Genomic DNA, 72089 nt, shown 5'->3' with positions numbered 1-72089 from the left:
TCCGTACTCGTCCAAGGAATAGGATAGCGGGGAAAACTGAGGCTGCTGACATTGCCCTTCTTGATAACTAAGATCATTAAGGGTTGCCAACATGGCAAAATAAAAGAGCGATTCGGGATAGAAGCATGTCCATCAACAAAACAATAGGCGGGGCTGAAAGGAGGATATCGGCGCGATACCTGAGCACCATTTCTGCAAACAGTGTCGGGATCACTTGGCATCACTCTGCTGGGACAGAAATGACACCAAACACCGAAAGAAAAAGGAACGGGAGAAATGCAGAGGTTGAGCTGTAGTGGATCCGAACCGATGCCAGCTACACTCACCAGATAAACCGTTAGTAACAAATAATAAGGCTATATGCCTGCTATGCAACAAACAAATGCAGCAACCAAATGCAACAAACGAGGTAGACTCTATACTACTGATTACTACCGGTTTCTACCGCTCGCGCTGACTAGGGCGTCCTACAGCCAGACCTGCTCTGATACCAAGCCTGTGGCACCCCGGCTCAAAGAAACCGAAACGCCCCATATTCTAGCCCAGAGATCGAGGAGAAGTCTCTGGAATACGGCACTACTTGACATAGAACAAACCAGCTCTTATTACAAGAATAATAATACAAGGGTCTGATGTTACAAAGAAGCACATCAGCCCGGCGACACTACGCCTGCGATACTACACTTGCTCTATGCTAGCAGCAAAACAACTCGTAACAGCGCGATACTTCTAGCAGCGGAAGAATGACGAAGGTGGTGAACTCCACTTAGCAGGGACTCTGGCTGGGACACGATCTAGCTCACACGAACGGAGACCACGACAAGCAATCAAGCAATCACGGCATCACCTGCAATCTGGCATGACACGCCAGGTCAGTACATTGAATGTACTCGCAAGCTCACAACAACCATAAACATCAAGGCAAGACAATAACATAGCATTAACATGTTAATTAATTAACAACTACCATGATGAAGCAACTACTAAGCATGGTATGAAACTAATACAATACTGACAAATCACCATCTCAGATCTCCATAACCATATCTCTCTTGGCTAACCGGCCAAGCAATATACCATCTCGATCACCTCGTGATCAAAACCAAACGGTGGTCATTCAGGGATCACAAACGGACCAACCTTGTGGTCTTGTAACCAAACGGTGATCTTTCCAGCGATCACAACCATGACCAACACTTGGTCTCAAACGGTGATCTTTCCGGCGATCACTACCAAGACCAACACTTGGTCTCCAGCATCATCATCAACATCTTGCCAATCTGTACTGCTCAAAATGTCAACATATAAATCACATATAAGTCATTTCGTCATGTGAGTGTTGATCGAATGGTGTGACCTAGTACGAACCCATGCCCATGACCGAGGACGCGGCTATCGATAGTTTAAACAAACACACTCTACAGAGGTAGCGCACTTTACCCACACCACGGAACCCATGGCCTCGCACTCCCATTCGGGTGGACCAACGGTGTTCCAACAAAACCGATCTACTGCCATGACACTCTCCCGGCCACTCCGACTCACTCCCCACTGGGCTAGTCCTAGGTGGCCCCGTGTCTACCAAAGACACTAACGGCCACCGTCGTGGCCAAAACAATAACCGTCCCAAACGGGGACATGTGCACATAACAACAACAACGGGCACACAAGGCTTATGTCCGCCTACCTGATCAGGGTAGCGCGCGCCCATAACCTTCCCTCGTTGGAGGCACCGGCGAGAGGCATGACAATAGACCGCATTAGGGCCTTCCCATAAAGGCAAATGTGGTTGCACTGGAGAAAGCCCGGTTCGGTGGCACCTGACCAACTTAATGACGGAATTTATCCCCAAAAATATAACTGTGATAACTAATACTTCGATATTAACTATCAAACTATAATCCAAGTCATAGCAATATCCAACAAATAATCTGAGCATAACATCATCATATCAAAATACGTCAAGGATAGCATAACATTTATATCATGATGAATCCAAGAATGATAATACTACTACTCAAATATCAAGAACTAACTATCCAACTATGATCCACATGCAAGCATCGTCTCCAACATCATACTCCAAAACATAATATTATCTAGCATCATGATGAAAATAACACTAGCCACTAATAATCCAAAGGCAACATGATATCCAAAGTAATACTCCAAAATAATACCAGATACCATCATGAAAATAATCATAATAGCCACTAAGAATCCAAAGGCACATGTCATCCACATAATCATCAAAATATAAGTCCTAGAACTCCAAGCAATATCATGGCAATATCAAGATCAAAACAATACTCCAAGAAATGAATGAACAAATCATACATAGCTAATGCAATATTTTAAGCAAGTTCAAATAAATAAACCATGTCACTGCATTACAATCATGCAAATGGAGGGTGTGGCTTGCCTGGGGATGAAGAAAACACCGGGAAGTAGCGCAGAAAGATCGCGGAAAGAATCGTCGGAAAACGTTCTCTCTCGGAGGGGGCTGATTAAGCGTAAGGGAAAAATGGTCATTTTCAGAATGTCAAAACATCATGAAAATGTTACCAACAGAACGGGCTCGACGAAACGAAGAAGTGGGCTTTGGATTTACCTCATTTGGAGTTGTGAGTAAAAAGATATGAAGTGTTTTCTGCCAGGGACCTATCTGTAATGAAAATATTTTCAAACAGGGCCTGGACAGAAAAACAGAAAGCGTATTAGAAGGAAATACGCCTTCGGAGAAGAGAAAACGCATTCTAGGCTGAACTAGAAGAGGAATACGCTTTCGATAAGCGAAGACGTAATCCAGTGGATTACGCCTCCACTTATCCAGCGTGGCAAAGGAGGGACCGGGCGACTGTCAGACTTACAGGCGGGTCCCACTGGCTCTCTCTCTCTCCTCCTGGCCTTCTCCTTCTTCTTCCGCGACGCGCGCCCGCAGAGCAGAGGAGGCCGAGCGCTCCAGCAACGGCCGCCGGGGCTACAGGGGACCTCCGGCGAGGCTCCGCCCATGGATGAGCTCGTCGAGGAGAGCCCATCCAGAGGGACAGGTCGCGACCGCCGGGACGGGTTGCTTTCGGGCACGAGTGGGTTCAGGGTGTTGGTTGCTCTAGCGACGAGGGAAAAGCATGGGAGAGCTGGCCGGAGCTTAGGGGAGCTAGTGGTGATGGAGAGAGGGAGGGAAGAGGCACGGCTTGCCCGAATCGAGGAGGGGCAGAGGCGGCGGCCATGGCGGCCATTGGGGGCTCGAGAGCTCTTGGAGCTCAAGGGAGGGGTCGGGGAGGACTGAGAGAGTGAGGCGAGGCTGCTGGTGTGCTCGAACGACTCGGGGGAGGCCTATATATAGGCGGGCGAGAGGGATGGGCTCGGGTGCCGCCGGGCACGTCCGGCCGAGGCTCTGGCGACGGCCAGCGAGGACGGGAGGGCGCGGGAACATGACGAGCCATTGATTCAGAGGTCACGGAGGGGTAGACGACGCCGGAGAGCAGAGGAAGAGGCCGAGGTGAGCTCGGAGCCAAACGGAGCAATGTGCCCCCGTGGGCGTTCGGCGGCGAGCGTCGGTGAGGAAACGGATGGAGGGGGAGAGGGGTCTAGGGGAACGGCGACGATGCGGGCAGCTGCTAGACACGCTCACGCGCGCGAAGGCGACGAGAGGAGGAGGTGTCGAATCACAAACAGCCACTAGGCGCGGCCACTGCACACAGAGCGCGTGCACAGTGATGCCATTAACGCGGTCACTGCGTGCACTGGCATGTAGCGGGGGAGATGGGCTGGAACTTGTTGTCTACGGGTAAGTTCATCCAGGGGAGGTCTCAACTATGGTGGTAGTTCAATGAAAACTGCTATGGTTAATTGGTAATCACCCTCTGAAGTTTACTGCAGTAAACTTGAGTGAGCACTGGTGACCAACATGAAGATGATTGGGAGCAATGGAGTTGTCTGCGAGGTTTAGGTAAAGAAGGACTTTCATCCTGGTAACTTTGAGGATATTTGGATCAAGATTTAATGTAGTTGCTTTGCAAATGACCAAAATGGTCCAGAAACTTGATCAGGAAGGTGCACTCACATGGTGATGCCACATGGGCTGAAATTTGGCAAGGCTTAGTGATTTGATCATATAAAGATGCTGTATAAATTTCCTACCAATTGGATTCACCAAAATGGTACTTCCTTCACAGCTATCTTCACTGACCAGAATCTTGCAAGAATTTTGGAGAAATATTGGCTAGGTGAAATGGTGCCAAATTTGGTGGAGAGGAGTTATATAGGTAGGGGCATGATCTGGTAATTTATCAGGATTTTTGAAGCAATATAAAATGCACTTGCTTCACAACCTGAAAATTTTGCCAGAATCAAAGATTTGGTCCTGTGCTCACATAGATGATTGTATGGGGCTGAAGTTTGGAGGAGGGAGATAATATGAGCACAAGAAGAGGCATGCAAAATTTCAACTCATTTGGATTCTCCTAGCTAGTACTTCCTTCACAGTGCCTTCTGTTTGACAGCAACTTTGAAACATCACTGAGGAAGATTGGTTAGGCAAATAAAGTTGAATTTTGGCATGAGGCAATGATTTGGACATAAAAGAATGCCCAACAAGTTTGGGAGCAATCAGGAAAGGATAGGTGGCACTTCCTTCACAGAAAGCCACACTGGACATAAATGAAGAATAATTTTTGGAGAATTATCCTTGGGCTTGGACAGGAAAGTTTGGGCATATTTGAGCAACATATGACCCAAAGAAATTATGAGAATTATTTGGGAATTTTTGGATGGACAGAAATATAGGTTGCTTCACAACCTAGGGCAGATAGGATTATTCCTTTAATAGAAAAAGAAATATTTCCTAGAAAAAGATTTTAGGGTTTGGTCAAGGAGTAGAGTGACATGATCTTGGCAAGGTTTTGAGAATGATGAGCCACTTGGGAGAGGAAATGAAGATGATTTCCCAGGTGACAAGGCCACAGAACCACTCCAAAAAAGAAAAATAGAGCAAAAACCAATAAATCAAAAAGAAAAGGGCTAAAAACCAGGCTGTTACAGTGTAACTGTGGAGGGGGGCACCGCACACGGCTAAGACAAATCTTGAGTGCTTTTGGGGTGCCCCCTGCCCACGTATATAAGGGAGGGAGGAGGAGGAGGCCGGCCTAGGAGGGGCGCGCCTATAGGGGGGGTCCAACTAGGATTCCCAATCCTAGTTGGAGTCCCCTTCCTTTTCCAAGAGGGGGGAAGGAGTAGGAGAGGGAGAAGGAAAGAGAGGGGGGCGCCGCCCCCTCCCTAGTCCAATTCGGACTTGCCATGGGGGGGGGCGCAGCCACCCCTTGAGGCCCTTCTCTCCTTTCCCGTATGGCCCATTAAGGCCCACTACTTCCCCCGGCGAATTCCCATAACTTTTCGGTACTCTGAAAAATACCCGAATCACTCAGAACCTTTCCGATGTCCGAATATATCCTTCCAATATATCGATCTTTACCTCTCAACCATTTTCGAGACTCCTCGTCATGTCCGTGATCTCATCCGGGACTCCTAACAAACTTCGGTCATCAAATCACATAACTCATAATACAAATCGTCATCGAACATTAAGCGTGCGGACCCTACGGGTTCGAGAACTATGTAGACATGACCGAGACACATCTCCGGTCAATAACCAATAGCGGAATCTGGATGCTCATATTGGCTCCTACATATTCTACGAAGATCTTTATCGGTCAAACCGCATAACAGTATACGTTGTTCCCCTTGTCATCGGTATGTTACTTGCCCGAGATTCGATCGTCGGTATCCTCATACCTAGTTCAATCTCGTTACCGGCAAGTCTCTTTACTCGTTCTGTAATGCATCATCTCATAACTAACTCATTAGTCACATTGCTTGTAAGGCTTATAGTGATGTGCATTACAAAGAGGGCCCAGAGATACCTCTCCGATACACGGAGTGACAAATCCTAATCTTGATCTATGCCAACCCAACAAACACCTTCGGAGATACCTGTAGAGCATCTTTGTAATCACCCAGTTACATTGTGACGTTTGTTAGCACACAAGGTGTTCCTCCGGTATTCAGGAGTTGCATAATCTCATAGTCAGATGAACATGTATAAGTCATGAAGAAAGCAATAGCAATAAAACCATACGATCATTATGCTAACCTAATGGATGGGTCTTGTCCATCACATCATTCTCCTAATGATGTGATCCCGTTCATCAAATGACAACGCATGTCTATGGTTAGGAAACTTAACCATCTTTGATTAACGAGCTAGTCTAGTAGAGGCATACTAGGGACACTTTGTTTTGTCTATGTATTCACACATGTATCAAGTTTTTCTGGTTAATACAATTCTAGCATGAGTAATAAACATTTATCATGATATAAGGAAATATAAATAACAACTTTATTATTGCCTCTAGGGCATATTTCCTTCAGTTTACTCCTCCGGCCATATTGTCGTAGTGCTTAGGCGAAGCCCTGCGCGGATCACATCACCATCACCGTCACCACGCCGTCGTGCTGAAGAAACTCTCCCTCGACACTTTGCTGGATCAAGAGTTCGAGGGACATCATCGAGTTGAACGTGTGCTGAACTCGAAGGTGCCGTACGTTCGGTACTTGATCAGTTGGATCGCAAAGACGTTCGACTACATCAACCGCGTATACTAACATTTCCGCTTTCGGTCTACGAGGGTACGTGGACACACTCTCCCCCTCTCGTTGCTATGCATCTCCTAGATAGATCTTGCGTGATCGTAGGATTTTTTTTGAAATTGCATGCTACGTTCCCCAACAGTAAAATACTGTAAGACATGGGATGCAACTAACCTCAACGGCAAACAACAGCATCGCCTGTTATGGCCCTCCGTAAGTACATGGAAAGGCATGTTAAGTACAACAGGGTTAGCATCCACCAAAAATAGCAAATGGGCAGCATCTCTAGTATATCTTCATTGCGGAGAGTAGCACGGTAGCAAAGGGACAGATTAAAAAATGGACACAACTGTTAATTGCAACAGGCTTAACATCATCCTAAGTCATGTTTTGTAAGTTTGTAGCCATTGAAATACAACTATTTAAAAATGGATTCAACTGTTAATTGCAACAGGCTTAATAGCCATTGAAACCGGTACTGATAAAAATGCAATTGGCATAGTTAAACATCACAAGGCAGGTGCTGCCAGAGCAGAGAATGGCCCAGATGTCTATAAAAAGGTAGGGAAAGTAGCTAAAACATGTTAGGCATGTTTACGAGAACATGCTTAATACATCGACCGTACAAAACATAGCCATTAATTGCAACTGGTATTGGTAAGTATGAACTGGTGAGTACATACTTGGTAAGTCCTGAGAGGTAGTTGCTGGGGCATTTCATCTTGGCCAGAGCCCGCACAAAGTCAGCGGCGGCGGAGGCGAGCTGTTCATCCGGGTCGAAGCGTGGATCAGTGCCACTGACATGTGTACCTACAGGCAACCAGTAAATGGTAAAAGTTAAACTGCAATTGCACAAATGATGTGAAATACTGTAAGACATGGGATGAAGCTAACCTTGACGGCAAACAACAACATCGGCCGTTATGATCCTACGTAAGTACATTGACAGGCATGTTAAGTACAACAGGGTTAGCATCCACTAAAAATAGCAAATGGGCAGCATCTCTAGTGATATCCTGAGTCATGTATTGTAAGTTTGTTGCTGGTATTGGTGAAATTAAGCTGGACACTGTAATATTTGAACACCACATAGTGTGTAGTACTGAAATAAACAAGGCACAAACATGCTTAATACATCAACCGTACAAATCATAGCCGTTGCAAGTGGTATTGCTAAGATTTAGCTGGTCAGATCTTACCTGTTAAGTCCTGGGTGGTAGTCGTTGGGGCACTTCATCTGGGCCAGAGCCTGCACCATGTCGGCGGCGGCGGAGGCGAGGTGTTCCTCCGGGTCAACACGCACAGCCGCCATCGCGCCATGGACCGCCATCAGCTCCTGGCGGTGGGGATTTGGAGGCATGAGGATGTTTTGCAGGCGCCATTTAAGCAATCAGGCCAGGGTCGTGATAGAGATCGGTGGGTTACCTGACTGGATTCGAGCAGAATGTAGATGTGGTTGAAGCTATGGTTGCGGCGGCGGCGGTTTGAGATGCCGGTAGGGGGAGGCGCGGGGGGGAGATACTGAGGAAATTTGATGGGTGGGGATGTGGTTGGAGGAATAAATTCTGAAATCGCGCGCCTAATGAAAATTTCGCTGCGAAACTTGAAACTTGGCGGGGGAACACACAACGCAGACGAAGTGCGTAAAATACTCGTGTGTGAGAAAACAGAAAATTAGCAGATCCCGTCTCCAAAAAATGTACACGTGTAGTTGATTTTTTTTGGTCAATGGTACACCTGGTTTATTAGGAAACATCGCACAACTAACTGACTTATGGATCATTAACACAAAAAACGCAGACGGGTACGACATAGAAACAGTGTGTTTTGTGATCTTCTAATGATTAACGCAAAAAAACGCACACGGGCACACATGCTAATCAACGCTCAAAGCCCTCAAAGGATGCTCTTACCGACATTGTACATTAATACTACAAACTTAAAGTACTACTGGTAATTTGCTCTAATACTACAAACTTAAACTACTTCTCACATGCTGCCATCGGAGCATGCTGGCCAGACGCCGGCGTTCTCCTTCCCGGCCTTGTAGGTGGCAACCCACCGTGCTTCGATCTCCGCCAAGCTCTCCTCACCACGGCGTGCGGCCTCTTCTTTCTTGCGGCGACTGGACTCTCTTTTCTTGATTGCTTTCTGCCTTTTCCGCTCCTTCTGTGCGGCTTTGGACGCCTCTAGATCCACCACCCATTCGGCCATGGCAGCCTCAAAGGCCGCCCATGTAACTGTGTGGCCACCAGCGGCGATGAACTCGGCGCGGCGAGATGCCATCGCTTCCTTACCATGTGTGCGGTCGCGTGCGGCGAGGAATGCAACGCGGCGGGATGTCATCACTTCCTTACCAGTTACTGTGCGTCGCGGTGCCATGGACGACGCCTGGAGAGAGCTCTGGGACAGAGGGGTCGGGCAGCCATACAGTGCGGTGGCATTCAAGAGCTCAACGACAAACGACAACAGAAATTTGGCTTCCCTTACAATTTTGCTCGTTCATTATCACACACGGTTCATCTCTGTCGCTTTCGAAAACAGTGTGCACTGAGCCTATTGTGTGTTGTGTTATGAATGGCCGGAACCCCAGCCACGTGGATCGCGTGTGTGCACCGTAGGATGCGCCATGATCGAACGACAATCCACGTCCCTCACATCACACCCGTGCAGCTGTAGCTGGATTGGATTTATATGCGCTAAATGCCTAGAAAATGCACATAATCCCCTAAATATGGTAAATGAGCCCGGAAAAATGCCAAATTTCAACACGGTGATTTGCAGGGTGTATGTTCGTCGTAGAAAAGAAAACTCCAGGGCAAAGAATGAAGAAAATTTGGATTCCCCTTCAATCTTGGTGATTTCCCTCTTGAAAGCACGGAACTTCTTTGGTGATGGTTCGATTTATGAAGGGCATGCATGACGACATAAGCCAAACCTTCTCAAATTTTTACCAGGGCATGGTGAGGTCATACCATGGCACACCATGCCAGGCATCATGTTTTTCAAGCATTTATTTCATTTTTTCTATAGTTGAAAACCCAATAAACAAACGTTTGTGGTTGACTATTGCCACACATTTCATCGAAATATCTGTCCATTCCTTGTAAAAGGCATGAGAATTTACTAAATGGCACGAGCATGGTTTTCCAGGCCGTTCTTGTGCACCCTTTCATGCACGGATTGTTTGAACTTGAATTATGTGCATTAATGCCTAGGAAGTGCACATAATCCCCTAAATATGGTAAATGAACCCGGAAAAGTGCCAAATTTGAACACGGTGATTTGCAGGGTGTATGTTCATCGTGGAAAAAAACTCGTGGACAAAGGACAAAGGAAATTTGGATCCCCCTTCAATCTTGGTCATTTCCCCCTCGAAACCATGAAACTTCCTCGGTGATGGTTCGATTTATGAAAGGCGTGCATCACTACATAAGGAAAACATTCTCCAATTTTTACTAGGGCACGGTGAGGCCATACCATGGCACCACGCCAGGCGTCATGTTTTTCAACCATGTATTGCATTTTTTGTATAGTTGTTAACCCAGTAAACGACGCGTTTATGGTTGACTATTGCCACACATTTCCTTGAAATATCTGCCCATTCCTTGTAAAAGGCATGAGAATGTACTAAGTAACATGAGCATGGTTTTCTAGACCGTTCTTGTGCACCTTTTCATGCACCGATTGTTCGAATTTGAATTATGTGCATAATTAATGCCTAGAAAATGCACATAATCCCGTAAATATGGTAAATGAGCCCAGAAAAATGTCAAACTTGAAGACGTTGCATTTGAGGCGGTATGTTGATCGTTGGAAAAAAACTGAATGACAAACTAGGACGGAAATTTGGATTGCCCTTCAATCTTTGTGATTTCCCTCTCAAAAGCATTGAACTTCCTCGGTGATGGTTTGATTTATGAAGGGTGTGCATGACGACATAAATCAAACATTCTCAGCTTTTAACCAGGGCACGGTGAGGCCGTACCATGGCACCATGCCAGGCGTCATGTTTTTCAGGCACGTATTTCATTGTTGTATAGTTGATAACCCAATAAATGACGCGTTTGTGGTTGACTATTGCTGCGCATTCCCTTGAAATCTCTACCCATTCCTTGTAAAAGGCTTGAGAATTTACTGAATACCACGAGTATGGTTTTTCCAGACCGTTCTTGTGCACCTTTTCAAGCACCAATTTGTTTGAATTTGAATTATGTGCATTAATGCCTACAAAATGCACATAATCCCCTAAATATTGTAAATGAACCCGGAAAAGTGTCAAATTTGAACACGGTGATTAGCAGGGTTTATGTTCATCATAGAAAAAAACTCATGGATGAAGGACAAAGGAATTTTGGATTCCCATTCAATCTCGGTGATTTACTATCGCACACGATTCATCTCCGTCGCCTCTGCGAACCGTGTGTGTTCACTCACACATGCAAAAGGAAAAAAGAAAACCCTCGCCCACTTCGTCCCCACCCACTCGCCGCGGACTCCTCCGCAACTCTGCACCTCATCAACTTCTATAGCGGCGGCCACCCTAAGCTCGACGGCTGTTGTCGGCTGGCGTAGGTCGCGCTCCAAATGGCACGGGATTTCGGCCCAACCGCTTTCCGCCACCTATCTGCACCGACATTCTAGACTCTGGTCGACTAGGGTTTTCTGTGGGATTGGGCCGGGGATTTTTCTCATGGAGAAGGTAATCAACTTAGCGAAATATTCACTCATCTCTTATCGCAGTCCGCCCGTCGCTGTTAATCAACCGGCGGAAATCGCCGTGGAATCATTTTTGTTCAAGCTAATTCGTGGGTGTTCATTCATGTGTCCGCAGTGCAAGCACAAATCGGGCAAGTGTGGTCGTGGCCAGTCAGAAACGAAGTTCTATCTCACCATTCCGGATGACTTCAAGGAGCTCTCGGTATGTTCAATCTCAACCTACCACGGTTGGTATGGCCTAAATTTGTGAACATATACCATCTGTTGCTACATTATCTATATATTTGCATCAAATCTTTGTTACATTATCTATTTTTAATTCTATATTTTTGTACTTTGCTTTCATCTATATATTGATCTGTTCTATCAGTTACTCCCATATTTGCATCTTGCTCTGATATTTCAATATATCTAATTTACGATCTTAATTTTCATTTCAAGCAGTACACCCTTTGCTTTATAAGAACACGAGTAGAAGGAAATCTTGGGCTTTACTTTGTTGATGACTCCCAAGATGTCATATTGACAACGCAGCATGGATTTACAATGACAGTTAGCGTAAAACTTGATAAAGATGGTCACTCCTATTTTAATGCGGACCTTTGGAGAAAAATGTCTAGGTGTTATGAACTGAAAGCTGGCAATAAAATTCTAGTGCGTGCACCACATCCTGGTCTAATTAACATCGATGTTTACTTCCCCAACGTCATCAGCCGATCAAAGTCTGATCGAGGTTAGTGTCCTTTCAACTTTCTCCATGTCATATTACTTAGCAAAATCGGGGTATTTGTTCTGACTAATTGATCACTATTTAAGCAACCAATTGTGATTTCATATTCTGACTCCGTTCTTAGGCAGTAACAAATTCTATTTACCAATTTATGCGCACTATATATTCTTCTGCCATGTTCTGAATAAATAATACCTTTCCATCTTTTAAGCATGATATGTTGGATGCATAGTGAACGGTCTGTATGTTACTAAGCGTACCAAATTTCACTTGAAGGACTTGAAGCATGTCATAAACTTTGTTGATAATCTGACAGAGATATCACAGCGTATGAACGCTGGATTTTGGATGGGATTAATTGGACCTATGATGCACATATTGAACAAGACCAATTGTGTGCACAAAACGCTGGTAAAAAGTCTTATTTTAATGTGATTGCTCATAAACTATATATATATATATATATATATATATATATATATATATATATATATATATATATATATATATATCTTCAATGATATGTTACAATTGGTTTTTATTCTACATGTCAACATAAATTGCCCGTTGTAGTAGTTTCTGGATTGATTTTCCGGCGTGGTCGAATTACACTTGTGCCTGCCAATAACGCCAACGTGATTGCAAGGTAGTGCATTTCCCGCAGAAATGGAACCATTCAAATTAACAAGTTCTCGCTTGTCGTGGCAATGCATCCATATTGGAAATTGGAGACACTGTTTTACTCATGCTCTACCAAGGCATGAGAGGGCTCTTCCTTTTCATTGACGAGATGTCGAGTCGTCGTGATCAAGCTGCTTCCAGCGGATAGTTGTGGTTGTTGGCCCTCAGCCTCTTAAAATGTGCTAGTTGTTACTATGTTAAGTATGTAGATATGAACCATATGGTTGTTGGCCCTTGGTCTCTTAAAATGTGATAGTTGTTACTATGTCAAGTATGTAGATATGGACCATATGGTTGTCAAAACCGAAGATCCTCCTTTTGTCGAATAGTGTAACCACTCTATATATGTGACTCAAATGATGTTACCCAAGTTCTTAAATTTTCATGGAAAATATTAGTATCATACACAGTTCATTGAGTTTAAGCGTGTGCCCGATGTCCAGAAGGCATTTGCATATTAACTGTCCATATTGCAAACTCACACACATGTTAACATAAGGAAACGTATGTGTAACATACTAATCATCGCACACGAGTACTCGCAGACGCATGGTGTGCAATACTCCTAGCCACCGCAAGCAAATAGTTTGCATTTTTTAAAGTTTTTTGTACACACAGAATCGCACATGAACTAACTGTATTAACCGTCTGTGTTGTAATTTCTCATCGCAAACAGTTCATCCGAGTCGGCTGTTTGCCACGTATCACACACATCTTGTTTACACGACTCGCTTTTGTTCTCTTGGCTCATCACAAACAGTTGATACATGTGAACTGTATGCCGCATATCATACACATCTTATTAAGTTGAACCGTTTCTGTTGTGCTACCTAATCGAAAACAGTTCGTCCGAGTGAACCGTATGTTATATCGTACACACATTGATATGGTTGTCCGTTTCTGTTGTTCTGCCTATTGCGAATAGTTCGAATGGATTAACAGTGTGTCCTGCATCGCACACGCAACTAAAATCTGAACCGTGTTTGATGGCTCCGCCATCGCAAACGTTTTGCATATTTTTTGATGGTTTTTTGACACCACCGTTTGTGATTATTGCATCGCACATAGTTTCATCAAAGTATCTCTGATCGTAGTGTCGCGTTAGCAGTATCCTGCAGTAGTGGGAAGTAGTGTTGCGGTTAGCAAAAAATCGAATAGGTAACCCCCTGATGTGAATGTGACGGCGTGAAAGAATTAAATTGGAAAAGGAGTGGCCGCCATTGGGTAAGTCTTGTGGCGGAAAGAGAGATGACCTAGGGCCCACCAGTCATTGACCCAATGGATAGAGAAAACAGTCACAAGGACACAACACGTGACTCAAACCACAAACCGCACGAGGCCACACAAGACTCGTGATTGCGGTTTCAACGAGCGTCGTTGGATGCGAAATAGACGAAGATGAGATCATTCGATTTTGTTGCAAATTTCAGGTGGTTTTAAATCGTTTCATTAATATGTATACATACAAAAACCGAAAACATATTTGGCAATGGGCCATGTCCAGGGGAAGGCCCATATAGAACCTCGGGTGATTACCTACGTCTAGTAATCGAATCACGGGAGTCTGTTTGGATGGCGGATCCTAATTATGGCGTAGGTTGAGCAATAGTCAAGCAAAGCAACGCGTACCTTCCCCGACCGCACACACCATATTGGGCCGACATAGTTCGGTTGTTTTCTGTGTGTTTCTCACCGGTTTTGGGAAGGTTCTCACAACCAGTTTCTTTCGGTTTTCTGTGTTTTTCTATTGATTTTCTTCAAGTTTTTTGGGGGATTTTTTCTTGTTTCTATTTTAAAATTTTCATAAACATTTTTAAATATGTGAATATTTTTCAAAATCATGAAAAAAAATTAATACATGAATCTTTTTTGAATGTGTTAATATGAATTCATGAACATTTTTAATATGCGGACCTTTTTTCAAAATCATGAACATTCTTTGAATATGTAAACATTGTTTGGATCGATGAATAGTTTTTCAAACCATGATTTGTTTTTTGAAATTTGAGAACCTTTTCAAATTCACGAACATTTTTTTAAATCTACGAACATTTTATGATTTCCTGAACATTTTTTCAATATCATTAACATTTTCGAAATTACTGAACATTCTTTTTTCAAATTCATGGATTTTTTAATGTGTGGACATTTTTTGCAAAATCATGAACGTTCTATGATTCCCCGGACAATTTTCATAATCTTGAACATGTTCGAAAATTTGATTTTTAAAAACCAAATCATAGAACAACAAATTCATGAGCTCTCTCTAAATCTGAAAAAAAAACTCGTTAAATTGGTGTTTTCTAAATCATGAAAAATTTGTTAAAAAGAAACGAAAAGGAAAAAAACGAATAAACAACCAGGGGCGCCATGTGCCGCACATGGGCCGGCCCATATCGCGCGCCTGCGTTTTTGCGCTGTCCTCCGCGCAGGTCGCCAGGCCCGACTCCGTTTGGACTTTGGACTATAGCAAAATTTGGGTGTTTTGGTCGGGCGCACGGGCACATAATATTGCCACGGCCTCTCTCGGTGTCGTCTATATATACGGAGCTCGACGGCAGCAGACAAAGATCTTGTACGCAAAAAAACAAGAAAACAAATCTTTCTTGATCGACACTGTTAGAGTATATAGGCATATCTTAAAGATATGGTAGACTATAATTTATAATCATCTCCTGCCTTATTATCTTTAGGAGAGGTTTCTTGCTCTCCAAGCCTTGTACTCTATATAAACCGCCCGAGAGGCTCAATACAACATCCATCATATTCCGCACCAATCCTCTCTCTCCCTTCCAACATGATATCAGTTTCCGGATTCTAAACCCTAGCCGCCGCCGCTTCCGCACCCGCGCGTCGTCCCCGGGGTGGTTGGCCTCCATAACCGCCGCCGGAGGGGCGCGCCGCCCGTACCTAGGTTCGTCCGCCGGCTAGAGTCTTTTTCCCGAGCCCTTACTTCGGGTTTTTTCGCTCTCTCGCCGGTCGTTTTGATAGGCGTTTTTCTATTTGGTTTTCTGATCTAATCTTGATCGGTTTGCGTCACCCGTCGCCGCCGCCGACCCCCCGTGCGCCTCTACTCCAACACTGGCGCGACCGGCCGGCCTCTTCACCGATCCGGCAGCCACGCGCGCCGAGGCGGCCCGTCAGGGCCCGCCGCCGTCCGCGCGTCAGCCCTCCCGTCGCCCTGCACGGCCATTACCGCCATGTTCCCGAGTTCAGCGCGCCCCACCACCGATCGAGCAACGGGCTGCCACTGCGGCGCCCCGTCGGGCCGCAGCGCCGCCGCCCTGTGGTTCTCCCCATGGCTAGCTGCACCGACCCGCGCCGCCACTGCGTCGCCCCTTCGGGCCGTAGTGCCACGGCATGTGGTCCACGCCGCCGTCCCGAGACCGTTCCCGTGGTTGCACCACCTCGCGCGCTGCCGCTGCGTCGCCCCTTCGGGCCGTAGTGCCGCGGCCCGCGGTCAACCGCCGCACCAAGGCCGTCCGCTCCAGGCCGTCCCCGAGGCTGCACCGACCCTCGCGCTGCCACTGCGTCGCCCTGTCGGACCGTAGCAAGCGTGGCACGTGATCCCTGCAAACCGTCCTGAGGTCTTCCCTGTCGTTGTGTCGCCCCTTCGGGCCGTAATGCTGCGTCCCGCGGTCCACCACCGTCCGCGCGCGTCGACTTCCACGTGATATGCGCCGCGCCTCCCTTGGCGTGGGAACGTCACCGCCCGTGCCGGTCTTCATCACGCTGTCGGGTTCATTATTGCCTACTTCAAGCACTGCCGCCGCGCTTCTTCTCTAGCCGCCGCCGCCTCCTTAGGCCGCCGTTGCTCTTCTTCCGCGGCTCCACAGCGACTACCTCGACACCGGCTATCCCGACCCGACATCGACCTCGGCGTTCTTCGCACGGCTACCTCAACCACGGCTACACCATCCTACGCTCTCGGCTACCTCGACATCGGCACAAAGGGCTATCATCCGCTTGAGCAACTCGTCGGCCTCCTCTACAGTCAACGCGTCCGCGACGCGACACCGTCCACGACGCTACCGCTATGACTGCGGGGGGATGTCAGCCTGTCGGCTGCTATTCTCTTCATTCTGATCATCCGCGGCGCTCTTGTTGTCTACGCCGCTACCGCTACGACTGCAGGGATGTTAGAGTATATAGGCATATCTTTATATATGGTAGACTATGATTTGTAATCATCTCCTGCCTTATCTCTAGGAGAGGCTTCTTACCCTCCAAGCCTTGTACTCTATATAAATCGCCCGAAAGGCTCGATACAACATCCATCATATTCCACGCCAATCCCTCTCTCCCTTCTAACAGACACGACCATGGCGTTGGAGGCGCGTTACACCGACGAGGATATCAGGGCCATGGTAGATGACGGCATAGTCGATCCGCACGTCGAGGACTCCCTCCGAGCCATGCAGTCCGAGGTGAGCAGCGCGCTACAGGAGAGGGCGGAGTTCCCCTCGATCGCGTAGCTGGACTAGGTGGACTACATCGAGGAACTACCACATTAGGGGTATCCGTCCCACAAAACTACCACTTTCAAAAAAGTGACTAATAACTACCGAAAATTTCTAATTTTGTGACAAAAAACTACCAAGTCGTGTTGATCGTCCATTTAGCCGTTTTAACCGCTTAACTGACATGGATGGCCCACATGGCAGGCCGACGGCGGCCCTAACGGCTAACGGACGCCCGCTCGCGACCGTTAGTGGCCCGGCTCGGTCGGAACTAGCCAAGGGCTAGGTCAAAATGACCGGCCGGCCGGCCGACCCTCACTCACTCTCACTCACTCACTCCTCTCCCCGAGCTCTCTTCTTCCTCTGTTTCCTCCGACGACTGCGACGCGGCGGCGCGAGGATGCCTTCCTGGCCCAACAGCAACGAGACATCCAACGCCGACGATGACGAGTACATGGATGAGTACAGCAGCATGCAAATGGAGTATTTTGTAAGCGAGCTCACTCTGTTCTCTCCTATGCTAGGGTTAGGGTTAGGGTTTGAGCTCACTCTGCTCTTCCATGTAGTTCTTATGTGTGAGGTGTTGTGGCTGATATATATGGGGTTGGTACTGCAGCAAACTCCTGACACGGTGATAGATCCAAGTTTCAGTGGGCTTGTGGTTGAATCTGACCGTAAGTGCATCCTGCACAGGCAGAGACCAGGCAGGTTTGTGGCATTTGAAGGGACTGACACTGGAAGGAGATTCATTGGATGTGCTACTATGGTAAGAGCAACTATTGTTAGTGGTTTTCATGTGTAGATTTATTTGGTGGTACATAGTGCAAACAACATTGATATTCTTGTTGTTTCAGTATCTGTTTACTGAAAACTGAAGTACAAAGCTGGTGTGGTGTTCATGTGTTAGCTAAATCTCTGATAGGAACTGAATCTAGGCAGCATCTAAAATTGGTCTAACTGAATTTCTTTGTTACTGCATTCAGACAACATTGATATGTATGTATGAATTCTGTAACTGAATTTTACTGGATTTAGTTATCATTAATATTTCACTGCATTTTCAGGATGGTGTGAACTGTGGTGTTCTGGAGTGGGTAGATGCCCCTTGGCCAGTAATTCTGCAGAGGTGTTTAACCAAGTTGTGGGATATGTATCATGAGGAGAACCTTGGTAGAGTCCAAGACAAAGAAGCTCATGAGATAGAGGTTGAGAAACTGAAGAAGGAGCTGGATTCTCTTGCCAATCAGTACAGTCAGCTTGTGGATGATGTATCCAAGCTGTTTGATTACCAGGATGGGCAGAAATCCCATGACATGGATTACACAAGCCAGGCAATCAATGAACTTAAGGAGAAGAAGCATCAGCTTGAGGAGCATGCAAAGATTGAGGTTCAAATGGAGAAGCTTAAGCTGAAGAAAGAACAGAGGTGCATCCTGCAGAGTCAAGCTGATATCATTCAAAACACCAGGAAGGCCATGAAGGAGATACAAGTGGAGAGAGACCTCCTTAAAGAAGAGAAGAAGAAGCTGGAGCATGTCATTTCTGAGCTACTGAAGGCTGGTCATGGATGCAAGGAAAAGCTGGACAAGATCAAAGAAGTTGTCATGGAGGAGTGATTTTTTAGGCATGGTTGGTAAGTAAATATGAGGCCTCTATATATAACTGGCCTAGCAATGAAGGAGTCTGATGCAAATATGCATCTCATCTGATGCAAATATGCATCTCAGTACTAATATTAGCTAATGAACTGCCTAAGCCTAAGAACTGCCTATGGTTTCAGATCATTTTGGTTGTGGTGTGGGGTGATGTTATGGCCCTGGTCTGTAATGCTCTAAGATGATGTTATCTTTAATGCCCTGATGCTAAGTTAAGAACCTTATTATCTAAGCCTGCTGCCGTTTCTATCTGTCTTTTTTATCCTACCTGCAATATGGTCCTGAGAAGTTTGTTGTAACATTTCACAGATTGCACAAACTTGGTAACACTGAACAAAGGTAGGTAGTTCACATAGGAGGCACCATAGGTAGCATTACATAGATAGCACAATACTTGCTAAAACTGAAGATTACTGACACTGACGAAACTGACATAGGTAGTTCAATTGACGAAACTGACATAGGTAGTTCAACTACTGACGAAACTGAATCTGAAACTTATAGTTTCAGATTCACTTAGTTGTCTGTCCTGCTAAGCGTCCGGATCGTCGTACCTCTTGCTTCAGTTGGGTGGGATTTGGCTGCACCTCCACCTCCTCTTCCTCTTCGTCTTCATCGATGATGATGATGGGAGGAGGACGGCGGCGAGCCTGCACAGCTGGCTGTGCGACGATCTGTAGGTCGTCGTCGTCTTCGTGCACCTCTGCTGCGTTTGCATTTGATGTAGCTTGTGCTGGAGCGACATAGCGGTGGTCTGCCCACCGCTGCCTCTGCCCAGCATCGCCGGAGTCGGCCTCCTTCATTGCCCATAGGAGAATGTCGATGGGCATGACCACCTTACCTGGGTTTCCATAGCGCTGCTCCATGCGCTGCTTCTCCTCGCTAGTCGCCTTCTTCCTCACTTCCTCTGCTGCATCTACCAGCCCAATAGCGCCGGTGTACCTCATGGCGACCTTCATGTAGTCGAGGAAGAGTTCTTGGTCGCCGCGTGCTGAACCAAGAAGCATGGCAACCCATCCCTTGCCAGTTGGGAATGGGTTTAGCCATGGGTCTGGGGAAGGGGAAGAGGAAGAACCAGCCATGGTTGGAGCTAGGGAGAGGAGTAGTAGTTGTGGGTGCGGCAGAAGTGAGGTGGATAGGTGTTGGAGTAGTAGTTATGTGGAGGAGTTAAGTGGGGGAGGTGTTGTGTGGCAGTGGAATAGTAATAGTGAGGAGATTTTACTAGTCTGTACAGGTGGTAGATGTGCTGTATTTAATGTTCACAGTTTCAGTGTGTTGAAACTTGTGATAATTTACTGCCATTTCTCATCGGGAAAGTGAAAGTTAGGTTGGAATGTAACCAAAGGCAAAAAAGATTTCTCAAGTATTTACAGACATTCATGAACGTAAACCTGATTCATAAACTTAAACCAAATTTAGAAACATTCAGCAATGCTTAGATAGCATGATCCTTAACCAGATTCAGACATAGACAGAGACGAAACATTCAGTACCACGCATTAAAACGCATAAAATATAGATAGTTCGAGCTGATTGAAGCAAACATAGTACTAATACAAATGACGAAGATGACAATAATTTTCTGCTGCATCTCCATTGTTGCATGCTCTCTCACTCTGCAGACGACGAAGATGACGCCGCTCTGAACATTCAGAAGTAACAACAATAAGTGCAGGCAAATGCAGTATAAAGGAAGAAATAAGTTCAGAGACATACATAAACAGAAAACACAGAGCATGCAGAGAACTAATCCTCTCTTCCTTCGAACGTAGCCAACATCCTAGTCCACCGAGTCCTTGTTACTTGTAATCGATGGAAGCTTGCCCTGTCTCTTGCCCACTAGATGACAAGGTCATCCGTGATGTGCGTTCCTTCTGGGAACGCCTCATTGAACTGCTTGACATCGTTGGCGTTGCGTTCTGCCATAATCCTGGCAGCCAGCCTCCGCCGTCGCTCCAGCGCGTGCGCTCTGTGATTGGCCCTCGCAGCAGCCCTATCAACCTCCTCATGGTCATCCACTAGCTCTCCTAACGCTGGATCCATCTCTGGCTGAACTAGGGTCCGCGTGCTTCCGCGGCGGCTAGGTTTTGGGTTAGGGGAAAGAGGTTGTACGATTGCTGCGGCTTTTGTAGACAGAATGGCAGGCTTGGGAGGGGGGCAGAGAGATCCAATAACCGAGCCCAGTACCAGGCCCAAATTAATAAAGCATAACAGGGCAGCAGACCCATCTTAGACAAGTTCAGTTTCAGACAAGTTCAGACAAGTGCAGAAACTAAGTGCAGAAACTAAGTTCAGAAACTAAGTTCAGAAAAGTTCAGAAACTAAGTTCAGACTTACCATTAGTTACCACTTGCATAGAAGTAGCCCTTCAATTTGGAGGTTGGATACCTCTTCCTTTTGGTCCCTGCCAAACCTTGTGCAGAAGTTGTGGCAGATCTTGGTGCACTGAAACCAGAATTTCTCCCTCTACCTGCAGGCCTGCCCCTTCTGGATGTACCAACAGGGGCTGGTGCTGATGCAGAAGGTCCTGGAGCAGAATGTGATGCTCTATTTATTGTTGCAGCAGGGACTGATATGGTAGGATTGGCTCTTCTTCCAGTTGTAGCATGGCCTTATTGAGCTGGTGCAGCTGGTGTATCTGCATAAACTGCCCTGTTTTCCTGCATTCAAGAACCAGGACACATTTAGTGAGGTAAATACCATGGAAAAGGAAACTTGTAAGTCATGTAATTACCTGATGTTTGTTTGTCCTCATCTGAAGCTTAGGCCTCAGAGCCTTCTGGCAACTTGTATACTTGTGTCCTTCTAGCCCACAGTTACTACATGTTATAGTCCCCATCCTACTACTATCTCTTGGACCTGGAACTTCAAACTACCCTTTCCTCCTTGCAGTTTGTTTTTTCCCTGCCTTTTCTTTAAAAACAGGAGGCTCAATGTCTGGTGTGTTTGTTTGAGGCCAACAATTTGGACCAGGGACAGGGTATATAATTTCTTTGTATGTCTCAAAATATAATGTCTTCTTGAAAAATTCACTAACACAGTCCTCAGGATGCAGTTTTTGCTTTGTCATTGCAGATATGCCATGACTGCAAGGTACTCCTGCATGTTCCATCTTTTGCAATCACGGGTATATTTTTCCATGTCAACAGAATATTGTTTTTCTTTGCTGGTAACTTGCCATATTGTTTCACCTGCTCTATCAGCCTGGCAATACTTGGCATATTTCTTGTTCTCTTCTAAAATCTCTGCATAGTTGGGTGTGATTGTCCACCTGCTAATCTGTAACTTCTCTCTGGTCTGCTGCCTCTTGATCATCTGCTTGGTCCTAATCCCTTCAAACATTGTCCTTATAGGCTTAGCCCTAACATCCAGTATCATCTTGTTGAACACTTCACTCAGGTTGTTCACCACTAGATCTGTTTTGCATGTATGATCCATAGCAAACCTAGCCCAAGCAGAAGCATCAATCTTTTTTAGCCATTTCCAAGCATCCTCACACTGTGCTTTCAAATCTTCCATCCCTAATTCATGACCATGTTTTGTGTAAGAGTAGCTAGCCTGGTCCACACATTTCTTTAGTTCCTGCCCCCTAAATCCAGCTGCTTGGAAATTTGCATATATGTGCCTAAGACAGTACCTTTGAGGTGAATCAGGGAATACCTCATTTATTGCCTTAAGCAAGCCCTGTGCATCAATAAATTAGTAATGCACATGATCAAACTTAAATAATTCTAATAGGTACTAAAACCACATTGATCAAACATATTTGTGCATAAGACACTAACCTTTTGCCTGTCAGATATGATGGTGTATGTTCCAAACTTGTTGCCACTACCAATGCAACATCTCAACTGAGTTAAAAACCAAGTCCAACTCTCTCCATCTTCCTTGTCAACCACACCAAAAGCTATGGGGTAGATGTTGTTGTTGCCATCCCTTCCTGTGGCTGCAAGTATTTGTTGTCCAGTGGTTAACTTGATGAAGCATCCATCAAGACCTGGATTAAGTGACAAATTAGCTACAGCATAGAACTACTAGGAAACCACTAATTAATAACAGTTAAATCTTCAAAAATTACCTATAAATGGTCTGCAACCATTAAGGAAACCTTCCTTTGAAGCTGCTAAACAGTAGAAAAGATACTAGAATCTAGGAGTAGGTGCTGGGTTTTCTGGATCTTCAAATGTTGTCACTATACACCTGCTCCCAGGGTTTGTATCAAGAACAGCTTGAAGATAATCTCTTAACCTCAAATACTGCTGCTTGTGATCACCTTGCACCACATCAACAGCCTTCCTCCTTGCCCTATATGCCACACTCCTTGACACATCCACTGAAAACTTGGTCTTTGTCTTTTTAATTAATGCATCCACAGGAGATCTAATGTCTTCTCTCAATGCTTCATGTACTGATCTGGACAACCACTTTGTAGTAACCTTTGTGGACTCTGCACATGCTCCACAAGTGTGCACAATATCACACTTCTTGATGCAAAAAGTTTTCTCATGAGCTATTTTAGAGGCAGTGATATAAAAATCACATCCTTGTGCTCTCTCTGAGAACCAAACAATAATCCTATCTGGGGCATTTCTATGGTATTGAAAGTTCCTCAATGTCCTAATGTGAAAATCCCTAAGTGCATCTCTGTACTCATAAACACTGGTGAAGCACAATCCCTTACAAAACTGTTCTTCTGAGTTTGGTAGTTTGGGATTGAACCATACCCTTTCCTTCAACTTCATATTCCTTCTCTTCCTACCACTTGGTAGTTTATAGGATCCTTCAGGCTCATCTTCTTCATCACTAATGCCATAATCACCAGGAAAACATTTTTCATCAGCTTCAGGCAACCAATCTGGTTTTTCCATTTTTTTAGCCTCATTGTGTGATCTAATTGTTGGATCAGGATTTCTCACTGGCTTTAGTTTCTGTGCCATTGGTCTATCTTCATCATCAGATGAAGAAACTGCTTGCAGTTCCACACTGTTGCCATCTGAATCAGACAGAAATTCTGATACATCAGTGTCACCTTCAAAATGATTGAGGTCAGCTTCTCTCTGAAGAATACTTTTCTTAAGCTCTTCCTTTCTGTCCATGCTTGCATCCACCAACTTAGTGCAACTTTGTTGGGTGTTAATGCAATGATCAACAAAATAATAATCTCTGTTTTCATCTGCATTACACAGCTCATTTGCTTTCACAACTCTTATGTTCACACTCTTTTCATTTAGAGAGTGGAGCAACATCTACTGCACATCATCTTCAGAAGATATTTTCTCTAAGCCTTCTATCCCTTTATGAGCATCACTAACATAGTACATATAATCATCAGAGCAGCAACCCTCACTCCTAATTAGAGATATCAGAGTCCCAAATGATATGTCTGACTGGTACATGTTTCTAACAACAGAATCTTTGCCTTCTAAATGGAACCAAATTCCCCATTTTGGGTCATCAATACTAGACAAAAATGGAATGAATTATTGTAAAGAATGCACACTGCTAAAGTTTCTAACAATTTGCAATTACTCTATTATCATACATTAGGGGAAATTGACCTAAAATACGTCATGTCAATAAAACTGAAAAAGAAGAAGATATGTTGTACCTGCCGCCTCCCGCACGAGGAAGCTTGCGCCGGCCACGAGGTGCACTTCTTGTCGTCGTCGGTGGTGGAGCCGCCGCCAACTCCTGGGATGGCTCGTCGGTGGTCGAGCCGCCGCCGCCGCCAACTCCAGATTCAGGCTGTTGCGCCGCAAAGCTAGAGCTGCCTAGCCACGTATCGACCTCCAAAAGGTCGACGCGGCCCCCAACTACGTCAGGAGGTTGGCCGCTGAACAAATCGCCGTCGGGGTTTGGATCCACCGCCGCCTAAGGATACAGAGGAGAGAGCTCGGGGAGAGAGATGTGGTTTGGTCGGTCGGCCGGCCGGTCGGTCGTTTTGACCTGGCCCCTGGCTGGTTCCGACCGAGCCGGGCCACTAACGGCCGCCAGTGGGGCGCCGTTAGCCGTTAGGGCCGGCGTCGACCTGCCATGTGGGCCATCCCTGTCAGTTAAGCGGTTAAAACGGCTAAATGGACGATCAACACGACTCGGTAGTTTTTTGCCACAAAAATTTAAATTTTCGGTAGTTATTAGTCACTTTTTTGAAAGTGGTAGTTCTGTGGGACGGATACCCCTAATGTGGTAGTTTTTTATCAAATACTCTGTGGAGGGCTGTCAACAGCCACGCCAGACCTCAAGGGTCCATCACCGCAACTCCTCCTCTTTGATCAATCTGAGATATTACCGAATAATTGGATGAACTAGCAAGTCAGCTGCAATCAACTAGGCTTTGTTCTATTTTACTTTGAATTCCAGAAAATAAAGTTATAATGCAGTTGTAACTATCAATTTTGGGTGTCGAGTCCATCGAACTACTAAGTTTTTTGGACTTCGTTTTGTGTTGGTGCGGGTAATTATCTAGAGCAATGCTACATCGACGGAAGTTTTACAGAGCTAGCTGATGTAAACTGTTGTGACTGAAATTGAAGGAGGGGAGGGAGGGAAAAAATCCTGTACGACCGGGTCGTACAGTGCCCGTCGGGAGACCATCTCCAGCAATTGACATGTGGCAAAGACGAATCTCAAAGCATGAAGGCCCCTTATATCCTCTATAATTCCTTGTTTTCTTCTCCGGCGCCCACGCTCCGGCAACTCCCCTGCTACCTTTGTCGCTGGAACCATCTGCTCTCCCCCACCGTCGACGGGCGTGATCCTCGACGGGCCTGCAGCTCGCCGCTGGCGGCGCCACTCGCTGCGTCGCTAACCACCAGCGCTTCATCCACAACAATGCTCCACGATTCCCCAGTCTGCACACATCATCAGCTCTGGCGTCAAGTCCGGCGACAGGACACGCGACGAGGGCATAGCTGCAGCCTACAGGCTTAATTAAGTACTAGCGTTCACCAAGCCTGGTGCCTGATGAGTGTTGGTGTGGCTGTGATTTGAGATTTTGCTATTTGCTTCAACTATTTAGAGGATAAATTGCTTCGATTATGTAAATTTTGTGGTTGTGAAATCAATCAACCAAGGAATCTGGGAGAAGATGTCCAGCCCAGAAAACAAACATTGTGGATGTGTGACCAATCATCGCCGGTGGTGCGAGCGGAGGCATCGAAGAGGGTTGCCATGGCCGTAACGAGCTAAAGAGTTGTGCCGCCAGGGGCTAGCTGCCGGGCCGCCGGGGAGCGCGGCCGTGGACTGCAGCGGGAGCAGAGAGGCAGGGGAGAAGAAGGAAAGGGGATCCGACTTATTCCTGTGCCTTGTTGCTTTGAGATCCAGTTTTGCCACATGTCAATTGCTGGAGGTGGTCTCCCGACGGGCACTGTACTGTTGAGTAAATAGGCAATTTCTCGATTAAATTAATCCACGAGTAAATCACTAGCATGGCATTGACACATATGATCGCATACTGATATTCAGTCAAAGTAGCACATACTACGCTAATTGCAGAAAGATCTACGTATAACGCTAGCATGGCTAAAACAGAAAACAGTAGGAGCGGGATAAACGAGTTATACCCTCCAGTAGGCCATGCAGAGGCTGCGGCTTTGGTGGCAGCAGCGGCGTCCTCGGCGGCCTTCTTGTCAGCTTCAGCTTTCTCGGCGGCGGCACGTTCGGCGTCGGTGGACATGGTGATGATGAAGGCGACGCGGACGTAGAGGAAGTAGACGATCGGAAGTGAGCAGTCGCGTAATCGCTGCCCAAAAACCTATTCGCCCCTCACCCCGTACAGGAACCAGAAGGGCGTGGTTTCGGAGACCTGCTCTCCCGTCGACCGTGTAGGCGGACGGGATGGAGTCACCGCACACTTACAGAAAACTCTCCGTTAGTGACTGGCAAAAATAAGCGCGTAGGTGTAAGCTCGGCTCAATCCCGCAACCCGCGGCGTGGCGGGCGGAGGAGGAGGAGTGCGCGAGGGCCTCTTCTCTTCTCAAGCTCCAATAGCATGTAGAAGAGAAACCCTTATAAGGAGGTCCAACTCCTCTTCCACTTTCGGGGTGGGACTAAACTTCCTACTACACCTAGTGCCATATAACCCACATGGGCCCTTAGAGATTTTTCAGAAATTGCTACATGGGCCTAGAGTCCATCTCAAATTTCAGCATGTACGACCCGGTCGTACAGGGAGGGGGCGAGATTAATCCATTTGAGACTCCTTAAACCATGCAAGCCATAAAAAACCACTCTCGCAAGTTCATGAGTGACCCTATTTGCTTTCCTTTTAAATAACAATCGCCAAAAACAACCACGCGCCGCCGCTGGCGCATACTGCCCTCCATTCTTCATCTTCATGATGCCAATGATCTTCGAATTAATTGTTCTACAATTACGAGGTCTCGGTGGACAGCTCAGATTTCACAGTGTGGCGCCGGGTGCCTTCTCCATGTCACGTCCGTCCTAACTACTGTAGTTCACATGGGGCCATGTTGGATGCGAGCGCGCACGATCTAAGAGCGATCGCAAGGCCCGTGTCGTCCGGCGCAACGTTTCGGCTGGCACACCGGGTGGAAAATTTCCCATTTGCTTTTCTATTACAAATGTTTGAAATTAGGCTGTGTTTGATAACAAAGTACTGCAAAAAACAGAGTATTGAAAAACCGCAGTATTTTAGCCCGTTGGCATAAGATACCACAGTATTGATATATCAAACTATTTTAGAGTATTGACGATACAGCGACCTGTTTGGCAGTGCCGTATGCAGCGATGTAAAATGGGTTTTAGCTAATGCCTAGCTTGCATGCACAAATTGAACGGCACTGCATGGCCATGCACAAGGCTTGTACCTTTCCATGGACGACGTTCGGCAACACGACATAGCCGACGACGCACAACGAGACTGTTTGGCCTTCTTCTGTGTCAGTAGAGTCATGGTGGAGCGACCACTTGACGCACTGCAATATGGCATTGCTGGTGGTGTACCATGGGACAAAGCTACGCGAGTGTGCGTGGACTGGAACGGCCTGGCCTTCATCCACACCGCCGTGGAGAGGCACCTGGAGCTGGCCGTGAACTGTAACCGCGCGCCCAAGATGGCGTTCGTCGTGTCCACAGCTTGCTGCAAGCCTGCCTTCTCTAATAGTGACTCCTCCTGCAGCACCTCCACCATAACTGCGTTCCAAGGCTAAAGTTCAGGGTGCCGGCATCGGCATTGGTCGTCCTGCCAGCCGCGGAGCGGCACGGTGTCCACGGGCATAGTCTACGGCAAGGTACATATCACGTAGGTAACCCATGGAGTGCTAGCGTGCACTTGTGGCTAAATCATGCGTGGTGAACTGGATTAGATCCCTTGTGCTAGCTTCTATTGTAGCCTTGTAGGTGAACACGGGCGGCCTGCGGGGAGAGGCGGGAGGATGAAGATCAACATATTCACTGTTATTTTTCCTTTGTTGTCTCTTGGTTTGTCCATGACCGCCGAAGGAGAAGATCTCGAGGGACAACAGGGAGGAGACGACTTGGACCGAGGAAGAAGATAACAGCAGCCGTTTCTTTCGCATGCTCTGTTTCAAAAAAAGAGGTTTGGAGTTCTTTTTTTAGACAGAGAAAATATTGTGGTTTTGGGAATACCGTAGTATTAATACCACATTTTTTCTGGGTAGTCAAACACCTCACAGTAATTAAAACCATACTCCCTCCTTCCATTTATATAGGGCCTAATGTGTTTTTTAAGACCGCCTTTGACTATTGACAAGATTAATAGTACATGACATGCATAATTTGAAAATTATATTATTGAAAGCTCCTTTCACACACGAATTTAACGGTGTGCTTTGTGTAAGTTGCATATCATATATTATTGCTTTAATATTTGATCAAAGTTAACCTCGAAAAACGCATTAAGCCCTATATAGATGGAAGGAGGGAGTAGTATTTTAAAAAACTACGGTATTGTTAGAATACTTTAAAAATACTTTGCTATCAAACGGGGCCTTAGTGAGAGGGCTCTTTGTGATGCCAATGGCCTCCAAATTATCTGACTTAATAATGTTAACTCTTCTTGATACCTGCTAATTCTTGCTCACGTCAATTTTTGTATTTATTGTTCTATAATCAAGAGTTATAGATGGAAAACGCATCTATATACCTGCTAATTCTTGCTCACGTCAATTTTTGTAATTATCAAAGTTAGCCTCGAAAAACGCATTAAGCCCTATATAGATGGAAGGAGGGAGTAGTATTTTAAAAAACTACGGTATTGTTAGAATACTTTAAAAATACTTTGCTATCAAACGGGGCCTTAGTGAGAGGGCTCTTTGTGATGCCAATGGCCTCCAAATTATCTGACTTAATAATGTTAACTCTTCTTGATACCTGCTAATTCTTGCTCACGTCAATTTTTGTATTTATTGTTCTATAATCAAGAGTTATCGGTGGACAACTCAGATTTCACGGTGTGGCGCCGGCATGGGCACCTAGTGGCTAGTGCCTTCTTCATGTCACGCGCGTCCTAATCCTAACTACTGTACTTCACAAATACAAATGGAACCTCGTCGCTTCTATCACGCGCAGGCAGGAGCCTTGAAGCCGGTGAACCTGACGAACGCGATGGAGTGGGGCTCGACGTGCACCGGCGTGCACTCGTCGATGGCGATCGCCGGCCGCAGCTCGGGGATCTGGCCGCACGGGCCGAGCGCGAGCGGCTCCCCGTTGAGCAGCACCACCTGGCTCTGGATGTCGCCGCCCTCTGGGCTCAGGTGGTATTCCTCCCTCCGCCCGCCGCACACCGCCTCCTTTCCGCCGCCGGCTTCCGCCTGCAGCAACCTCCGCGGCGGCGGGTGCAGGTCCATGTCGCCGGCCACCGTCACGTCGAACGCCGTCGAGTTGGACAGGTTGATGAGGAGCACCGTCACGCCTGGCTGCTTCTTGGAGCAGTGCGCGTAGGAGCGGAGGTACGGCGAGCCGGCGGCGGCGGTGGTCTGGAGGACCCCCGGGCCCATGAGCCGGTGCCAGAGCAGCGCGCTGTAGTAGTCCGGGTTGGGGGCGAGCGTGGTGGTGTTGAGGAGGCAGTAGTTCCCGCCGACGAGGGCCTGCCGGCAGTACACCTTGGTGCCGAACACGGCCGACATCCCCAGCTGGTCCAGGTACCAGAAGCTGTTGGCGAACCTGTCCGACACGTCCTTTCCGCCGCTGTTGTACGCGCCGCCGGACTCGCCCACCCACGCCGAGCTCCACGGCCCGGACTCCCGCACCGTCGCCTCCATGTCGCTGAACGTCTGCGCCACCTTGTCCAGGTAGTACGGGTCCTGCATCTTGTTGATCAGCTCCTTGTCCTTCCCTGCAAGTTCACGCAACACTCACTCGATCACGTACACGTCACCAAACATCCAGCGCGGCCGGCGACGCGCGAGTGAATCACCGGAGCCGAGGTTGTAGATGTGGTGCGTGACGCCGTCGACGACGCCCGGGCCGGAGACGCGCAGCATCTCGGAGAACCAGGGCCCGTCGTAGAAGCCCCCCGGCGCGAGGACCTTGGGGAGGTGGCCGGTGCCGTTGTACACCTTCTCCACCATCCTCCTGAGGCGGAGCACGTCCTTCCCGTACTGCGCCGCCTTCACCTTGGCCTCCACACCGCCGGCGCACAGCTCGTTTCCCAGCTCCCACGACTCCACGCGGTAGCCCTTGCTCACGGTGTAGCGCATCAGGTCGCGCGCGTTGCGGCCGTCCCAGCCGCCGACGTGGAGCGTGCTGCCGTTCTCGGCGGCCTTGCGCCGGCCCCTCAGCGCGTTCAGCCCGAACGTCACCGTCGTGCTGGTGCATGCAGATCAGATGTGAACTTGGATTCTTGTAGCCATGCATGAATTAATGGTTGCATCAGAGATGTGGCATGCATGCATGATCGCTTACTTGGTTCGGCGGAAGAAGATGTTGAGCTCGTCCCAGCGGTTCATGGCGAGGCAGCCGTCGGTGAAGCCGAAGAGGCGGTCGTCGTTTCGCCGGAAGCTGGGGCAGTCGGCGTAGTGCTTGCCAACCTTGTACGTGATCTGGTCCTGCAGCGATCCTCCAAGCCTAATCCGCAACGAGTTGAAGGCTGCCATGCAAAGATGGAACCATCATGTCGATATGGATCATGCATCATATAGTAATACAACATGTGGATGCATGCATGCATGCACTGATCGATCAATCGAACCAGTGATTAATTCATATATCAATCTCAAAACAACCAAGTTCATTTTCTATTTATTTCACCTTTGACAGCATTGTACAGGATAGGGCTGTAGAGATCCTGCAGGTAATTAACCCCGATACATAATCAGTAGGATTAAAGGTGTGTGCAAGACGGCATGCAATTAACCATGCACATACAAACACGTTGGGCTAATTAAGTTACCAGGTTGATGATGGAGGAGTTGTGCCAGGGGCACATGCCGTAGTTGCACTTGTCCCTGGGCCACCAGTCGAGCGTCGCGCAGATGAAGTCGTCGTCGGTGTGGGAGATGGCCGTCACCGCCCTCACCGACACGGTCGCCTTCTCGCCGGCGGCGACGGCGGCATACGGCGGACCGGATAAGACGAGGAGGCAAAGGAGAAGGACCCCAGCTGGAGCGGCCATTGGAGAAGGAATTCGTGCTCGGGAGCAATGGTGCTGGTGCCACGCCGGTGCCTTCGATGACGGTTATATGGGTGGAGCTATATATGAGAGCTCGGAGTGAAGTCAGCCCAGGAAGCAATAGAATAGGGCTTTGCGTTGCAGAAGGGACTATGGATAAGCACTACGTTGCACACGAACAGGACGGGTTGTTAGTGTGTGTGTGTGTGTGTTTTGTTTTTTTGCATGCGACAGAGTCTAAGTAAGAAAAAGTCGTCTCTTCGACAAACATACTTCCAGCACAATCTGCGGTAAGCCCAAAACGTTCGCAACCGACGAACAGCGTTGGTAAAAACCATGGCCGGCGCTTAGGGAAGAAATTGGCCTTTGCATAAGAGTAGTCTGATTGCCATAGATTAGCTGACCAATGATTTACAGGGTGGATTTTCAGGCACGGTGCGCTTTTCTTGAGCTCGCCTAGTACTAGTCCCTCCGTCCCATAATATAAGAGCGCTCTTATATTATGAGACGGAGGGAGTTGACAAAAACGTTTTTATATTATGAGACAGAGGGAGTACTATATTTGAGGCTGATTGCTTGTACAATGTGCCCTGATAATCTCTACTCTAAAAAAGAAGTTGGTAAGATCGCCTCCACTTCAATAAAACCGTTCTCATCAATTTTTTCTATTCCATCAATTTACTTAAACTGGTTTTTAGCCCACAGATCTATTTAATTCAGGTTTTATCTGCCAAATCTACATAAAATCAGGCAGATCAATCTTCAGTATATTTAGTAATGTATTTATGGGAAGGAATCAATCACATAGTGAATCTCTAATACCAAATCTACACAAATAGTACTACTTGACTAGTATAACGCCCGTGCGTTGCCACAGGCTTTTACAAAAAATTAAGATGCAATTCATAAAGCTAAAATAACAGAGAACAATGCCGTCTAAAAGAACACACGTCTCTTTTTTTACAATCAACTAACATAAATCATACTATCAAACGCAATAATATGTTACTTGCTGATAAACCAAATGTTATTGAAACCAGCCAATAGTTCAATGGTTAGGATAGTGATGATACCCATCCATGTATGTGAGTGCATGTGTGTATCGATAGTGTGCAGACATTGTTATCCGTAGTTCCTTAAACCTTTATGAAAGCATACATCAATTTTTATTATCTTGCTCTTATCTTGTTTTAAATACAAGCACATCAAAAATCTGGATTTCGTGTCGCTATTCTCATTCCCTAGCTGGGCGATTTTCCATCGGGAGAATTAATGCACACTTCCTAATATCTAACGTTCCAACCTTCTACACATGGAGACTGCCCAAAGATTTTTTTTACCATTATCACTTCTTTATCTAGTAGAAGATGCCATTTTTTACAGAGTTATGACATAATATTTTAAGCACATACAATGATATTATTTTCATTATGAATAACACGTCTGTACATCAAGTCATACAAATGAATTCTCAAGATTCAGTTACAGACCAAGTATGACATGACATGCGAAAACCCAACAATGATGTGTGCCTGAGCATCCTTCATCATGTAGGCGACCCCTAAAAGAATAAAGCTGGTGTCATGCTTATTTTGACCTCAGCGCACTGGTTGTTTGGCCCACCTAAACTGGCAACCTTCAAATACACCTGACGACGTTCCATTATGTTAATCTGGCAGCTGACGTGAACATTTACAATGTTCTAAATCAAAATGAGAAAATCTACTATTCATGCAGATAAAATCTAAGAAGCTGGCCAAATGTTGCTGCTAGGAAACTATACAGTGCTACCCATCTTGGTAACGAATTACAACAAAACCTTATGCAAAAGTTATCTTAATTTATTGTTAAGTAAAGTGCTCCCAGGTTTGCTTTGGTTTGGTTTGGAGCCTGATGGCATCCCAACTAAGAGCATTGTCATCAGAAAAGTTCAGGGACATACCACAAGATGAGCTCGGCGCATATGTCAGTCTACAGAAATTCTATGTGGGCTGGTCTGTGAATCATGGTATCGAGGTTCTGTCCATGGGCAGATTTGTTAAAATTAACATCACACCTCATGAATACATGGGTTTCAGATGATGGTGCATGGATCTGGTCCCAGCGATTACTACTCCATGTGTGTCAAAATATAAGATGAATTAAATTTTCAAAAGTCAAAGTTTCCTACGTTTGATCAAATCTGTAGCAAAATACATCTAACACCTACAATACTAAATAAATCAAATATGGAAATATACTTCATCATGAATCTAATGATAATGATTTTCTATAGTAGATATTTATGTTTTATTCTATAAAATTGGTGAAAATTAGGTAAGTTTGAATTTTTAAAAAATTAATACCTTACAAGTTCAAACTGAGGGGGAATTGAACATTTCTGTAAAGACACGACATTTTCTTGAATTATCAAATGATGCATCATCCTAACCATTAGATCATTATCAATGTACGGTCCATAATCATTTGGGCAAATCATAAAATTTCTCAACAAAACAATATCTGCATTTCGTGTTTCTACATGTAGATGGATTAAATACCAATTACGAAAAGTGGTTAAAGTAAGTAGATATTCCTATAATATTTTGGATTAGAGCATCATATCTTGGTGGTCTACACTACCACTAAGACATTACACTCTGGTCATCTGCTTCTCTTTTTTCTTGCTGCTAGATGTGAGCATGACAAGAATCTACCTAAATGGCTGCGAGCTCAAATTTACTGGGAGCAAGGCATGGTTACTGTTAGAGCAGCAGATGTACAATGGGTGACCCAAGGAATTGGCTTCCGCGCGCCCGACAACATTGGTGTACATGTTTTCCCGTGCTTGCAAGTTGTATTTAGTTGCCCAATAGAAGTGGTAGTATTTGCAGTGCAATGGAACCAACCTGATACGGCTTATCCAAGGAAACAACAACATTAGCCAAGGCGGCGGCGGCAAGGAGGAAGTGCTCGAAGTCTGACCAGGGAAGCATCTTGGTAGGTACTCGACAAGAGTGTGCCATTGCTCATGCTCAGTGAGACACACTGTCATCTTTGTTGCCGCGGCTGGTGTTGATCTCTTCCTCCTTCATACTTGATTTTATCACATAACCACATTTAACATTTTTAAATGTTTTGGTCGACCCCAAAAGCATTGCACCGGTAACAGTTGGGTCAATCGTATTATCCCTGAAATGCCGATATAAGAAATTTAGTGAACTTCAACTAAAAGCTCGACGGCAGGTTGAATAGCTAAAGTAATGCACATGCAAAAGCAAGGTAAATCTCTGGCCTCAAAACTTGATTTTTTTGTGTTATACCAAAAGATGGTATTGGCACTTAAATATCTACATAAAAGTTCAGAAGTTGCTTTACATGCGTATCATAAGAATCCTTTTTACAGGATAACTTAGGATTTCATAGTAATGTCTTCACAAGGGCATAAACTTTCTTGGCCACCAACATCCCCACACTGTAAATATTACACTCTATAATACATTTTTTGTGGAAAGATCATCAGATGTAACTAAAAGTCAGTGCAAGCTTATCACATACTTAGCATTGGTCACTCTATACAAACTTGATTTTTTGTGGAAAGATCATCACATACTTAGCATTGGCACAAAGAATTAGCGGCTGGAATGGACCTAATCTACTAATTTTATGGTACCAGCTTGGCTTGCATATGTTTCGACTCATAAGTGGTGTGCTATCTAATTTTATTCCGGTGCAAGACTTTTTTTAAGTTTTTTAATGGATACCATGGACATGCCCAACATCATCGACCGAGTCATCTAATCAAATTAACAATATCGAAATATAAGCAAGGAGAGCAAAATCTGGAAGAAACAAAAGAACAGAATAAAAGAATAGTGTCTTCTATGAATTTTACGGAGTCATCTTATAAATGTCACACATACAGCTGAGTTGGGCTGACTAAGACAAGTTCAGTATATGTGAAAAATCTCAATATCGAGAAGTGGATGCATGAATATGAACCAAAAGTAGTCCTCGATGTTTATGCAAAGGTAGATCATGTTATAATCCACATTAAAGGAATGAACACAAATAATACATTATATGTTATGAACTCATGAGTCCACGGTCATAAAAAATAGTAAACAAAACCCTTTCTTTTTCACCATTTGTAAAACTGTTTGGAAATTATTCCTAGCCAGGAACAAAGTATATGCTTAGGAAGCCAGGGGCAAAATTTATTACTATGCGTATAAATGAAATTAACATCAAGAACCCAGCTTGGATGTACAGTAGCAAAGGCTTGTTTCAAATGCCTCCAATATGAGGCGAACATTCTGTAGAACTTGAGACATTTACCTTTCTGGCTTCATCTCTTTGTCCAGACAAAATCTGCAATTCCTTTCTTTCCAAATCTACCAGACTACATAAGAGGCAAGATCAATCTACTTATATGCACTCATATTATTTAACAAGTTCTTGTTTAAGTCATATAAATCTTGCAAATAAAGCACACGACATCAGTATAATTCTTCAGGAGCTGATAAAAGGAGAAGCATACTCATAAATAATAATTTATCTATTTGTGTGGAGCACTACAAGATACTCCACACAGATGGTGGTATAATTATTCAGGAACTGAAAGAAGGAGAAGCATACCTACACAAATTAATTAATATATTTGTGTGGAGCATGCTAAAACATACAGGATAGGAAGTTTCTTGTGGATACCATCATATGAACAGGTAATCTGAAAGTTTTTAATATTCCATGGCAAATCAATGGCTTCTGATGTACTCTCTTGGTCTCCTCCCCGTATAGACATATATGCTATTGTGACAATAGGCATTGCATAAAACAGCTCTGCCGACTACATACATGACCAGTGTCCAATACCTTCTCTCATTTTCTTCAGTTACATGAGACGAGAAACAAAAAGATCACTTCGACGGGGTCTAGCTACACATATTTGAAGTAGAACTTATACAACAACAAAAACTGATGGTGCGCACAATAGAACACCAAATTACATGTAGTAGATTGAACAGACCACGCCGGATATTGGCCTCTTTCTCTGGCCAGAGCAAGTTTTGGGGACTGGTATTAAGCTTTGCAATATTCATTTACTCAAGGCTGCATTCCTCTTTGAAATATACATGCGTGAATCAAGAAACATTTTAGATGCCTTTGACTGAAAAATTGAGATGCTTGTAATAATCACTAAACTAATAATAAAGTTGATACCAGCAATAATTTAGCATGCAACCACGAGTAGCCCATATGTTAAACTATTATCACAGAGGGATATATTACCTCATTTTATACTCATTTAGAATGTTGGCTGTTGGCTGCAATAACTGTCCAAAAAGATCTAAACTTCTCCTGAAACATAATAGAAACATCATGTTGGCAGCGGCCTGATATTTACATAAAATATTCTAAATATTTTTGGGTGGAACCTGCGGCGATATAGTTCCGCATGTAGTACGGTGCAAATTATTGTTCCTCCATTGCAAAATAATTTGTATCTTGCTAGGACTGGGTCATAAATAGTATGTTGATCATTTATGAAAAAACAATCAACTAAATACTAAATATTTGATCAATGGACTGTGCTAGTACTGTACCGACATTACCGGTGTGTATAACAGTCTACAAGTGTTCGTACTAACTAAAAGTAAGTGATTAACTGATTATGAGCAGACTAATATCGACTGTAAATGTATCAATGCAAAACGACATAAATTGAGATGAGATGTGGAATAGAGAGCAGGTTTATGGAGAGAGTTCTAGAGATTTAGGAGCTCCTCACTCCACACCTCCTAACTAAATATATTTCTTATTTGCAAAAAAAAAAAACTAAACACATTTCTAGATATCCATGTATACATTCAGAAATATAACAGTTTTGATGAATCTGTCCTTCTACTTGTGTTGGACCTTTGGATGATACATTCAGAGATATAAAAACTGCAGATTCAATGCAGCAATCAAGCAAATCACATTTCTCTTGTGAAAGATGTTTAATACTTGATCAGCCTGTTCCTTTGATCCGAGTCTGGAGAATTGTGCTGCCTGGATCACACATACAGACACAGAACGCGAATCACACATAACTGGCCTTAACCAGTATGCAGCTCACCAGTTCTGCAGACCAATCGCATACAAAATACTCTATTACCTCCGTCCCAAATTAGTTGTCTTAGATTTGTCTAGGCACGTATGTATCTAACACTAAAACATGTCTATCTAGACAAGTCTGAGTCAACTAATTTGGGACGGAGGGAGTAAATGGTATATGATGCAGTCTGCTGAACACTACTGCTACAACCAAATATGTGGCGACAGATGTGCTGCATCCAAATTAGTCGCCTGGATTACATAGTAGAGTACAGGCGTACAGCTCGAAATCCAAACTTTTTTATTTATTCAAATTATCTCCATTATCTTGCTCTCCCTTTACACAAATCCATTATCCGAGTTGCGCACAGGTTTAATTTGCGCGCAAAGAAGGGGGAAGACGCGATCGATCTGGCGGGGGTAAAGTGCTCACTTTTGTCGTCCTCGCGGCGGCGCTTGCAGCTGGCGGCATCGTCACTGCCGACGACCTCGACCCGCAGCCTCCTTGTCGGAGAAGGCCTCCTTAGATGTATCTTATGCAGATATATTGGCAATGAGACAAAACTGCAATTAACAGTAAGGTAAATTTCTCATGTTCAGTTCCATGTTCAGAACAGAAAGACAATTCTTGATATATTAGATAAAGACCTCAGACAAATCTTCCAGGTTCAGTATATTAGATAGAGACATCAGACTTAATTTGAATTCACTACCAGTAGAAAAAGTAGCAGGTTGTCACTTAAAATCCCTTCAAACTAATAAACCGACCCATACCATAGTCCACCCAATTGCAGTTGTAGAGAAAAGCTTGGAATTGCTACAATTTGAGTTCTAGTTCAATTGAGATAGACTCACCATAGTACTTTATATGGTTTCCCTGCACCTTTTCTTGTCGAGGTAATATAACTTGATGGAGGAACTCAAGATTAACCCATCCAGTTTACTTCAATATGCAATGCACTCAGAACAAATAGCATTATGAAAGAAACTTGAGCTGCCCCTATGGGATGCACCTGAACCGCTGCACGAGCTCGCCTTTGGCCGCGACCTGTATGACACGAAGCACATGCTCACGACAGAGCAGATGTGTTGGTCACTAATCGCAGGGGAGCGCATGAACGTCAGGAGTGCCTGCAACATCTGCGTCAAGATGGCCTCCTCGGTGGCAGCTTCAACCCCGGCCTCAAAGCGGCACCCTGCGATGGCGTCGACGACCTCCGCAGGCGGAGCCGAGGAGTGAGGGCCTGTTGAGCGCGATGACCTCTTGGACAGAGGCCGGCGTGATGGCGCCGCCAGACTCCTCGAAGCTCACGGCATGGAGAAAGGTCACAGCGGTAGCGGCTATTCTAGGGTCGCGGGTAGATGCAGGGACTCCTTGATTCACACATCTTCGTCCTGCCAACGTTGGCACATCGCCACCGCGGTCCTCTTTGCTCTCCCTCCCCTTCTTCCTCCCCTCTTCCATGGCTGGCACAAGGGACGCGATGAGAGGAACAGGAGGCAACGCCTCATCCAGATCGGGCAGGGGTGAGTGTAGGGGAGGGGGCGAGGCAGGCGGAAGGACGGGCAACAGCGGAGCAGGGCGACGGGGGGCGGCGGCGGCGGCGGCGGGAGGCGAACCCTAGAGCAGGGGCGAGGTAGGTGGAGGGAGGGGCGACAGCGGAGCAGGACGGCGAGGGACGGCGGCGGGCGGCGAACCCTAGAGAGGATCGAGCGACATCGAGCGATAGGAGAGGCGAGACCGAGGGAGAGGGAGGAGTTGGATCGAGCGATGCGGAGGGGGAAACCAACAGGGAGCACGGAGGTGGGAGGATGACGGAAAAAACCCAGTGAAATTAAACTGCGGAGACTATTCATCAAGTTGTCCATTAGGAATAGAGATATTATAAAAAGGAATCAATCATATGTCTATATCGATCATTTGAGAAGCGCTCCGTTGCCGTCCACACCACACCCACCTCTACACTCGGGCGCCGGCTAGACCACCTTCTCCACCATGCCCAAGTCCTGGTTCTCCGTGCGACAGGCGGTGGTGGCTCCAGATCTTGGTGTCGGCGCCCTTGCTCTCCGAGGCCCTCATCCTCCACAGCCTCCTCCTCCGAGAAGGAGAAAATCGTCATCTCCTCCGGCGACGAGGAGGAGCAACCGCGCCTCCTCTTGGAGGCCGTGGTCATGGACGACCAGCTTGTGCGGCAGATCGAGCTCTTGATGGAGTGGTCGCACCGGGGTCGTAGTCCGGCGCTGTCATCGCTGCCACCAACCCGCGTGAAGGAGGAGCCGTCGCCACGCGGACCCCAACCTCGCAATGGCATGGGCCCTCGACCTGTCACTGACCACCATTGAGACAACCATGTTGTGACATCGCTACCTCAACGGGGAGCTCGCCAAGATCGACGAGGAGTGGTCTCTCTACAGGATCGCCGTCGCCGCCGCCGGCAGGGGCAAGGGCAAGGCTCCCCGGCCTAGGTCGGCGTTGGCCATGACGGCCCTCCGCACGGAGCAGGAGAAGCAGAATGACTCCTCACCGTGCCCTTCCGCCGCTGGAGGGAGCACTTCGACGAGGGACGACTACGGTGCCGCTGGCCAGGTTGACCACGCGTACTAGGTCTAGTTTTTTAAAAGTTTAAGTTAAACGGATGGAATACTGTCCCTTATATATACACGTCCGAATTTTAGTTAATACCATCGTGTTTGATGAAATTCGTGGGACGTCGTTTGGAGATGCCCTAAGTTCACAATGCTAAACCGGTTTGAACACCTAGTGCCAACCTAGAGTGCTGCTATGTTCATGCCATCACACACTAGTTTAAACATCAACACACTACTGAAGGTGTTGAAATATGACTGCCAAGCTTCCGCCAACAATGTGCCAACAATAGACTCCTTGTAATTGCAGTATATGTGCCTTACTCACTTTACTTTCATGCAAGTTTGCTTCCACACTTGACTCCAAATGATCATATACTATGTTACATCTTGTTCCAAATCACCTCCACGTCACAAGTCATACTGGTTTGACCTGGGTGAGAGACCAAAGTATTGTGGTACTGAAAGTTAAGAGTTAAGTTGTTAGATTTTGGAGTTTAGGAACCAAGCTTAAACTTGTCAATAGTTGAATGAACATTTTTTAAACATTATATGTGGATCACAATTTATGAGTGGCATGTGTCAACTATGGAAAGCCGAGGGTTTTTCTATGTTGAATTTCGAAAGACAGAAAACTACAAATCTTTGTACAAATACAGATAGTTGATGTTGCTTTCAAAATCTCTGAGCAATTTGGTTGATCACAAACTATGGAAAATAGATGATTATATGTGTGCACCACATACGTATTTTGGGGGCAATGTTGCAACTTGCAAGGATACTTTTCCTTCCCAAGAGAAGTTACAAGGGTATGCTTAGCAAGGCAGCGGCAGCAGCAGCAGCCATGTTTTGATTCTGCAACCTCACATACCAAGACTGCACTCATACATTTTCGAGGCAATATTATTTCCCAAGCAAACGGCGTGCACGCTGGTTGGCTCCTTTCACCCTGGAGTTGAGTTCCTCCACATCATCTTGTAGACCGTCCATGGCTTTGTTTTGCCTGCATTCCAGTATGTATATACAACACCATTCAGCAGGATGCACAAGCACAGAACAGAAGAAAAAGTCCTGATGGAATGTTTTATTGTACATTTCAATCTGAAAAGATTGTTTTATCTATTTTATAAAAGGACTCCTTTAAAGTTGTTTTTTCTTGTCAGTAAAAGGTAACTAGGAACACAAGATTATGGTGAAATGTTTATTTTCTTTCTTTGTCCTTAAAGACCCTAATGGCATGTTTTGTGAAACCATGTGCGGTGCACGTTTTCGACCTTGTGCGAAGATTCTATCTGCACTAGTGTTATGTTTTAAGCGCTAAAATGTTACTTGGCCACACCCACACATACATAATGTTACTTGTGCACACACGCATAAACACAATAATATTTCCATTTAGCTTAAAAACATGACACTGTTTACTTTCGTAAAATAAGACAAATATACATGTGAAGTTTCATTAATTTATTGTCACTTCTTGGAGTTTGTTAAGCTGAACAAACACCAATCAATCAAGAGCACTCATTATTTACTGTTCTGTATAAAGCATCAACTTGGTGAGCAATCTCATTTTTTTTCCTGTAAGCGCTTAAAAGGCAGTGAGACGTGTTGCATTCAAAACATTGTTCCAAACCCACTGACAAACAAACCGGGAAAGGACTGTACAATTCCATGGAAGAAAACAGGGTGAGGATACTTTTTAACTTGGGTGTGATGTTTTTCAGGCAGAATCCTCACCCTGTTGGCCAATGAAATAAGATATGGTGAACTGAAGTCGATGAAGCACGTACCTATCGATTTCTGAGCCCATGTCGAGAGCCATGCCCTTGAGCTGTCCCAGGACATCGCTAAGATCAGAAAGGGCATTGTCTTGCTTATCTTTCTCCACCTGCCAAATAAAATGGTTTGTGATTAGTCATTAGGTCCAATTTATGCTGCATGGATCCCAGCACCAGCACAAACCTGAACCTTCTCCATGGCGTTGGTAGGATCAGAATACTTCTGAGGATCCGACTTCCCTACGGGGCTTGAAGACAATCCTAATTTTTCTCTCTGCTCTAGGTGGTTAGCCCTTCTTTTGAAGGGATCATCTATTTCAATAAGTAACAATGTCAGCATAAAGAGAACACTCAAAGTCAACCTTGTTTGAGCCCAATGAAAATGCAAACCTCTCGAGATAACTGCTGGTCCCTTTATTTGCCTGGTTTTCTTGGGCTTCCAGGTTTTTGAGAAAAACCCTCCAAGGCTTCCCAGAAGTGTCTCACTCTGAGAAGGAAAACCAAGAGCTCAAACACCAGTAAGAAGTACAGTAGTGCAAAAGAAACTGCCGGCTTCGAGCTTACCCTGCTAAGGTCCTGATCAATGTTCGCAGCGGTTTCATGGGTCCTATTCATTTGTTGACCCTGCTTGTGCAGGGCGATCATAGTGTTGGTAGCATCCTCCTTGATGTTTTCAGCGAGCCGAAGGCAGACGTTCACTTTCTGAGTGACCTCCTCGGCCTTGTGTGCAACGTAGCCCTCCAGCTCTTGCACGGATTGGTTGTCGAACCCGCCTGAATCGCGGAAGCCATTCTTGTATCGGCCATTGGCGCCAGGATCAACTGAGTTGGAAGATGATGCTCTTGCACGCCTCGAGGTAAATTCAGAGTCTGAGTCGGAATCGAACGGATTTGGTTTAGAGGACAAAGGTTTTGCGACGCTTGACACGGGCATCTTTCCTGTTCGTAGCCACGATTTAGCTAGTTATAAAATGCAAAGAAGACTGAAGAAAGGAATTCAGGATTGTGTTTACTAGAGATAAAAGTAGTGAACTCCACGTCTAATTCATAAGTGAGGGGAGCAGTAGAAAGCTGAAAGCCTCAAAGTAAGAGCCATCGCTGAATGAAACCTATGAGATAACAATATATACTAGAAATTTAAATCGATGAAACCATGTGAATATTCTCATTTTTAGGAAATTCGGAAGCTTCAATTTAATCTCAGTAAAAATAGTGGATGTGGGTTGATGTGCTATATATACCTGAAAAGTTTCGAAATATAAGTCAATTCCATATATCTATGACATTCGAAGAAAAAGGGTAAATGCTTAATCAAAACGGTTAAAACTCGTGAATTTGTTCTACAGTTGTACTTTACTATAATTTTGAGCAGTATATATAGTTATAACCCAAGTAACATTGCGCAAGAACTTCCTCCTGGCTTGCACGACGATCGCACAACATCCCTGCAAAAATCCTAAAGACCGACCATGTCTTCAGAGACCGAAACCCAAGATCAGTCGTGACACGAACGACACGAATCACAGGCTGATCCCGCACCTAAAAAAGAACAGTCTAGGATCCCATGTCGCCTGAAGAAACCGGGGTCGAGAAACTGCCGTGCGCGGGTCGCAGTTGCCGGAAGAAGACCGGCAAGAGGAACGAACTGAGGTAGGGAAGAGCCGCATCCTGGGGCGAAGGAGTTCCGATGAGTTGATAGAGGTGGAAGGAGGGAATGGATCGAACCTGAGAGGAGAGGAGGCGCGCGACGAGGGTGCGGAGAGGTTGCCGGCCGCCTGCTTTTTCCTGGGCTGGGCGGCAGAACTGGAGTTGGAGGCAAGGAGGATGTCCTTTTCTTCCAGGACAGTTGCAGACCTTCTTGCCTCGCAAATCGCATTTTTATAATCTCGGATTACCCGGCGTCATGTTCTGGCCATATGACTTGACCTCGTCCTGTAATAACTGAGATTAAATTGTTTTTTTATGTGTGGAATAACTGAAGCTAAATTGTTACTACTACTATAGAAATGACTGCAAGTTTAGGCAAACTTCCTGCGTTATATGATCACTCCTACAAACCGTTCATGCCCATATGAGCATCAAACATTGTTGAGAAGGCCAAAATAATTCGAGAAATGTGCATGCAGCCGTGCAAGTCTAGGATTTGAATGGGCTTATTTCAACATATAAGAAACCTAACCATCTAAGCTACGTGTTCACCATTTCTTTTCTAATCCTGGAATATGTTTCTGATCCTATTGGACAAATAACTCTCGTACAAACCACGTGTACACACCAAACTCATGCCACTTACAACATTCTCATTTGGCAAATCTGTGTATGCTAATACATGTAACATCCTTGTGAGTCCTGAGGCTGAATCTGAGACGATACATATGAAGCTTTTACAAGTTACATTCGCGCTGCCGTTGGAGCTTAACTCAAGTGGTAATCTGTAAGTAAAATAGCTCACTAAGGTTACAAATGCATCTACAAACAACAGTGGCACAAAGAATTATATACAGCAACTGCCCACATGAGTGCATATGCATCTAGCATCCTACATTATTTACTGCGGCACCATCTGAAGCTTCATCGGGATGCCACTCTACTAGCGCTTGGTTCTCCGGTGGTGTTTCGTCAATGTTGCTAGCATCGGAAGATCTGAGGTCAAGCGACCCTTCAATCGAGCAATTAGACAACTCTACCAGCATTGGACAGAACCCGCAAGAGCAAGATTTGCAAACCCTCCCGAGGTTCATTGCAGAGTTCAATCTCTACAATGGAGGCATATGCATGGTGTATCAGTACCATGAAACAACTAGTATCGAGCAGAAGACTGCTGCAAAGATTAGTTCATTTTTGGTGGGATGCTATAACCTACATGCACATACCCCTAAAGCATCCTTCAGTTTCTTAATCTCCGTAGCTTGCGTGTCAGCTAGCTCATGCGATTCCTGCAGTTGTCTTAGTGCTCCGCTCAATTTCCTTTGCTCTTTGGAGACCTGGTTTTGAATATCAGAAAACAAAATTAAATCAGGGCGTAGAGGGGTTGTCAATATGACAAGACTAAGAGATTGTGTCTATTTCATTTGTAATCATGCGATTAGATTCAAAATTCAAATAATGGTCTTATGGAGCAACAACTTGAGCTATATGTGCAACTATATTTCTACTGGTGCAGTTACAGTTAGGAAAAAAAAAGAGTCTATTTCTCTACCTGAGCCTCCAGCTGCTGAATTTGTTGAATAGCCGCTTGCTCAATGCAAGACCGACGCTTGTATTCTTCCTCAAGCATGCCAGTTATCTGGTACCTCAATTCAGCCATTTCTTGAGTGAGATCTTCTGCATCCTCCTTTGCTTTCAGTTTTTGTTCTCGAAGTTCTACCTAACAAGGAGAGCAACACTTAAATCTCACCGGAAATGGGAAACTTATATTGAAATCAGAATCAACAAAACAGACAGATCCTTGAATTTACCCAACTAGCAGTGCAAGCAACTAAATTCCATAGCGATACGTTCAAAATAATTTGTTTCTGAACTTGTTTGGTAGTAGAAAACTACAGATGGAACGTATTCGAACGAACTTATACCAAAATGCTGAAGTACAAGTAGTACACAAACTCTGACCTTGAGCTGCTCAATTATAAGTTCAGGTTCTTCATTTTGCTTCCCCATCTTTTCAAGAATTTCATGACCTCTTTCATAGTTTGCATGACCATCATGCTCCACTGTTTTATCAAGTTGCTCCACGCCTGTAGAAGAGGATTGTTTAGGAGCTCTTCCAGGCAAGTACTCTTTTTTCAGTTGTTTATTCTCACCCTCAAGATGATCAATAGTCTTCCATGCCTCTTGCAGCTGGAGCTCATGTTCTCCCAGTTGCTTCTCTATTCTAACTTTGTACTCGGCAGTATGCTGGCTAAAGCTCTCAGCATCAAAAAGTCTTTGCTCAAGCGTAGTCAAATCAAGTTTTAAACTCTCAATTTCACATTGCATGTCCAAAGTTACGCTTTCGAGCTTCTCTATTTGTAAGGCTGCCTTTTGCAGCTCCTCTTCTTTACTTTGGACTTCTTCCATCAGAAGCCAGCACTGAGAATCAGACCGCATCAGAGCATTGTCCATAACTCTCACTCTTTCAGGAAATTTCTCAAGTTCAGTTAGTTTCAGTTCAAGGCCGTGAATATGCTCCCCCATGATGTTTGCTTCAACATTCCTGATATTTAACTGATCCTGCAAATAGTCTGCACTTGCGATCAGCAAAGACTACATAAGCAATAAGGTTTGCAATAGCCAGACAAACAAGAAATGGAATAATTCCTAGAGCATACCAATTTCCTGATAGCAGTTGCTCAGCTCAGTTTCCAATTTCTCAATGTATTGCCTGTCCTTTTGACAGGCCCTAGAAGCTGCATCTTTGTCAAGCTGTAATTTCTGCATTAACAAAACTACGAATTCAGTGAAGTGGTATCTCTATTAAAAAAAGTTGGAATATTTTTATAAAGAAATTGCGTTGCTATTTGACTTGGGATAAGACAGAGCAAAGTGATGCAAAAAAATTTGTTTACTCTGAAAATGTTTCAAGTGCATTTTTATCTTTATGCTACCATGTGAAATGCTTAAAATACATTCTCATCAGACCTCAAGAAAACATAATCATCATGCAAAATTACGACTTACTCTAAGTAAGACATAACATCTTATCAAATCAGCAATTTTATCTCTAACACATCAATCAATACCATGCAGCCATGCATGATATTAGCCAAAGAGGAACCATCTAAGTACCACATACCATTATGAGAACGATCAATGCGAGAGTAGTCCAGTATCAATATCATCATGCAAATTACTATTCTATCATATCAATACCAACAAATAATGCATTTTAAAATTGGAATCTACAGTAGAAAAAAAATCATGAAAGGGATGTTCAAACCATCAGTACCTCCTGATTCTTCTTCCCCCTTCCAGGCAGAACTTTTGCACCATTAGCTGGACAATGGCCATTGGAGCTACTAGCCATATGCCGATCTGCAGAATAAGAAAAGGCTAAGTACGAACATGGGCGCCATAAGTTATCTAAAATGGCATGTTGTACCCTTTGAATCACCCATTGGGAACAAATTTGTCATTAGAACACCATCTCAAAACTAATATCTGGCAATCGATAAAGACCATAAACAATAATCATTACCACTACAAATAAAAGCAGCCATAAGGGGATCATAATTTTACCTAAAGTATATAAACTAAGTCCTAAATTTTTTCAGGTGTGCATACAAATGCATTCAGGAAACTTTCATTTGTCAGATTGGAAAATGTTGCTCACGAGGAATCTACCAAGGCAAGTTGAAAAACTGCCACCAGGTGCAAATTGGGCAATTTGTTAATTTTAAGCAAACAGGGATGCACACAACAATTGAGTTGCAAATCGAGAAAAGTCACCTTTCAGGTTCAATTGTGAGAAGAAAAGATAATGATATGTTTGATAGTCTCGAGCGCAATGAACCCAATAGAGCATCTCATTTTACAGAGGAAGGAACTTCGTGGGCAGCAGATGCAAGAAAGACATATCCCAAACTTGTTGGCACCTACTTGCTCGGTTGCATCCACCGCTAAACTTCCGGCGCGGGTGGATCTAGATGATGTGTTCAGTGTGATTAATTTAACTAATCGCTGGATGAAAAGCAATGCCGTACCTCCTCTAGACGAAATGGGTGAGCACTGCGGACGGGGTGGGGGCAGCGGGAACGCGATGCCCCGACGAGGAAGAACGGGAACGGCGGAGGTGGCTAGGCAACGCGCCTTAGAGGCCGTGGTGCTTCGTGTGGATGGGTGGATGTGGGGTGGGGGGGAGGGAGGGGGGGTTGAGGCGTCGGCGGTGACGCCGCTAAGGTACGGGCACGGCGGCAGCTGTAGGCCTCGGTTGTAAGAGCAGGGGTTAATACGGCGCGTTTGGAGGGGAGGCGCTCGGAGCGGCGTTCGGGTAGGAGCGTGGTGGCGACGGCGGCGGCAGCCGGAGTATAGTCGGCGGGGCGGCCGGCGTGGGTAGGTAGCTCTGGTGGAGGTCCAGCGATGGGAAGAGTCGCGGTCAGGTCTGGTGAGGTGTGACTCCACCGATCTTGGCTTGACCTGACCATGTGAGGCAATCCTGGACATATGGGTCGTGCCGTGTGGGCCAGCCCACGGGCATGGAATCTGGGCCCGGCACGACACGCAATTAAAGGCCGGGCTGGCCTTTACCCCCCAAAAGTCAGGCCTTAAGGTCGGACACGACACGACCTTTTTAATTGAGGGCCGGCATGACACAGTCAGGGCCTAGTGCGGCAGCCCGTTTGGCACTTTATATCTTTGTTAAAATATTACTAGCAAAAGAGCCCGTGCGTTGCAACGGGAGAGAATACATAACACACGCTCTTAACTCAACAACCATCACTCAAAACCATAATAGGTCCATCTCCTTTATTTTTGCGAGGCATCATATTTGTGTTGTCGCTTAACCTCCTTCTCACACTCGCCGGCGATGGCCTCGGTGTTCACGCAAAACAACAAAAACCTGTGTTGAATATGGTTAATCCTAAGGTGTCTCTCTCTCTCTCTCTCTCTCTCTCTCTCGCTTTCTCTCACTCTCGCGATGAGAAATCTGTTGTTTTCCCCTGTGACATTTTTCAGAGGTATGCATGTGTAGTTATTGATGTTTTTTTTTCGTATATGGTTATAGTGGGGTGTTTATTTGCAATCCGGATCACCGCCAATATGAAAAAAATGAATCTTGCGCTATAAATTATAAGTTTTCTTCCATAACAATATTTAAAAAATATTTAACAGGTAAAATTAACATCATATTTAGATTCCACACATTTTTCTAATAAAATTTCATATATAATATGTTAAAATCAAAGTTAAAAGATACAGATAATTTAGAAAATCATTTGGTTTGACTCAAATATATTCCAAAATAATATTTAAAAATACTTAACAGGTAAAAATAATCTCATATTCATATTCTACATATTTTTCTAATCAAATTTCATATATAACATGTTCAAATCGGAGTTACGGTTTAAAAGATATGGATGATTTTAAAAAGCATTTGTTTGACTTAAATATGATCCGCGGGTGAATTACCTAAAACATCAGGGGTTTTCGAAAAAATGTAAAATAACGGTTCGGGTGTGACTTAAATCCAGACGGCGGGTTGATTTCAAGAAAAGACAGAGACTTTTGTGTAAAATACGAAAATAACGATTCGTTTTAACTTAAAACAGGACTGCGGGTTGAATTCTCTGAAATAGAGGAACTTTTCTGAAAAATGCCATGACGGACGAAAGAAACCCAATTTGCTTTATTATTAGGTAAAGATTATTATTCTGTTTTTTTTTTGTTTTTTCAATTTTCTTGTATTTTTTTAGGTTTTCACAACTTTTGTCCTTTTTTTGATTTTTTCTAGATTTTAATAAACAAAAGATCTAGTGACGTTGTCATACATCGGCGGTGGTTCATCAGCAAGGAGCCCAGCAGCAGACCTACCGGTAGGCCTACGAGGCCCGCCTTATACCCAACAACAAGAGAGTGCCCGGAGGAAGGGATATACGTCCCTGGATCATCTTGATCTCCAAGATAACGACAGCGACGATCTAGATCGCATCTCTCCTTGTAAAACCTTAGCCTCCATCGTGTATATGGGAGGCTAGGGAGCTCTCATTCCCATCTCCTCGCTGGTAGAAACAACTCTCGGTAGACTCATACATGTCTCTATAATCATTCCTCGCTCGAGGTATACCCATCATCAATAACAAACACAAACACGACGTAGGTAGTACTCCACCATGGAGGCACCTGGGTAAATTCCACGTGCGACCTCCGATCTGTGACTTTCAGCTATGCTAGGTACCCTACCGAGGGAACTAACGATTTTCTGCACACCTAGAAGGCCAAAAATCAACGCGGACAGCCCCACGGTCGTGTCGTGCCGAGCCTGGACATTTTTGGAATGTGATCCGAACATCATTGATCTTTTGCACTTATTCAACAGTGAGATTAAAGAATAGGAGGCTATCATCCGCAAAAAAAAAGATTTGAGATACCTGGGCTCACCCTTGCAACCTTATCGGTGTTAGACCCCCCTTGGCCACCTCCTTGCGCAGCAAAGTACACACAACATCAACCATTAGGAGAAAGAGGTACGAGCTTAGTGGGTCACCTTGACGCAAACCTCCCCCTTAGCCACCTCCTTGCACAACAAAGTACACACAACATCAACCATTAGGAGAAAGAGGTACGAGCTTAGTGGGTCACCTTGACACAAACCTCCCCCCTTAGCCACCTCCTTGAGCAGCAAAGTACACACAACATCAACCATTAGGAGAAAGAGGTACGAACTTAGTGGGTCACCTTGATGCAAACCTCTCGAAGGTGGAAAGAATTCAAAAGTTCACCATTCACTGGTACGCGTCGGTGCTATATAAACGGTTTTAACCCCTTTCTGCGACGGCATTTGGAACCGTCGCCAAGTGAGTGTGGGCGATAGGGGGGTCCTTCCCACACGACCCAGAAATCGTTGGGCATAGGCCCTCCTGGGACACCAAATGAGCTCGTGTGCGATCGGACGAGGCATCGAAACCCAATCATTTCCGTAGGTATGTACATCCCACACGGTGAATCCCAGAAAAACATTTCCGTAGGTATGTATATCACACATAGTCAATCCAAGGAATATGTTTCCGTTCTTATGTACATCCCACACAGTCAATCCAGGAAAACATTTCCGTTCATATGTACATCCCACACAGTTTTATGTGTAGGCTCGTGTGTGAAAGGTGTAACTATCGCACACGCTCTGCCTTGGTTAACTCTTTGCTTCTATCAACTACATCACACACAATTTGATAAAGAAAACTGTGTGGCATTGGGCTATCCATCACAAGCACTTTTACTGCTAGAACCGTTTGCAAAGTTCCATGACACATTTAGCAGGTTTATTAGTTTACAATTAATAATTCCAGTATTACGCAAATTCACATTTTATATCGAACATCTATTTGGCAATTTAATATCAGGCACATAAATATATTATAATATCATAGTACGATAGCTACATGAAAATAGCACAGCACAACATATAGCTAGTTCAACTTCATAAGAACAATATATTCATTTCCCTAATCGAGATCATCCAGGCTCGTCTTATCCACCTCTTCTTTCAGTTTAGTAAGAACCTATTTTGCACTGGCCAACTGGGAAAGTGCCTTCTCCTTCGCCAACACCATCTTAGCAAAGTCTGATTTAAAAATCTGAGCTCATTCTCCACCTTCCTCTTTTTATCCCGCATCTTCAAATATTCTTCAGTGTTGACAACACTTTCTCTGTTATCTTCCTCATACATGCTCAAGAGCTTCGCTAGGCACATCTTCAAAGACTGTGGCCACTCTTGATCAACCCACTCCAAGTAAGAACACTTTCGTTCATCCTATAATATTTAAAATTAGGTCAGTAACAATTGTAGGGGAAATGGGTTTATAGCAACATATAAAACCACCAATGCTTATTTTGAAAAACTGAAGAAACATGTTAATTATGACATATCTTCTCAAAAAGATCAATGTGCAAATGAATCAATTGCTACTGAGACAACAACCAAATTCTGGAACATCAGAAGCTATAATAAACTACAACAACGCTACAAGTTCTTACTCATGTACAATAAATAACAAATTGAATATTTTATGAGAAAGGTAAATATAACTGCAATAGCATAGCGACAGTGTTTGGATGATAGCAAATTGATACTAACATGTGTATACATGCACAAATTTAGTAACATAGAACTAATAGCACTAAGGCCGTCCACTATGTATGCCAAAACTGGTGTAAAGACAACTGTTGCTACATCTCGCACCGGTGCCCTACACTGGCGAGCCGATGTAGAGGAAAAGAATCAGGGACCCGGACTCCGGAGCACCTAGTTACTCCGATGCCCAGTTCCTTCGTGTCATAAAGATTTAGTATTTTACTGCTTGGCTGTTGGCTGCACAAAGTGCTGAAGCGGTGCCAAATAATTTTCTAATGGCACCTCTGATGAGATGGCAACAATTTTAGATACTAGGTACAAACTATGACACTGTCTTAGGATGTGTTTGGTTGAAGGTGTGGTATGAATGGGTTGGGACCGTGACATTGTCTGAATCACATCTAACAAATGATTTGTAACAACGAAAGAGGGTCTAACCTTCTCTGCACATGCCAGAAACTTCCTCCCACTGCCCACAGATTCAAACGCAACTAGCTTCACGCATGGAGATTGATGATGACAACGAGCAGATAGATCTTCAGCCACCCCGCTCCATTCCTTGTCACTGATGGTCCTAGGGAGCTACAAGAGGAAGAAATGACTCAAATCGACCACCGGGTAAAAAATCCTTCATTCCAAGTCATAGCCCAAGAGAGAGAAGAGAGGCATACCCGCGTGGTGAAGGAGTCGTCGCCGGAGGAGGAACTGCTGGAGATGTCTTTGAAGAAGACCATGGCGACCCCAGCGGTAGGATGCGAGACGACGAGAGCGAGGAAGCGGCTATAGCTTAGGAAGGAAGGAAGGAGGAAACAGGGGAAATGTTACTTGTGGTCAGGGAGAAAAGGGGGTGGGGAAGGGGGTAGATATTTTGGCGGTAGGCCAAAATTTTGGAAATGTGGAGGGAAACTTTGCGCGCGGTGCCGCCGGACCATTCACTTTGAATGATTGTGTGCATCGCAAACGATTCTTCTGCTTTACGTGCATGGGATGAGTTTGATAATTCAAATTTGGGTGGAAATTTCCCCGGGTACGTCATTGCATAATTTAACATTGCTTGCTAATTTGGGCACACAAAAGAGCGTACAGCAGACATACCACATTTACTGAATCGAGCAATTTTAGTAATTAAATAGAGCCAGTTGACCTAAACATTGCTCTAACAAAAGACCAGCATTAAAAACAAAGCCTAAGTACGCATAATTTTAACAAATCCGCCGCCGCGCCGGCCTATGCATCACCGGTGTGAGATGAGACGTCGATGACTTGTCCTGGCGACATGCCGCCGTTGGTGGACTCCGCGTCCCCCCTGCTGAAGTCGACCGCGTCCTCGTCCCCGTCCTCGACGCCGCCCTCAAGGTTGTAGTACTCGTAGTAGTGGCTGCGCCAGAGCTCGCATTGGTACTCCACCGCCGATCCTCGACGGACAGACTCTTCTCTACCCCGACCTCAGCCACACGCAACTCTTCCTCCCGGCGCTTCTCGATCTCCGCCGCATCCTGCATCTCCAGCTCCCGCTCGGCGACCTCATGAGGAAGCAGGTGCTCCATGGAGACCGCCGCCTTTTCAGACGTGGGTTGCATGCTGGAGTCCGAGGTGGCCGGAATATCTTGGCGCGTGCATCCTCGATCTTGGCGTGGATGGCCTCGACCCGGGCCAGGGCGACATCGGCGGCACGGATGGCAGCTCGAGCGCTCTTGGTGTTTGCAGCCGCCGTCGCAGCAGCAGCTGCAGCCGTCTCGGCTACTGCAGCTGCCCTGTCGGCTGCCGCAAACGCCCTCTCGGCGGAAGCGGCCGCGCTCAATGCGGATGCGGCGACACTCTCGGCGTAGGCGGCTGCGCTCTCGGCGCAGGCGACGGTGCTCGGGGGGGGGGGGGGGGCGGCCATCGTACGGGCCTTCACGAAGTGTTTCCAGGGCGTTATCTTTGCAAAAAGGGGTGCGGGAATGGGGATCGGGATTTGTGGATTCGGGGGTTGCCGGCACTGGAGCAGACGAGCCGGCGAAGCTTAAGGAGGGAGACTTAAATAGACCGAGATATTTTCATCGCAAACGGTTCCTAGAAAACAACTGTGTGTGATGTTGTAGATATTTTTTTATTAGCTGTGAAAGACGAATTTGGATTAAAGTGGCAACGGACGGTGTTTTAAATGTACGAGAAATTTTGTAGTACTAATACAACTGTCATGTCAAAAATTGGAAAATTTCAGGGGTCATTTGACCTTTTAAGACATTTAAGTGATTTTCTAGCCATTTAATGACCGTAATTGAAATTTGAACTACATGTACATGCAACAGCTAATCATAACGGTTTGAAAAGTCAATTTTTGTGTACTTGTGTGCAATTTAATTCCATGTGCAGTAAATTGGAAGAAATTTTTAAACATATTGGTCTAACGGGTATGACACAAGTAAGCATGGCGTGCCATCGCATTTAAATTCCAAAAAATTTAAAAAAATGTCAGAAACACATGAAACCTTGGTTGATGTGATGTCATGCCACCAAGATGATGTGGTAAAATTTTGGCATGTGTGACGAAAGTTTGGACACACATCCCTCATAAACCGGAGCAACTCACTAGAAGGCTCGTGGTTCCGAGAGGGAACAATGCATGTTTTATGACGAACGGGAGATAGCTTCCTCATACAGCCTTCAAATTTTTTCTACGTGTAACATGCACTAATACAATTGTCATGTGAAAATTTGGAAAATTTCAGGGGTCATTTGACCTTTTGAAGACATGTAAGTGATTTTCTAGCCATTTAATGACCGTAATTCAAATTTGAACTACATCTACATGCAATGACTAACCATAACGGTTTGAAAAATCATATTTGTGTACTTGTGTGCGAGTTAATTCCATGTGCAGTAAATTAGAAGAAATTTTCAAACATATTGTCTCACGACATGGACACATGCATATGCATGCATGGAGTGCCATGGCATTTAATCCAAAAAATTAAAAAATATCAGAAACACATGAAACCTTGGTTGATGTAATGTCATGCCACCAAGATAATGTGGTAAAAAAATTGGCATGTTTGACGAAAGTTTGGACACACACCCCTCACAAACGAGAGCAACTCACTAGAAGGCTCGTGGTTCCGAGAGGGAACAATGCATGTTTGATGACGAACAGGAGATAGCTTCCTCTTACAACCTTCAAATTTTTTCTACGTTTAACATGCACTACTACAACTGTAATGTGAAAATTTGGAAAATTCTAGGGGTCATTTGACCTTTTAAAGACATTTAAGTGATTTTCTAGCCATTTAATGACCGTAATTCAAATTTGAACTACATCTACATGCAACGCCTAACCATAACAATTTGAAAAATAATTTTTGTGTACTTGTGTGCGAGTTAATTTCATGTGTAGTAAATTAGAAAGGAATTTTCAAACATATTTGTCTCACGACATGGACACATGCATATGTATGCATGGAGTGCCATGGCATTTAAAATCCAAAAAATTTAAAAAAAATCAGAAACACATGAAACCTTGGTTGATGTAATGTCATGCCACCAAGATGATGTGGTAAAAATTTTGGCATGTGTGACGAAAGTTTGGACACACACTCCTCACAAACCGGAGCAACTCACTAGAAGGCTCGTGGTTCCGAGAGGGAACAATGCATGTTTGATGACGAACGGGAGATAGCTTCCTCTTACAGCCTTCAAATTTTTTCTACGTGTAACGTGCACTAATACAACTGTCTTGTGAAAATTTGGAAAATTTCAGGGGTCATTTGACCTTTTAAATACATTTAAGTGATTTTCTAGCCATTTAATGACCGTAATTCAAATTTGAACTACATCTGCATGCAACGGCTAACCATAACGGTTTGAATAATCATATTTGTGTACTTGTGTGCGAGTTAATTTCATGTGCAGTAAATTAGAAGGAATTCTCAAACATATTTGTCTCACGACATGGACACATGCATATGTATGCATGGAGTGCCATGGCATTTTAATTCCAAAAAATTAAAAAAATATCCGAAACACATGAAACCTTGGTTGATGTAATGTCATGCCACCAAGATGATATGGTAGTTTTTTTGCATGTTTGACGAAAGTTTGGACACACACCCCTCACAAACCGGAGCAACTCACTAGAAGGCTTGTGGTTCCGAGAGGGAACAATGCATGTTTCATGACGAACGGGAGATAGCTTCCTCTTACGGCCTTCAAATATTTTCTATGTTTAACGTGACTACTACAACTGTAATGTGAAAATTTGGAAAATTCTAAGGGTCATTTGAACTTTTAAAGACATTTAAGTAATTTTCTAGCCATTTAATTATCGTAATTCAAATTTGAACTACATCTACATGCAACGCCTAACCGTAACGGTTTTAAAATTCATATTTGTGTACTTGTGTGCGAGTTAATTCCATGTGCAGTAAATTAGAAAGAATTTTAAACACATGTGTCTCACGACATGGACACATGCATATGTATGCATGGTGTGACATGGCATTTTAATTCCAAAAAATTAAAAAAATATCAGAAACACATGAAACCTTACTTGATGTAATGTCATGCCACCAAGATGATGTCGTAAAGAATTTCGCATGTTTGATGAAAGTTTGGACACACACCCCTCACAAACCGGAGCAACTCACTAGAAGGCTCGTGGTTCCGAGAGGGTGCAATGCATGTTTGATGACGAATGGGAGATAGCTTCCTCTTACGGCCTTCAATTTTTTTCTACGTTTAACGTGCACTACTACAACTGTAATGTGAAAATTATATGGGTCATTTGACCTTTTAAAGACATTTAAGTGATTTTCTAGCCATTTAATGACCGTAATACAAATTTGCACTACATCTACATGCAACGGCTAGCCATAATGGTTTGAAAAATCATATTTGTGTACTTGTGTGCGAGTTAATTCCATGTGTAGTAAATTAGAAGGATTTTTCAAACATATTGGTCTCACGACATGGACACATGCATATGTATGCATGGAGTGCCATGGCATTTTAATTCCAAAAAAATAAAAATGATCAGAAAAACATGAAACCTTGGTTGATGTAATGTCATGCCACCAAGATGATGTGGTAAAAAAATTGGCATCTTTGACGAAAGTTTGGACACACCCCTCACAAACCGGAGCAACTCACTAGAAGGCTCGTGGTTCCAAGAGGGAACAATGCATGTTTGATGACGAACAGGAGATAGCTTTCTCTTACGGCCTTCATATTTTTTCTATGTTTAACGTGCACTACTACAACTGTACTGTGAAAATTTGGAAAATTCTCGCGGTCATTTGACCTTTTAAAGACATTTAAGTGATTTTCTAGCCATTTAATGACCGTAATTCAGATTTGAACTACATCTACATGCAACGGCTAACCATAACGGTTTGAAAAATCATATTTGTGTACTTGTGTGCGAGTTAATTCCATGTGCAGTAAAATAGAAGGAATTTTCGAACATATTGGTCTCAAGGCATGGGCACCTGCATGGAGTGCCATGGCATTTTAATTCCAAAAAATTAAAAAATGATCAGAAAAACATGAAACCTTGCTTGATGTAATGTCATGCCACCAAGATGATGTTGTAAAAAAATTAGCCTGTTTGACGAATGTTTGGACACACCCCTCACAAACTGGAGCAACTCACTAGAAAGTTCGTGGTTCCGACAGGGAACAATGCATGTTTGATGACGAAGGGGAGATAGATTCCTCTTACAACCTTCATTTTTTTCTATGTTTAACATGCACTAATACAACTGTCATGTGAAAATTTGGAAAATTTCAGGGGTCATTTGACCTTTTAAAGTCATTTAAGTGATTTTCTAGCCATTTAATGACCATAATTCAAATTTGAACTACATCTACATGCAACGGCTAATCATAACGGTTTGAAAAATCATATTTTTGTGTACTTGTGTGTGAGTTAAAAAATCATCAGACGATGTAAATATCTGGTGTTCAAAAAAGAAAATGTAAAGATCTGGCAAGACAACCGGCCCCCACACGTTTTCTGTCATGCATGTACATCCATGACAAATTTATGACAGAATCAAGATAGTCATACCTGTGCTGTCGTAGAAGTGTTCCATGACATTACCAAAATTATCATCACGGAAGTGTCCACTTCCATGACGATAAATCGCGCGTCACAGAAGTGCTTTCGTCAAGGGTGACCGATACGTGGCATCCACCGTAACGGAACGCCGTTAAGCTATCGGGTCAGGTTTTGGATCCGATAACCCGTTAACAGCCCGGACCAATGGGGATTTTCCACGTGTAAAATTCTGATTGGCTGGCGAAACACGTGTCAGCTCCGCGTTGGCACAGGTGTCACTCATCCAATGGGCGAGATGTGCCTATGATATGCTGACACGTGGACCGGCCCAAAAGTGGTCCATAAAGTTTAAATGGGCCGGCCCAACTAAAGGCCCATAAGATTTTGCGGTCCATAATGGGCCAGCCCATCAAAAGGCCCACGAGATTTTTCGTATCATAATGGGCCGGCCCAGCTAAAGGCCCACGAGATTTTGCGCCGCGAGATTTTGCGGACCATAATGGGCCGGCCCAGATAAAGGCCCAACATTCTCAGTTATGGCCCGTACGGCTAGTGTCAAATCGGCCCGTCAACGGCCTGTCCTAAACTTGTCATCATCGCGGCCCATGATCACTTATGGCCCGTTAATAGTCCGCTAAGTATATGGGCCGAATTACGGCCCGGTGTATTTCCGTCCTGTTAAAGGTCCTGCTTCATTTCGGCCCATTTACAGGCCATTGAAACTTTCGGCCCATAAACGACTATGAAGGATTTGGGCCATATTCGGCCATGTCTGACATTCGGCCTGTTAGCGGCCCACCATAGATTTGGGCCACTTTCGGCCTATTGCGATTTTCGGTCTGTTAACGTCGGACGAAATCCATGGGCCATATGTGGCCCAACGTCACATCGGGCCCATTAATGGCCCATATAAAAATGACGATAATCTAGCCCGACCGAACTTCCGGCCTGTTAAAGGCCCGTATATTAGGTCGCCGCATTTACGGCCCGTCCGAATTTCGGCCTGTGAAAGATCCGCATCGTAAATGGGCCCAATCTCACTTTCGGTCTTTTAAAGGCCCATGTTTTTTATGGGCTTGAGATAGTTACACCTGTAAACGGCCTATTGTTACTGAGGGCCCAAATTATGTTTAGGCCTGTTAAAGGCCCACTATGGGAACAGGCCTACCAGAAAAATATGAAATCTTATGCTGATTTAGGCCCAGATATTTTTAGTGGGCTACATGGAAACTTCGGCCCATAATCGTTTTTAGCCCAATTGGAATGGGCCCGACGAATGTTGGCATGTTGGGCTCCTACGAAGCTTTCGGCCGAATACATTACTAAGATAAACCTACACTATACAAAAATAGCGTCGTAATTATTGCAGCCTTTGGCAGCAGCATAAATGATGTATCACAACAAAAGGCCTGTTGGCATAAAGTTTACAGTCCTTGCAGATAAAAGCACCATCAGATGTATAGAAGCACAGATCATTTGACCTGAGTGCTAATGTTTCAGGCTGTAGAATCTGATGGAGCAGCACGATCTTCACCTTTTTTCCGCCATTGCTCTTGAACAACGAAGCGAATGTCTGATAGTTTGGTTTCAAAACCATTCATATCTTGACGACATTTGTCAACCACTATTCTTGTTTCCAAAACGACGTCCATTAGGGATTGGACTTGTGTCTGGAGCACATATATATCACTCTGTCTAGCCGGAAGATTTTGTTCAGTAGGCGATTTGGACGAGGTTACCTTGATAACCAACCCAGAATTACGCAGACAGGTGCTTTTTTGCACTGTTAGTGGAGAGATACTAACGCACTGCAGCAAGAGGTGACATTGTGCCTGTGGTAGCCTCGTCACCTTCAGGTGGTCGTGGCTGTTCAATCATTTTTTTCCATAACTTCCTGAAAGTTTGAACTTGTAGATTAGTGTACCAGATAAGTTACTAATGAGACAAAAACAAACAAAGTAGGTTACACGTTTATACATAACTTATTTTGGTGAACTACTGTAATACATTAGCATGTATTGTAGTGCCAACTACATAATAAAATCACTTTCGTAACATATGTCCATGTAGCATGCCTACTGTATTGTCTATTTCCTCACATTCGTTGACATCTAAGGATAAAGAGACATGGTTTAAAGTAGGATGAACATAGTATGACATCATTCATATCATGGGCAAATAGATATAAAACAAACAGGCTATTTTATCATTGTGTGCGCACGTGAACATAACAACTAGAATACAGATCAAGACCAAAAGAATATCCTTCATCTCTTTTAAACCATGTAAGGTGAAATGATACGTTAAGACAACTGTGCATAAAAGTGAACAGAGTAACTGACATTCGCTGCAAACCAAGTAGTTAAATGAACACATCACAGTACCAATCAGTTCAAAGGCAGGAGGAGTAAGGACTTACAACAGCGGCTTGAACTGGTGTGCTCATGCCCTTCATCTTGCTGGTGTGGCAATCCTTGAAGATTTGCACTGCATTCGGTTCAGGTTCTCTTTGGTCCGCACAGGCTTTCCTCTGTATTTGGAACAAGTCAATAGAGATACGATAATATGGCACAGAAAAAAGAAGGAAGTAGCAGCTATTTACAAGAGCCTCGCAGTGTGCAATATAGCTACGAGATCCTGTTGTCTGTCGGAATTTCACTTTAGAACGGTTGGTCTTGTTCTTCAAACAGTTAGCCTAGAAGAAGATACACTTGTAAGGCACATACATAAATACAAGTTCAATATGTGGTCTGGTCAAATACATATAGCCTACCTGATACTTTGGATCAGACCAGTGTTTAACGAGGGCTGTCCAGTCTTCATCCGTAATATATTCCACTGGAGATGTTTGGGCGATTTCATTGTTAGCCTTGCCTTCAAAGTGAGATTTTCTAAGGTGGTACCGATACTGTCGCAAAGCAGACTGAAAAACATGAGTGCATGCTTGTTTATTTGCATCATCTTTCGGATCCAACTTGAACCTCATCTGTTGAAAAAAGAATGTGAGTCTTATTAGGAGGAAGCTAGAAAGTATGGGACAAAGCAAGACAATATTACCAATTGCGATGAATAACATTACTTACGGATAAATGGTCAAGGAAGGTGTTAAACTGGGTATTGTCTTTCTCATTCCTGTACTGGATCCACGTTGGGAGGATACGTGCATGACACCTAACGGCAACGGCTGCCTGTGATACTAACTTGGCTGACTCTGTAGCATCACGTGGCCTTTTTAAACCTGCCTCGAAATGGATCTCCATTCTTCCTCCTTTAGATTTTGTTAATCTGTCAAGCATTATCCCTGATGTCTGTTTCCGCTTGCGTCATGGTGCTAGTTCAACAACGAATATGGAAAGTGTTAGTGTACATCAAACTGTGAGAGTACATATAAAGGAGCATGCAACTGCAACTTGACTCGGTCAGGTACCGTCTTGGTGTTGATGCTCATGAGGTTCATCTGATCTTGCCAAGTCCTGTTGTGTCAGCAGTGCTTCGGAAGTAGTGTTAGGTGTGAAGGCAGCTTGGGAACTAGCCAGTTCCGGAGCAAACGAACGAGTAACTCGTTAAGATGTTGGTACAGTTGAAGCAGGTGCTGTAGCTGGTGGAGCAGGTGATACTGTGTTTGTAGATTTAGCCGGTGGACTTGGACCTTCTACTGCACTATAAGTACCAGCAGAATCTGGACGGCCGATCCTTTTCCGTTTCACCCGACGAGTAACACCACTCCCTTCTATATTTTTTCCTTGCTCTTTTTTGACTTTTCCATGTCAAGCCGTACCCACAACACAAAAGAATAAAATCGCTCTTCAGAACTCATTGATGCATGATACAGACAAGCAATACTTTGATGTAAGACAACCGTATGAGGATGGAATATGTAAGAAAAACAGGACGACATGACATATTCCTAGCTATGATGTGTAAACTAAGCAGAAGGATTTTCAAGAAAATAGAAGTGATGCAAGCTAGACACCATATGAAAGATGCAACCAATATTACTCTGCCAAGTTAAAAGTGTCTTGTCATAAGTGGCAATTCAAAAAATTAGAAGCAGTACAACATAGAAATCAATGCAAGATGCAACCACTATCAAACTGCCATGTTAAAAGTGTCCAATCATGAGTGACTTATGCAGGATACACAACAGCAGTACTTCGATGTAAGAACATGGTATGATAGATAGATGCAGTGTATTCTAGACACAGAATGCCATGTCATATGCACATGTATAACGTATGAACTCAGCAGGTGCAATTTAATCAAAATAGAAGAAATACAGGCTAGACAACATATGCAACATGAAACCAATTATCACACTGTCAACTTAGAGCAAGCACCTGCGATGGTGGAGTACGGGAGATGAACTCATCATGTAGACTTGAGACTTCAACTTCATTAGCAGTAGCAGTGGCAAATCTAGAGAGTCTCTGTTTGCGTCGGTGCGGAGGACCACCAACATCCCCTAACTTACTCTTTTCCTTCCTATTTTCTGATATTGCCTTATGAAGTCAAAACCACAAGAAGATGAATAAAATTAGCTCTGCATAACTGGTTGATGCATGATACAGACGAACACTACTTTGATGTAAGGCAAGCACATGATAGGAGGATGGAATATATACAAAAAAAGACAGCGTTTCATATTCACACGTACGATAGGAGGATGGAATATGTATGAAAAACAGTAAGCGGAAGACATTTCAACAAAATTAGAAGAAATGAAAGCTAGGCACCATATGAACATGCAACCAATATCACTCTATCAGGTAAAAAGTGTCTCGTCGTAAGTGCCATTTCAAGAAATTAGAAGCAGTACAAGCTAGAAGACAATGCAAGATGCAACCTACATCACAGTCCCAAGTTAAATGTGTCTTATGGGTAAGTGATCGTTGAAGGTATAAGTTGTAAGCTACGCAGATGCAATTCAACATAATCAGAAGCAATACAAACTAGACATCATACGGAAAACGCAACCACATATAACAGTTCCAAGTTAGAGCAAGCACCTGTGATGGTGGAGTAGGGGAGATGTGCTCATCATGTACACGCATGTTCTAGAAACAGGAACACGTGTCATATTCACATGCATTATGTGTAAAGTAAGCAGATGCAATTCAACAAAGTTAGAAGCAATACATGCTAGACATCATATGCAACATGAAACCACATATAATAGTGCTAAGTTAGAGCAAGCACCTATGATGGTGGAGTAGGGGCGATGTGCTCATCATCTACACAGCTACGTTGACTGTCTAGCCTTGCGTTGTCTTGCGAATCTTGTTGGGAGGATGCCGGAGTAGAATCTGTAGAGAACCTCCGTTTCAGTTGCTCGAAAGGACCACCATCATCCAATGCCTTGCCAATTTCCTTCAGCTTTATTGATTTTGCATTATGAGGTCAAACCGACAAGAAAAAGGAATATAATTCGCTCTTCATAACTCATTCATGCATGATACTGACGAACACTACTCTGATGAAAGGCAAAGTCATGATACGAGGATGGAATATGTACGAAAAAATGGACGTCTTGACATATTCACACCTATGATGTGGTAACTAAGCAGAAGGCACTTCAACAAATTAGAAGCACTGCAAACTAGAAACCATATGAAAGGTGAAATCAATATCACTCTGCCAAGTTAAAACTGTCTCGTCATAGGCGGCGTTCATCAAACTAGAAGCAATACATGCTAGAAATCATATTCAAGACGCAAACCAATATCACACTGCCAACTTAAAGGTGTTCCATCATAAGTGACTGATGCAGGATACACAAGAAGAGTAGTTTCATGTAAGAACATGGTGTGATAGACAGATATAGTATGTACCAAAAATAGGAAAGCGTGTCATATTCACATGTATCATGTGTAAGCTAAGCAGATGCAGTTTACACTAATTAGGAGCAATACAAGCTAGACACCATATGCAACATGCAACCATATATCACACTACCAAGTTAGAGCAAGCACCTTGGATGGTGGAGTAGGGGAGCGGAGACTTGGACCTTGTAATGCACTATCAGTACAAGGAGAATCGGTACAGATGCTCTGTTTACGTTGCTGCAGAGGACCACCATCATCGCCTTCCTTACTCTTTTCCTTCCTCTTTCTTGATTTTGCCTTGTCAAGTCAAACCGACAAGAAAAAGGAATAAAATTTGCTCTTCAGAACTCATTGATGCATGATACTGACGAACACTACTCTGATGAAAGGCAAAGTCATGATACGAGGATGGAATATGTACGAAAAAATGGACGTCTTGACATATTCACACCTATGATGTGGTAACTAAGCAGAAGGCACTTCAACAAATTAGAAGCACTGCAAACTAGAAACCATATGAAAGGTGAAATCAATATCACTCTGCCAAGTTAAAACTGTCTCGTCATAGGCGGCGTTCATCAAACTAGAAGCAATACATGCTAGAAATCATATTCAAGACGCAAACCAATATCACACTGCCAACTTAAAGGTGTTCCATCATAAGTGACTGATGCAGGATACACAAGAAGAGTAGTTTCATGTAAGAACATGGTGTGATAGACAGATATAGTATGTACCAAAAATAGGAAAGCGTGTCATATTCACATGTATCATGTGTAAGCTAAGCAGATGCAGTTTACACTAATTAGGAGCAATACAAGCTAGACACCATATGCAACATGCAACCATATATCACACTACCAAGTTAGAGCAAGCACCTTGGATGGTGGAGTAGGGGAGCGGAGACTTGGACCTTGTAATGCACTATCAGTACAAGGAGAATCGGTACAGATGCTCTGTTTACGTTGCTGCAGAGGACCACCATCATCGCCTTCCTTACTCTTTTCCTTCCTCTTTCTTGATTTTGCCTTGTCAAGTCAAACCGACAAGAAAAAGGAATAAAATTTGCTCTTCAGAACTCATTGATGCATGATACTGACGAACACTACTCTGATGAAAGGCAAAGTCATGATACGAGGATGGAATATGTACGAAAAAATGGACGGCTTGACATATTCACACCTATGATGTGGTAACTAAGCAGAAGGCACTTCAACAAATTAGAAGCACTGCAAACTAGAAACCATATGAAAGGTGAAATCAATATCACTCTGCCAAGTTAAAACTGTCTCGTCATAGGCGGCGTTCATCAAACTAGAAGCAATACATGCTAGAAATCATATTCAAGACGCAAACCAATATCACACTGCCAACTTAAAGGTGTTCCATCATAAGTGACTGATGCAGGATACACAAGAAGAGTAGTTTCATGTAAGAACATGGTGTGATAGACAGATATAGTATGTACCAAAAATAGGAAAGCGTGTCATATTCACATGTATCATGTGTAAGCTAAGCAGATGCAGTTTACACTAATTAGGAGCAATACAAGCTAGACACCATATGCAACATGCAACCATATATCACACTACCAAGTTAGAGCAAGCACCTTGGATGGTGGAGTAGGGGAGCGGAGACTTGGACCTTGTAATGCACTATCAGTACAAGGAGAATCGGTACAGATGCTCTGTTTACGTTGCTGCAGAGGACCACCATCATCGCCTTCCTTACTCTTTTCCTTCCTCTTTCTTGATTTTGCCTTGTCAAGTCAAACCGACAAGAAAAAGGAATAAAATTTGCTCTTCAGAACTCATTGATGCATGATACTGACGAACACTACTCTGATGAAAGGCAAAGTCATGATACGAGGATGGAATATGTACGAAAAAATGGACGGCTTGACATATTCACACCTATGATGTGGTAACTAAGCAGAAGGCACTTCAACAAATTAGAAGCACTGCAAACTAGAAACCATATGAAAGGTGAAATCAATATCACTCTGCCAAGTTAAAACTGTCTCGTCATAGGCGGCGTTCATCAAACTAGAAGCAATACATGCTAGAAATCATATTCAAGACGCAAACCAATATCACACTGCCAACTTAAAGGTGTTCCATCATAAGTGACTGATTCAGGATACACAAGAAGAGTAGTTTCATGTAAGAACATGGTGTGATAGACAGATATAGTATGTACCAAAAATAGGAAAGCGTGTCATATTCACATGTATCATGTGTAAGCTAAGCAGATGCAGTTTACACTAATTAGGAGCAATACAAGCTAGACACCATATGCAACATGCAACCATATATCACACTACCAAGTTAGAGCAAGCACCTTGGATGGTGGAGTAGGGGAGCGGAGACTTGGACCTTGTAATGCACTATCAGTACAAGGAGAATCGGTACAGATGCTCTGTTTACGTTGCTGCAGAGGACCACCATCATCGCCTTCCTTACTCTTTTCCTTCCTCTTTCTTGATTTTGCCTTGTCAAGTCAAACCGACAAGAAAAAGGAATAAAATTTGCTCTTCAGAACTCATTGATGCATGATACTGACGAACACTACTTTCATGTAAGGCAGCCGCATGATAGGAGGATGGAATATGTATGAAAAACAGGACGGCGTGACATATTGACATGTATGATGTATAATGTGTAAACTAAGCACAAGGTGCTTGAACTTGTTAGAATCAATGCAAGCTAGAAACCATATGAAAGATGAAACCAATATCACTCTGCCAAATTAAAAGGGTGCCCTACCAAATGTTTTTGACCAAATTAGAAGCAATACATGGCAACAAGCTAGAAATAATATGCAATATGCAACGAATAAAGGTGACTCATAGTAAGTGATTGATGCAGGATACAGAAGAGAGGTAGTTTCATGTAAGAACAAGGTTAACACATAGATGTAGTGTGTACCAAAAATAGGAAGGCATGTCATATTCACAGGTATAATGTGTAAACTAAGCAGATGCAATTTACCCTAATTAGAAGCATTACAAGCTAGACACCATATGCAACATGCAACCACATATCACACTGCGAAGTTAGAGGAAGCACCTGTGATGGTGGTGTGGGGGAATTGCGGTCATCAACTAGAGAGCTACTTTGACTATCTTCATTTAGCCTAGCTGTTTCTTGAGAATCATGTGGGGAGGATGACATTGCACTCTTTAAACGAGTATGGCGTCTCGCAGTAACCCACCCGGGTGACTGTCTCATCATAAGTGATTGACGAGGGATACAAAAGAGCATTAGTTTGATGTACGAACATGGTTAATAGACATATGTAGTATGTATCAAAAATAGGAAGGCATGTCATTATCAAAGGTATAATGTGTAAAGTAAGCAGATGCAATTTAACCAAATTGGAAGCAATACAAGCTAGACACCATATGCAACATGCAACCACATTTGACAGCGCGAAGTTAAAGCAAGCACCTGGGATGGTTGTGTGTGGCAATTGAGATCATCAACTGCAGATCTATGTTTACTGTCTCCAACTGCTGACACTGCATCCTTTAGAGCGCTGAAACGCTTAGTGCTTATCTTCGAATTACACTGGAGCGACTTCTGTCTTTTCTTTTCAGCATTCATCAACACTGAGTCAGAGTCTGAAATACCCATGCATAAAAAAACAATAGTGTGAGTATGGGTGAAGTGTGTGCACAATTAGTACAGTGTAAAGGTAGCAGATAGCAGGTCGGTGAGAAATAAATGATGGGAGACATATGATAGCTCTACAACATGCATGGCACACTAAATTACTACATGATTCTATGAAAATAACATTCGACTGAAAACAAATAGGTCAGTCCATTTTTTCTGCACCGTTCGATGTACAAAGAACGGGCAGATCGCCTTCATCTACCTCCAGCCAGTCAGTGTTGACGATCTTCCTCGAAACGGCAGTGACCACCGGCCCAGTCCCCTGCCTGCGCCCTCCCCTCGACCTCACTGCACCCCGTGCTTGGCACCGCCCCCCGGCAATCCATTCAAGCCCCGCCGACCTCCAGATCGGGCGCAAGCAGCTCCTGCGCCCCACACCCCTATGATAGACACCGATGCGCTGCTTCCCCGGCGAACAGGCGGACTAGGTGCTCCGTGCGCCTAAGTGGGTGCTGCTTCTTTTAATTGCGGTTCGACTGACCCTGAATTGAAATCCAGGCGGGCTACTGACCTCTAGCAAAGGTGAAATAGTAAAGGGAGGAAACCTTGTGCATTTAGTATCACGAAGAAGATGCAGTAAGAAGCGCTCAACTAGTTTCTTTCGTGGGATGAATACGGTGTGAGCAGAGACGTAAGGTTTGCACGAATAAGGGAAGAGGAGTACCTCTTTCTGCTGGCAGTGCTGTGTCCTCCTTCTGTTTTTCCAACGATCTTCTTGTGGTTCGCTGGAAACGAGAAGTTGTGGAGGACGATGCAGCCTTGGACGAACCCATGGCCAAGTTGTTGAGTGTGGTGCGGTGGTCGTCTGTCGGCGGCGGGGAAGCAGATCCGAGGCGGCGAACGACGGCATAGCGGGAACAGCTCCGGTGCGGTGGACGGTTGCGACAGTGGAGCGGCAGCAGTGAGGCGCGGGACGGTGTGGTCGGAGTAGTTCTGGTACGGCGCACGTCGGCGTCGATGTCGTGGAGGCAGCTCTACATCGGCTTCAGCTGCTAAGTCCTTGAGGGCGTTGCGGTTGCGGTTGCGTTGGACAACGACGTCGCGGTACCAGCTCCGGCGTGATGGAGGAGGGCGGCGGTGGATTGGGCGCTATGGGGTGGAGGACGGAGGAGGCTGGGATTTCGCGGCTGGTGGAGAGGGCATTTTGGTGCCCACAGAGTATGAATGGGGAAACGGAGGGAGGCGGGGAACTAAGGGGGGACAATGTTTCGGTTTGGGACGCGCGTGTTTGAAATTTGGGGAAAGTTACAAACTTTGCCCCCATCTAAAATTTCGGACATATTGCGGGTTGGGGGTAGGACAGTAATCTCAGGTGTCCCAAATGTGGGCGGGACAGATTTCGGCCGAGCGCATGGATGTTTAGGCGCCCACGGCGTATGAATGCTTCTCGGAGGCGGTTGAGACTAGCGTCTTGGTGAAGTTACAAACCTACCCCGGTTTAGACCTTTGGACATGGGGCCGATAGGCTACACGGGCCAGAGTCAGGACAGTAAGTTCCTACCACCAAACATTAGTCTCGCGCGGTTTCGGGTGACCAGAGGCCTATTTGGCGCTTCGTTCAATATTTGGGAGCAGAAGCATTAACGTTTTCGGTTCTCTTGAATTGAACATTCAGGATTTGTCAAACTTCACAAATCTTTACTCTTGAAAATCCTAAAGCTACGATCATTTTGGAATGGAGGTGGTACGTTTGAATATACATTGTACACGAGTATATATTAAAAAATATGCAACTTACCTCAGTTCATGCATGGTTCCAGATATAATCTCCTTGGTTGCAAAAAAAAGTTAGACATGCGTATGAATATATATAGCATGTTCAAACGCACAACAAAGATTGATGCCCCCTTTTACATCTGATTTACAAATGCCATTATCTCGGGTTCAAATAGATGAATGCACTTCCTATGAATTCGAATATTCGAAACCCCCTTTATGTTGAATTCGACATGTATTCTATTTCGTAGCTAGCAATTTGGAATGTATCCATGCAAGTGACAAATGTATAAAGTGCTTCACACTAACAACAGGGAGTGCACTAATTAATATTTATATATGAATTGCAAAAGCATCCATTGCCTGTATTTCAAACCGCTCTCACTCTATGGATCGATAATATGAAATAAACACATGCACATGCTAGAATTCAATAGAGTATGGGTGTTGATAGACTGATTTTCGTCCATACGCAATTTGCAAAATTCATGATCTCATCCAAAAATAATAATGCCATTTATACTTTAATTTAATGCGTAGAACCGCCTTTTACACGTAGATGCACTATGCCTCGGCCCGTTCTCACAAACGCGCTATATCTCTCTCTATCTACCGCATAAGTGCACACACTTTATATGCATCGGCATTTCTCTTTCACACATGCTCACAATCTTTCTCGGGGTGTCGGGGAGTCTCACGCACATGCTCTCTCTGTATCTCTCTCTCTTTCTGACTACTATGTACCACTCTTTTCACTAATCTCAGTTGGAAAACACTATTTCTTTCACATGCATATATACACACGCACGGTCTCTACTAGCCCTCTATACACACATATATGTGCCTACGTGTCTCCCGCACGCACATTGTCTTTAGGCCTCTCTCGCACACATTGCCCCCCCTAGACACACCTCTCTCTTAGTAGTTGGCAGATATGATTCCATCATATCATTCGGTAGGATATCCCTGACTATTAGGTTGATGGTAATACGAGGCAAAGTTTTACCCTAGTTCGGACCCTTGCAGTTGAGGAAAAAGCCTACTCCTGGTACTGTATATTAGTGATAGGGGTGTGTACAAAGTACACGTGAATACCAGGCATTGTGCGTGTGTGTATACTATCGACGAACTAGCGCCCAAGCTTCTATAACATACTGGGGGCCTAGGGTTACAAATCATATATAGTCGGCTTATCACCAGTGGGGATAGAGTCCTCCGCGACTCTGGTAGCTAGCTTCGTGTTGTACGCCGAGTCCTCCACATGGGTCTTCGTATAACGCGTCTCGATCCAACCTATGTGGCGCAGGATGGAACCGACCCATGAGTCCTCATGTTGACCCACCACAACTAGAAATGATGTGCCCACCACACCACACACGCAATCGGCCACTAAGAAAATAAGCATATACAATAGTACAATGTTATACATGAAAGTTAATTGCATGGTGCATCCAAAAATATTTGTTCTGCATTGTGAATGTTTATATATTCTCCTAAAATATTAGTCACGGGAAAGAGAAACGAAGGGCATATCTCTCCTTGTCTCCACAAGACATCCCCTCTTTCTACACCACTTTCACGTACGCACACAAACTATCTCTCGGCCCTCTAAAAGTATGCATGCCCACGACACATTCACGCATGACGGTCACTGTATTTCAAGCTAAAGCACTATACGGTCACTGGAGTTCAGAATATGCTCATTACGGTCACCGTATACATTCTCGTGGTGATCATACGGTATCTAGCTCACGATACGTCTCTGTATTTTCTTTATGACACTGACAGACTTTGCATTTGATGCGTGCTCCGTATTTTGTTGACGACACTTACGGTCATTGTAGTTGAGGCAAAAGCACGATATGGTCACTGGACTTCAGAATAAGCTCATCACGGCCACCACATACATTTTGTCGTGCTAACCAACATGTGGTTGGATGGTTAGGAGGACAGTGGTTTCTCTAGCCCACCAGGGTTAAAGTCCCGGTGCTCGCATTTATCCTGGGTTAATTTCAGTATTTTCCGACGATGTGCGTTCGATGGGAGGAGACGTTCCACTCGACTACGAGGCACCTATGGTGACTTCGTAAAATCTCAAGATCATATGCTGGCCCACTCTATCGAAGGTGCTCATAGGGGTAGGGTCTGTGTGTGCGCGGTTATAGCGGTGAGTGCTTGTGCGTATATATGAGCCCTTGCCTCTGTACCGTGTCAAAAAAATACATGTCATGATTATACGGTCACTGGCTCACCCGTACAACTCCGTATTTTGTTGATGACACAATCAATTGACCAGTCAAACGTTCCATGTGGCGCAACTAGTGTTGCACCATTGGGGCGCGTAACCGTGGGGCCCACCTGTCAGCCCGTATATGAAAGAAAGAAATGGTAGTTTGAGTCTGTACTGTGTTAATAAAATACATTTTAGGGTGATCATATGGTCACTGGCTCACCATACAACTCCGTAATTTGTTGATGACACGATCAATTGACCAGTCAAACGGTCCACATTCAGCAGTGCACATTACCATAGGGCCCACCCGTCAGCGCGTATATGAAGGACGGAAATGGTAATAAATTAGTGGTTGGTGGGTACTCGAAGTCGTGAGACCTCTGGTTGGCAGTCGCCGGCGGTGGGGGGGGGCGCGTTGATTGGGCGGTGGGGTGGGGATCGCCGGAGAAAAAGCTCGGCGCGGGGGGGGGGGCTAGAGGGATGGCCGGTGCGGCGGCGGACCAGCGGTGAGGAGTGGTTTCGGGGCGGGCGAGGCGGCGTGGCGGCGCGGGCCGGCCGCAGGCGGCGGGGGCCGGCGGTTCGGCCGGTGGTGGCTGGCGGCTCAGGGGGGTGGAGTTTGATGATAAACTGCAGGCCCTTGATTTCGTATCCAACGGCTGGAAAATCTAATGACCAGAGATGAAAAAGTCAGTCGACTGACGTGTAGCCTTACCCCGCACGTACACATGCACGCACGCAAGACACGCACGCATGCAGGCGTGCAACACTGAGACGTACACATAACGAACACACGCACGCATGCAGGCGTGCAACACTGACACGTACACATGCACTCACAAACACACGCACGTACGCACACATGCATGCAACACTGAAACGTACCCTTGCACGCACGCAACACTCGCACGC

The 72089-nt window shown here is 44.6% G+C and overlaps 3 protein-coding genes and 1 long non-coding RNA gene across 10 annotated transcripts; all 4 read right to left on the bottom strand.

Annotated features, from left to right (window-relative positions):
* Positions 1 to 29380: 29380 nt before the first annotated feature.
* Positions 29381 to 32395, bottom strand: LOC109736222 (heparanase-like protein 2). The gene is made up of 5 exons (XM_020295433.3): positions 31267 to 32395; positions 31125 to 31161; positions 30780 to 30963; positions 30292 to 30683; positions 29381 to 30210 (listed from the first exon to the last, which is right to left on the bottom strand). Exons 1-5 carry the CDS (start codon positions 31486 to 31488, stop codon positions 29435 to 29437), a joined length of 1611 nt encoding a protein of 536 aa, XP_020151022.1. The 5' UTR covers positions 31489 to 32395; the 3' UTR covers positions 29381 to 29434.
* A 499-nt stretch (positions 32396 to 32894) lies between these two features.
* On the bottom strand, positions 32895 to 39364 carry LOC109736234 (uncharacterized). Of its 4 annotated transcripts, none has more exons than XR_005767275.3 (6): positions 38577 to 39364; positions 37997 to 38127; positions 36757 to 36825; positions 35803 to 35866; positions 34374 to 34656; positions 32895 to 33133 (listed from the first exon to the last, which is right to left on the bottom strand). It is a non-coding gene; the product is annotated as an uncharacterized lncRNA (long non-coding RNA). The 4 variants fall into 4 exon arrangements; XR_012202089.1 differs by having other exon boundaries at positions 37997 to 38096; XR_005767272.3 differs by having other exon boundaries at positions 37997 to 39364.
* Positions 39365 to 40738: 1374 nt separating this feature from the next.
* On the bottom strand, positions 40739 to 43837 carry LOC109736237 (SNAP25 homologous protein SNAP32). Its single transcript, XM_020295447.3, has 6 exons — positions 43652 to 43837; positions 42492 to 42865; positions 42318 to 42414; positions 42112 to 42239; positions 41940 to 42037; positions 40739 to 41152 (listed from the first exon to the last, which is right to left on the bottom strand). The coding sequence occupies exons 1-6, from the start codon at positions 43800 to 43802 to the stop codon at positions 41053 to 41055; spliced, it is 948 nt and encodes a 315-aa protein (XP_020151036.1). The 5' UTR covers positions 43803 to 43837; the 3' UTR covers positions 40739 to 41052.
* Positions 43838 to 44209: 372 nt separating this feature from the next.
* On the bottom strand, positions 44210 to 48028 carry LOC109736236 (uncharacterized). 4 transcript variants are annotated; one of them, XM_073508231.1, is made up of 8 exons: positions 47605 to 48028; positions 46851 to 46936; positions 46234 to 46336; positions 45727 to 46146; positions 45536 to 45660; positions 45126 to 45293; positions 44790 to 44910; positions 44210 to 44682 (listed from the first exon to the last, which is right to left on the bottom strand). In XM_073508231.1, coding segments are annotated over exons 2-8 (1017 nt in total). In that variant the 5' UTR covers positions 46929 to 46936; positions 47605 to 48028; the 3' UTR covers positions 44210 to 44680. The 4 variants fall into 4 exon arrangements, with proteins under 4 accessions (XP_073364332.1, XP_020151034.1, XP_040254420.1 ...); XM_020295445.4 differs by having other exon boundaries at positions 44800 to 44910; positions 47605 to 48019; XM_040398486.2 differs by having other exon boundaries at positions 45536 to 46146.
* Between the last annotated feature and the right edge of the window lie 24061 nt (positions 48029 to 72089).

This window comes from Aegilops tauschii, chromosome 2, assembly GCF_002575655.3.
Source record: "Aegilops tauschii subsp. strangulata cultivar AL8/78 chromosome 2, Aet v6.0, whole genome shotgun sequence".
Classification (NCBI taxonomy): domain Eukaryota; kingdom Viridiplantae; phylum Streptophyta; class Magnoliopsida; order Poales; family Poaceae; genus Aegilops; species Aegilops tauschii.
The sequence above is the reverse complement of the archived record's forward strand: the minus strand, read 5'-3'. Positions and strand labels throughout refer to the sequence as shown.

Bases quoted from the DNA above. Each gene is read 5' to 3' on its own strand.
- LOC109736236 (XM_020295443.4), bottom strand. From the start codon at position 46,928: ATGGCTAGTAGCTCCAATGGCCATTGTCCAGCTAATGGTGCAAAAGTT. The intron at 45,294-45,535 runs GTCAGAGTTTGT...TCTCCTTGTTAG, and splicing joins TTATAATTGAGCAGCTCAAG to GTAGAACTTCGAGAACAAAA. The intron at 44,683-44,799 runs GTATGTGCATGT...CCTCCATTGTAG, and splicing joins AACTGAAGGATGCTTTAGGG to AGATTGAACTCTGCAATGAA.
- LOC109736237 (XM_020295447.3), bottom strand. From the start codon at position 43,802: ATGCGATTTGCGAGGCAAGAAGGTCTGCAACTGTCCTGGAAGAAAAGG. The intron at 42,415-42,491 runs GTAAGCTCGAAG...TTTCCTTCTCAG, and splicing joins TTGATCAGGACCTTAGCAGG to AGTGAGACACTTCTGGGAAG. The intron at 41,153-41,939 runs GTACGTGCTTCA...ACTGGAATGCAG, and splicing joins ATGGGCTCAGAAATCGATAG to GCAAAACAAAGCCATGGACG.
- LOC109736222 (XM_020295433.3), bottom strand. From the start codon at position 31,488: ATGGCCGCTCCAGCTGGGGTCCTTCTCCTTTGCCTCCTCGTCTTATCC. The intron at 31,162-31,266 runs GTAACTTAATTA...AATTACCTGCAG, and splicing joins ACTCCTCCATCATCAACCTG to GATCTCTACAGCCCTATCCT. The intron at 30,964-31,124 runs GTGAAATAAATA...TTTGCATGGCAG, and splicing joins CCTGTACAATGCTGTCAAAG to CCTTCAACTCGTTGCGGATT.